The sequence below is a fragment of the Perna viridis genome, chromosome 5, assembly GCF_037379345.1.
Source record: "Perna viridis isolate PV_CMFRI_1.1 ecotype Kerala chromosome 5, ASM3737934v1, whole genome shotgun sequence".
In the NCBI taxonomy this organism is placed as follows: Eukaryota; Metazoa; Mollusca; class Bivalvia; order Mytilida; family Mytilidae; genus Perna; species Perna viridis.
Window position 1 is genome coordinate 49,256,028 of NC_142449.1, and position 60,948 is coordinate 49,316,975.

Consider the following 60,948-nt stretch of genomic DNA (forward strand, 5'->3'; position numbering starts at 1 on the left):
ACATAACATTCAATTAACAACAACTTAAGTATGCTCCACATAAGAATCATGCCAATTGTGATATTTTGTTCAAAATGTCATAGTGAACAGGAAATAACATGTGACTTTTCATATAAACCTTGTTCATAGGAGATAACATATCATAAAGAATGTACTGTAGAATTCAATATTAAGGTAGATAACTCTGGAAATGACACTAACAAGCAATAGAAACTATTGGATTTTTTTATGTGGGTTGTCTACTAAGAGCAGACAGATTGAAATGAATAATAATAAATTTTACCATAAAGCAACTTAATACCAAAAATAAAAATATGAAGCCTTTTACATAATATGCTGGTCAAGTACCGGAAATGAAACATGTTCAATTTTCGAATTCATCAAGTTTTATATTGTAAACTTGAACAAAATTCACATCGTTCATATGTGTCGCTATAAAATCTAGATACATGACATAAAGCGAGTTCAAAAGATCACAATTGGACAATTGATCAGCATAGAAAGATACCTAAACAAACAAACAACATTACTAAAATTGCACCGATGAAAAAGGGTTCTATCGATCGTTTCATCTATTTTCATTAACAAAGTTCCATCACTTCCTGATTCTTACAACAATTATTTGATCAACAATTTTAAAACTGAATGTAAATGGGTAATTTGAAAGGCAATTTATGCACAACATTTAATGAACCTAGAATTTTACATCTGTTTCTGTTTTTCTTCAGTAATGAAATGCTTGAATGAACAGAAGTTGATGTTAAAATCCGCCGCCAAGAAAAAACTGTTATACTTTCAGATAAATCTCCAACAATGCATCGTTTATATCTTAAGAAGTATAACTTTAAGTGTAAGTATCGGCAATTAATTCAAGTAATGAAGACAGTCACAACGCATGTGATATCCCGTGAAAGGATTGTATACCTTAAATACATACGAATCCGCTTTTTCGCTGGATTAATTAAAAACATTGGCAAGCCCTCAACTCAATTTCATCTTTTTAACAATTCTAACAATGGTTTTCAGTCTGATCTCGACACACGTTTGTCATGAAGTACTAATTTTATAAGTTTACAAAAACTAATATAATATATGTTGGAATATCTCGATTTTATTTTCCAAATACAAAATATTTTTGATTTTAAACATTGTCTACCCTTAACAGAACATTGATATTGACACAGGAAAATCATACACCTTTGATATTTAATGACGAATAGGTTATCTTCATACAAATACACTGTTAACCAATTTTCTTTTTATGAATTTTCTTTTCGTAAATTTTGCCTAGAATATTTATCTTTTTCGCGGCTGTTGAATTTCACGACTAAAGTTCTCTCAGAGATGTACAGTTTTAAAGATAATACAATGTTTCTTAAAAGTAACGAAAATCTCTTGCTAGCGAAAATATGTTGGTTTATTTTACAGTCCTTGGCAGAAATTCTCCTGGTGTTCTTAAAATTAAGTTTCTGCTAGGTAAATAGATAAGGATATTGTCAAATGTAGACATTTACTATCGACAACATAGTTGACATGTTTTTTTTATCGATAGTTAGCATGCCGGGGGAAGGAACTAGTTCATTGTGTTGTCCAAAAGAAAGAACGGGACCTGATAAGGACTTTTAACATTAGTTTCGCTCCTTAGATGACTTTGTTTATTTGAACAAGTTTAACTTTTTACATAATATCCATCCGAGTGATATTTTGATTAGTAACTACAAATACTGAGCGTGTTCTGCTTCATATCTTTACCTACTTTAAAACTTTTAATTGCATCAAGGAGAGAATACATATTATCAAATGATTTAAAAAAAAAAAACAGGATGAATGCCCACTTCCAATCTTTACGTTTCCGATTTTCAGGAGAAATATTTCGAACTTATTTGACCGCGAATTCGAAGCGATTTATTTTCTTTTGTTCTAAAACAATCAGAAAAATGAACAATTGTTTGTGCGAAATAATTTTCCTGATATCCATGTATCTTTGACAGTGTACCTTGATGGCATTTAAACCTAGTTAATATGAATTCATTACGTATAATATAGGACTATTCATAAAAGTTAAAAACAAAACATTGGCGTAAAAGGAGTGTGCGCATTCCAATTTAACACTTTTAAAAAACTTCAATACTTTAAACGTTCTTTAAGGAAATACTCATTGATATGACAAAAGAGCTTACTAATTTAAAACTCTTTTATATTTTCACTCTAGGTTTTTTTTTTACCGCAAAGACGTCATAACATGTTTTGGCTTCAGTGCTAAATTTATTGGACATCATTAATGATTCTGAATATTGATATATCATTAAGCAAAACACAATAAATGATTGAGAAAATTTACGTCACAAAAAGAATAATTGTTTGGTTACATTTGTATAGTGAATTAAATAAAAATATTATCACTCAGGCCGATGAAACTTTGACAAAAAAGTTCCAGGCACTCGTTAGTTTACCTGGATAACATTCTTTTGATATTCGCTTAAATCGTTGTTCCCTTGATTACTTTTTTTTTTTGCAAATGTCGGCACTTGTGATCATATTTTGATTGTTTGTTAACTATTCTTTTAAATAGTTTACCTTATGAAGAATGGGACTAAAATATAGTGTACGGTGAATAGCGTGAACAGAAAGGGTAATCAAGGGAACACAGATTCTAGCCGTAAATCAAAGAATGTAACCTAGGGACAAAGACCGGACATGGAAAAGACAAAACAAAGAACATAAAATAACCAAAATAATACATACAAAGCAACAAAAGTAAAACAGCAACTCGGACTCCATTAAGAACTGGGAGCATGAACCAGGTGCTACGGTAGGATAAGCATCCTCTGCTTTTCTAAAAACGCATGCCGAGTTGCTCATGTTCCAGATGGATACACCGTTACGGTCAACGATAATGAGGTCCATAAAACTTCTGAAGTGATGACATCAATTTTTTAGCAATATAGCCCTGTTCCATAAGCTTACTTTAAGAAGTCTCGAAGGAATTTTCGTACAAATTATTTAATTAATCTGAATATTTGTTTTTAAATTCTAAGTGAAAACAATAACAAATAAAACAAAATTAACAAGCACACATTAACAAATCATCCCTATTTACATGACAAACATGACAACTACATTTCATACATTCAGACAAAATATATGATACAATGTTCAGGATGTTAAAACTAGTTACACCTTTCGAAAGTACTTTAAATTATACATTGTTTATCGTATGACGTATAATCCGTCAACTTCCCACATATTGTCCGAAAAAAAAAAACAACATGAAATAAGAAGGATATATCCTATTTTTATACACTAATACTTCATAAACAACCACAAATTAGAATTCTACAAGGTAAACAGATGTGGGCTACATAACTTGTGAAACTTTAATGTATTTCAAAAGTATAACTTGCATGTATAAGGAAAATGACGATCTTTTTGTTGTATCTAGTTATGAATATTTTTAGTGTTGAGGGAATATTACATGTCCCAATTGGATCATTGGTAAGATTTTATCTTTGTTGTTTCCTTTTTTCAAAATGTTTTGTGTATTGAAGTTTCATATTTTTTTCCCATGTTTTTTTTTTTTTTTTTTGTATCATAATTATAGTATTTTATATAATGAACAAGTTCATGTAACAAAGGTGCCACAGAACAAGATATTGAAAAGTTTAAATTTCTTGTTATTTGTGCATGGAAGTCATATTTAGATACTAGTCAAGTTTGTGAAAAAAGACATCTAGTTATTGAGAAATATGTTCAACGATAACTCATATAAAACGCACCATTTTCACAAGACCCTTGAATTAATTCACATATGAACACATGTTAAATACATATGTTATTTTAAACTTTACCATTTGACGTTTTGTAAAAAAAAATAACCTTTTGTTCAACAGTAAAGAATTTGTTTTTAGAAGCCTGGCTGTGTCCCTCCTAATCCAGACATAAGGTGTGTGTGGTTTAACGACCAATGCAAAAGCAACGACTTTAATTGTCCAGCAGGTTGGTAACTTAGATAAACTAGTTCTAAAGGGCGGTTCAGCTTTAACTGGAACAAGGTAATAAATACTCGTGGAAGTATATATCGGGCATCCTTTGATATGAAGATAAAGTCTACAAATAGAGCTGATTTGCTAATACTTAGATTTGTACTTGTTAATTTTTACAATGTTCTAGAAAATTATCTTCGGATCAATTAACATCGTTTACTTCTTTCAACGTTTTTTGTTTTAGCTTTCATTTTATACTTAGGATATAATTCTTTGATTCTTCAAACAAAACAAACTTCAAAAAGAATAGAAGATAGTTTAGGATGCTTATCCTACCGTAGCACCTTAATGCATTGTTTAAATGTCTTCATAGCAGGTAAAAAAGCCGAATTCAAATTATATTAGACATATTAAAGCACCACACGTGCTGTACGCTTTAAGCAATGGAATCACATAACAACATGATAAGATAGATTTAATGCACTTAAGGTAAAACACTTAAAAATGTTTATTAAAGATTTTTCACAAACTTTGAAATTTCCTTTTATCGATCCTCTTGCATGTAAAAAAAAAAATTAATATTTATTTTAATGTTTAATATTTTAGGCGAGATTTGCTGTGGGGATCAGTGTGGAACCGCTTGTTCAAAGCCTGGTATGTATTTTATGACGTCCCTTATTGAATAAAATGAAAACAATTCATATCATATTTTCAGCAATAAAGATAAGATGCAATTCAGTCTAGCTCTCTACATTCAATCACGAACTCCATGTACACTTGAATCACGCCTTGTACATTTACAATGATAGTACTTAAGTATATATATATATATATATATATAACAAGTCGTAATTGTTCTTTGGTGAATACGATTTTGTGATAAAAATAACATAGATTGTGTATGATATTGGCACTTTGCTGGTGTTGTCGTTCTTGATAAGGTTGATTTTAGTGGACGATGAATGTATGGTTTTCTAAAAAAGTGCAGATCAAAAGACAAGGACTATCGTTACATTTATATGATAATATAGCATATATAGTCCGAAAAAAAAATCCTATGTTCGATGGGTTTGCAACGCAATGAATCACCTCTACTATAGACAACGTCAAAATTTTGTATGGACTGGTACTTTAATTGTATGTCATGATTGTTGTAAGTTTGCATGTTCGGTACCATACTGAAGTTACTTTATAGATTTTCAATATCTATTAACTAATTCCAGTTTGTGACCTACCTAAAGTTACTGGTCCGTGTCTAGGAGACACTGTACGTCTCTGGTACTATGACAAGGTCACTGATTCCTGTCGTAGATTTAACTATGGAGAATGTGCAGGAAATGCAAACAGTTTTACATCATTGGATGACTGCAACAAAGTGAAATCAACTTGTGGTAATGCTACATAAGTTATCATGGTATATTTCTGGCTAACAATTTCACATCAAGAACTACAGCTGTTTTCAATGCATTCACGGATCAGAATCAAATAATGATTATAAATACTTTATGTCGGTATTGTCACACAAAGTCGCATTTGTGTCAAAAACCTGTCAGTTTGTCAAACTTGTTGAGAGCTGACGATCAAGCAAAAGGTGTTCTTTATGTGTTTATCATTCTTTTCAAGATGCAGGATATAAAAATTATGCACATTGTCGATCTATGCTTAGCATTTACGCGGCGTACTTTTTCTGCAAATTGCACATAAAATACATTTTTTGAGTTTGTCAGGTATCGTTATTTGAATCAATTTCAGATATCGTAAACCGAAAATGATTTCAATGACCCATTTTGTTTTACTCAAATTGTACACTCGGTTCAAACATAGCTAAGATGCGGTCTTTTTATATTTTGGATCCATGGAGAGTTGGTTTTATCATTTATTTTTTTTTTATGGCGGAGACATCTGATTTGTAACCTCATAATTACAATCTTTTGTAATTTTACATAAAAACTGACTTAAAGAGGTGACGCATAACGACAGTAATTTCGTATGAATTTGGACCTGTAGGAACTTCACACAACACACAAAACAAAAAAATGATATATATTTATTAATTATACCTGAATATTATTTGTCAATTAAACCATAAATGTATAAGTTTTTTTTTCTTCTCTAAAATTTAATTGAAAATAAACACTATTAAACAAAGTTCATGGATTCTTTTCAGTTTAAATAGATCTCCTAGGATTCCAGGTTTTGGTGTATACATGTAACAATAATAAAAACACCTATAAATCATATTTTTACCAACAGATATAGAAATGATAAAATAATTTGCAGCATGTCGCCTACCTAAGTACACTGGGCCATGTGAAGCAAGCATAGATAGATATTATTACAATCACAAGAGCGGCAGGTGTGAGAAATTTAAATATGGTGGATGTCAGGCAAACAAAAATAACTTTGAAACTCTACAAGCATGTAAAACAACATGTGGTAGGTATTGCAGTTTAAATATTAAATGGCATTCTTTAAGTGTGTGTTTCTTGTTTTACCATTTTTATTATTTTAATTTTAACGTTATTACATGAATTTTAATTGTAATACATTAAAACAAGTACAATTTGTGTATATTATGATATTATGACGTAGTGGTGTTCATATTGCCCAAGTAAAGGTCCAAGGTGTGTCAAATTGGCCCGGGACAACTCTAAAAGCAAATATGACGAACCCAGAATCTAGAGTTTTCTGGAAATGCGTTGGTAAGACTGGTATTACTCGAATATGCTTATATTGGGCTTACTATTTTAGGAGTATTTAGGTAGGACCAATATACTATAGATATGAGCTTAAACATTCATTTTTTGTAGGTGATTTCCCTAACCCTTCTCCAATTAGTAAGTATTTATTGTATATGATAGTTGCTCGGGCGTTAAACCCAAATAATCAATCATAGTATTTGATTGTAGATCCAAAATGTTCTACTCACTTTCTTTTTTTGTTTTGTTTAATTACAAATTATAATCATTTCCAGATTTGTAGCTATTAATCTTGATAGTATATACATGAATTTGTCAATGGAAAGGGAAACTGATTTTTTTTGTCTGTGAAAATGTTGTACCTAAGCTGTATATCTTTATATAAGAAAAATACAAATAAATAAAAAAAATATAAAGAATTATCTTGTCATGAACATTATGATCAGTTTAGACAGAGAGCTATGAAATATAAAAGAATACAAGCATCACACGTTACATATATGTGGTCCTTTTAGTAAATTATGGTTTCGTAAGTACAGCTCTTCAATGATGTAAACGTCTCATTTCCACAATAAACCATCCACACATTTCCCCTAGAAAAATCCCCACCATCCATGGAATCCCATTGTATTTTCGTTATGAAATATTTACATTATCGAATTATATTGAATATTTCTAAATATAAACATGTTATTTTCAATTAAATGTAATATATTTTGCATATTTGACCCCATTTAAAATCATCACTCCCACCATATATCATCCCCATTCTCCACCCCCATATACCATATATCGGAAGATTCCCAATACTAGACTGTAATTGCTTTTTGTTTTTGTTCTATTATAATACCATATATTTTATGCCACCCATTTCTAAACTAACAACTCATTGTTAAAGAATAATCAAGGGAACCAAAGTTATAGGGTAATGAAAAGAATGTTGTCCAGTGACAAAGACCAGACATGGAAAGCAGACATACACAACAAAGGACATAAAGTAATTAAAATCATATATACAAAGTAACAAAAGTATGAATGAGCAACTCGGACTCCACTAAAAACTTGGAGCATGGACCAGGTGCACAGTAAATATATCACTGCTTTGTACTACATGTACTAGTGTTCTCGAAATTATCCATCCACAGTTTTCCATGTATGTATATTAAGTATCGATTAAGACTAAATTTGTTTAGTGTCCGGTACAAGTATATTTAAATTTAAACAAATATTATAAGGAAATCAGAAAATGTTTGAATTCAAATATATTGAAACTGTTAAAAGGTACCTGTATTATCTAATTTTATTTCACGTGAATTGTTTGATAAAATTGCTCAAGTATTGCTACTGACCAGTTGATAGTAATTAATAGGACCAATGGAAAAACCTGGAAAGTGTCCTGTTCCTACTGAAGTTGGAATATGTGTGGAAAAATGCAGCAAAGATGGGGACTGCAAAGGGACACAGAAATGTTGTTCTAACGGTTGTGGACATACATGTACAGATGTACTTCCTGTGGTAAAACCTGGGTTTTGTCCACTTCTTCCTCCAAATACAGTTGGTCATTGCGCTGAAATTTGTACTGGCGATGCTAGTTGTCCAGGAACACAGAAATGTTGCTCGAATGGGTGTGGTCATGAGTGTTCATTTCCAACTGGTGGAATTAAACCACCACGTAAGTTCTGATAACTAAAAAAGAAATTGTGTTTATTGCATTTAAAGATAAATGTCTGTTTTCCCTGTAACGTACTTACTTACCTTAAAACAATGTTTTATATGAATATGTTTTCATTTAATCAATATGTTTTCTCTTACATTCTCCTTAATTATTTATGAAGCAGGATTTAATTGAATACATTTGTAGATTTAGTATAGTTGTACAACGTTCCAAGAATAATATAGAAATTTTAAGTGTTATTCATCATAAATGAACCTTTACAATTTCGTATCGATGGATATTTGCTAAAAGTTGTTTTTATTTCTTTGCTTTACAGCATGTCCCGTCGGGAACCCCCTTACAAAGACAGGAAGTTCAGGGTTGGTGTATTGCGGGAAAATTCCAAATAATCAGAGTTGTCCTAAAGGATATTACTGTAATGGAGTTGTGTGTTGTCAGCGTAAGGATGCCGGGCAAATAAGAATCACTACACAAGTCGTTTAAGCGCGTAAAATACACGTCTTACGTCTACTTAATAAAACAATTTCTCCCTAATTGAAAATGAAGTGACAAATGTGCAAACGCACAGAAATCAAAGAAAATTAAAACAAACCAAACTAATATCTAAACATACAAAATGGGAGTGTTTTGATCATGCCAAAGTACTTTAACCCCACCACATATTTTGCACCTGTCCCAAGTCATGAATTTCTGGTCTCTGTATGTCTTGTTTCGTTTTCCCTTTCATTTTATTCTTATGCTGCTGAACAATCCATGTTTAATGTTGTGTTGGGGCCAGCCTACCTTTTGTTGCGAAGGTTTCCTCATTGTTCATTGAAGACCTATTAATGGCTTTGAGATGACATTTGTCATTCTGTTGGATTTCTTTCTTGTCTCTTTGACATATTAATTATATCCATTTTCGTTTTAACCAATAAGGACCAAACGTAATATATTTTAAAAAAAACCTACATCTTTCTTCCAGCCATCATCCGACTTTTTTTGAAGGTCTACTTCGAAGAAGCGAAAGTATATAAGTGTTGGAGATCGCTTATAAAATAAAAAAGACAATTTGTATTTATAGTGTTTACACATCAACTACGGACACAATAAATCCTTTAAAACATCAGCTTTAAAGATTTTGCTTTCGTTTTATCAAACGTGATTTTATTACATGAACTTATTTATAGGATACAAAGGTTTACTAGTTAGTTAATTTGTAACGTCTGCATAGGAAACCAATCTTCATGATGGATGTCATCAATATAAGTAATAATGTAAAACAGAGATTTTGAAGATTAAATGAGCAACCAGTACACCACTAAGGCCCCGGATGAAGAACCTAATAAGCAACTTGCGCTTTTCCTGATATATATATGCCAAGTTGCGGCTAAACCATCGCATTTTTTTTATCAAAATGTATAGATTACTTATAGCTATTTACCGACTGGGAGCTTCTTGTCTTTTGTCCTATTTTTTTCGTTGTGTTTTATGTTCATTGTTATTCGTTTTCATTTTTTTCTATGGATTACGTCTACTTTCGTAATTTATGAATAGAGTCACGTTATTTATTTAAGGGCCTTTTACAGCTTGTTTTATTAAAATTATGGTATGGGTTTTACCAATCATTGAAGGCAGTGTGGTGACTTGTAGAAGTTTAATTGGTCTTTGCTTTGCTTTTGGTTGGTGACCGTCTCATTTGGAATCATACCACGTCTCTGTTTTTATCTTATTTATTGTTATTTGTGTTTTTAGTTTATTCTCTCTATATACGTGTGTTTGTTTTGAAGTGATTAAACTATAAATCGTTAAAATATGCATTTACGAAAAAAATTAGTGTTCAGACCAAATTCACGACAAATCTTAATTTTATTTTCAAATCAATGTAAATGATATTATATTTTATAGAGGTATGCAAGTTTGGTCCACCATTAAATGGAATATTTTGCGGTAGAGGTTCTGAACGTAAAGACTGTCCAAAAGGCTATTCGTGTAACATTGCACCTAATGATGCATATGCAATCTGCTGTCCATCTGGTAGGTACAGTTGACCTCCTCGATCATGACTTACCTAACATTTTGCAGCGAAACCCATCGAAAAAATGTAATTTGAATCATTTTGTTCTTTTTTTAATATTCAGCCAAGAATACAATCCTCATTGCTGAAACATTATCCTTAGTGTTTCGATTATTTCTAACTTTGAACATCGTTTTGAAGCCGTTTTTAATATTTTCATGCCATCAAAACAAGAATGGCTCGCTGAGTAGTAAAACACAAACAAAAACATACTCTTTTAGCTCAATCATGTCTAGCTAGTGTGTCAAAAATCAAGACATCTAAACATTCATAATTTTGCGTGATTTTGATTTTTTTTTTTAATCTCTAGGATACAGTATGGTGCTTATTTTGCCAAACAAGTGCACTTTATATTTCATGAGTGTAGGAAATCTTTCATCGCTAATTCAATACCCATATACTTTTTTTCTTTCTACTATTCGATAGGGTTATAGTGACTTTGACACATTATGTCTCTCCTCTTGTGGTCATTATACCGACAAAACACTTATCGCCATTTTGTTTCAATTGGTTTGCCAAAAAATGTGATTTATTTTTTTTTCTTTCAGGTAAAATGGAATAGGTTGGTGCCAGTCTGAAAAAGGCTTAGTTATAGTAAAACACACTCAAATATTCAAGTGTTTTTAATAATGTGAAAAAAATGTAGAAAGAAATGTACGTCATGCATCAATAAATTGCGATATAAAGTTAAGTGCTTCCTGCAATAGAAAAACATTTTATGCGTTCCTCTCATGATTTCCTGCTTTTTAGATCGCTTGAAATTACATATTTAATTTTTCTGACATCTATGGCAACACCGCCTGCACTAAGTCTAGCGCCGTAGACCACTCGGCCAGCTAGGCTATATAAAAATATAGCTTTCGCTGGCCGAGTCATTCCTCCTCGTAGGATTAATCTAGTGCTGTAACTGAGTACACGATGTATGGTAGTACGGGACAGTTCATCTAGGTGTTAATATGTAGGATAGAGGATCAAATAAATGATGCATATCACAACAATATATATATATATATATATATATATATATATAGTGTACAACAACTGGTATGGGTAACTTGTGGCTGTCTAAATATGATAGATTGTTTAATAATGTATTTCGTACTTAAAAGTGGTTGGTACTAGGTGGTCAATACACAGTTTCTCTTGTATTTCTCTTTGGGCCTATCTTCAACACCAACTTACCCCACTGATTGATGTCTGAAAATTGGCAGCAATTTTCTATACATGATTGACTTTATTTCTCAGAATTATTAAAGGAATTCAATTGGTGTAATATTGACCTTTCAATGGACTCTGGAAGGAGGCTACATACAAATATTTCATATCTGCAACTCCCTCTCCACCACTTGATGGACCATAACAAAATAATAATTTTATGTCAATGTGGACAGATGATTCTGAGTTAAGATCAAGCCTACATCAACATTACATCACTGATAATAAGTAACTCACAATACAAGAAATAATCTACAGCTGCATAACAAATATAAAACCGTAGGAAATATTTCTTAGTTATAACAGATAAACCATTACACAACTTAAGTACAATACAATAAAGACAGACATTTGATAAACAGGAAGAGGATATATGACCGAGTTGATATATGATAAATCTCATTAAACTAAAGCTTAAACCTAATTTGAAATAAGTACTCTGGACAGTTGAGCTGACATAAAAATTCTTGGGCAGAAGTAAGCATATCCAAGAAGTAAGCATGCATGGAATAAAGTGAAACGAACCCATCCCCATTCATTTCTTTAAGGGGGCATAACAAAAACAATTGAAAACATGATTACAGCAGATCAAAGCCCTCTATAGTAATGTTGAAATGAAATGGCAAGTTGGATGAGGTTAGAAGTAATATAACAAAGTACATCATCAGTCTTACCTGCTAAATCTATCAATGAAAAATTTCCATGTAGTCGATCATTACTCCTGAAAAGTTAAATTTGATAGTTAAAAGCAATGAATTGATTATATGTCTGTAGATTCAATTATACTTGGGTACATTTCAAGCTTTGCAAACTTAATAAAACTACTGACTTTGTTTTTATTTCTTGCATTTTTGCATATTTCCTTCAAGAATTCACATTTCTAAAAACACAATCAAAAAGCCTTATAAAGAGGTATTTTTCTAAGATATAAACACAGAAAAATAACTTTGAACATTGTCTGTAGTCAACTTTAATTTTGCAGAAAACTTCACTGAAAAGTGGCAAAAAATGGAAACAAAATCACTAACTTCCTTACAGAGCCCATGATCATGTTATTACAATTCTAGGATCGCAGACATTTCAATTCAAATTAATTTCAAATAGAATGATAACAATTTTTAGGCTACTGCTTTTCAAAGTAAACATTATTCATAAAAGAAATTCTCTAATGTGGATGGATTTGCAGGTTCATTATTAGGATCTAGTGAATCTACCCCTTTCTGTATTAATACTGTTTGTTTGTATTACATCTGTAATAGTAAATTTATAATGCATATTAAGCGAAAGGTTAAAGATAGGTCCTCTAAATGCTTAACACCAAACATCATTTTCTAATTTAAAAATAGTAGAATGATAAAATACATGTATACAATGCTACCATATACTGATAATTATCATTATATATCAGAAATTTTCCTAGCTAAAGGTAAAAGGATATAATCATAATGAAACCGTAATAATAACACTATTCTTTTACCTTTTCCGAACAATTATTTGGAAAACAGCATGTGATCTAGAAGAATGTTGATTTGCCGATGTTTGTCCTGATGTCCGTACATTATTGCCATGTTGAGTAAGCCGTAACACATCATCAACTGAGTCTATCGATTCTTCTTTTAATCCAACTACTTGAACTTGAACTTTGTGATCTTCCAATACTCTGAATTTTATTTTTTTATTTAAGAAATCAAAAACCTGAAATTTATATCCAAAAACATACATACATATTTGGTATTTAAAATATTCTTAGGGCAATTAGGGCACATAAAATAATTCAAATATTCTTTGGACCCACTTTCACTTGAAATACAGACTGAAAATGTTCTAGATAACAGATAAATATGACCATAAACATCAACCTTATACAAGTAATAACAAATCTCATAATTTGATTATGATCAAAAGTGACAATTTATCTCATGGATAGTCTAAAGCGTGGTTAAAATTTAGCCAAATAAAACTTTGTTTGACTTTGACCAACAAGTATTGAATAACCTCATGTCAGGATTCAAGATCACAGACAAAACCAACTGTCTATGGAAACAGGCGATTGCAGCACCATAGCTATATATATATTAAATTAGACATGACCCCTAACTGGACTAATATCTTCTGCAGCCTGTTAAATCCTGTACATTTAGTGACTGATGTGGACACAAACTCATATTGGACACAATTTTAATGAGGGATAGACTTAAAACTTTTGACAAACAATTTGTGGCCATTTTTTAAACTCCCAACTTGAAACAATTATATACTTTTGTTGACAACACAATAACAAAATATGACTACAAAATTCATGACAATATGAACATTCCAATATTGTAATTTAGCACCACATTAAGTTTCATAACAATCCTGCAAGTTGTAGCTGACAACATATGAGACAAAGACAAAGTCCAACAGCCATCATTTCTACAATTTTTACCCAAACAAGATTGGTCTTTAATCCATTATTCAACAAATATCTGTGGTTTCAGTGCAGTTGATTTTTGAAAAATGGCCAATAGACTCTGGTGGCTATCTTGTTTAATAAAATAGAACCAGAATGTTATCCCATGTTAAAGTTGTCTCTCTCATTATTTTTGTGAAGTCTGGGCACCATTGGCTAAGTAGAAGCAGGGATACAGGCAAAAATAAGCTTCCACATAGGGACTCAATGGTAACTTTTGAGTGGCTGCAGCCATCTGAGCAACACAAAAAGTGGATCATAAGTAGAGTGCATTGAGGTCATCAAACAAATCAAGTTTCAAAACATTGGCACATGTGGTTTAAGAAAGTTGATCTGAGATAATTGGCCAATCAAAGGCTGAGATAGTATCTTGTGGCCATCTTGTTTTATCAAATGGAACCTAAAGTGGATCCTTTGAAGAAACTCATGCATACATCATTTCTGCCAAGTATGATTAAAATTTGTCAAAATTGTGTATCTATTGAACTCCAAAACAAGTTAAGATACCCTACCCTCAAAAAAACGTTTTAAAAAAATCATAAAAATCAGATCAACAAAAACCTTTTCCCATCAATTCTAATTATAACACCCATTTCACCTGTTTTAGCCCCTTATTGTTAAAAAGTGTGGGGCAAAAAACCTGTAAAAACTATTTGGCCCTCTGTCATGTCATTAGGAACAATATGTTGAAATTTCAAAAAGATTGAATAAGTTTTACTTTAGTTCTAGTAAAAAAACCAAAAGTTAACAGATGCCAACAACAATGACATTATATTTTCCTGCAGGCACTTGGTTTTTGTGATTACTTGAATATCAGGTGGCTGCTCTTGACAAAGACCAGACATGGAAAACAGACATACACAACAAAGAACATAAAGTAACTAAAATCATACATAAAAAGTAACAAAAGCAAATAAGCAATTCGGACTCAACTAAAAACTGGGAGCATGGACCAGGTGCACCGGCAGGGTAAGGGCCCTCTGTTTTTCTAGAAACACCTACTGAGTTGCTCATAAAAAGTCAAGTCAATATTAGATAAACGAGGAAAGGAATACTATGACTATTGAATAAATCTGTTTTCACAGAGCAGATGGATACACCATAACGATCCACGAGTTCATGATGACGACAATAAAACTTCTGTATTGATGACTTCAATCTTGTAGCAACATAATGCTGTTCCAGAAGCCCATTTGTTAGAGTTCTAGCACGATACAAAAAGTCGGCGTAGTTTCGGCAAGCTCTTGCAAAACGTATGAGTTGTGATATGAACACTCCATACGCAGGTGTTGAAGGGATGTTGCCACAGATGAAAGGAAAGTTGACAATTTGGAATGAAAAGTCAACACGTTTGTCGTAAAGTTTGGTCAATAGTTTTCCTTTACCATCGATTTCTAAGTGTAGGTCAAGATATGAGGCCGACTTCACAGTGTCTGTAGTATCCTTTATCTCAGGTTTTTTGGGATAACATGCGATGTATCAAATCCCCGAAATTAGGATTGTTTAAAGATAATACATCATCTATATAGCGGATACTGAGATCAAAGGATCTAGCCAAATGATATTCTTTCTTTCGGATCCGATCAGCTATAAAGTCAGCCTCATAAGAGTGAAGGAATAGGTCAGATAGTAAAGGAGCACAATTTGTTCCAACTGGAATACCGACCATTTGTTGAAAAACATGTCAACCACAATGGACAAATATGTTGTCAATTAAAAATTCCAGCATTTTGTAAACATCTTCCCCTTTATGTTTGGAAGATGATTTGGAATTATTTCTTACAAAGTATGAGGAATCCCTACCAAGACCTATATATTTGTATCTAGGTGTACCATTTTTTTTTGAAAAACAACGATGTATAATGTTTTTAAGTCGGGATTTTAACTGAGTATGGGGAATAGAAGTGTACAGTGTTAAAAATTATAGGTTTTAATGCTATTATATTCAGATAATAGTCTTGAACTGATTGTCTCCAAAAGATCTTTCAAATTTTTCAGTCTCCACATTGAATTATTTCCCCTACTTGAGTACCAAGTGTTGTGGTAGGACTGTGACAGTTGTGAGTATAGAAGTTAAAAAGTTTTGAAAGAGGTTTGGTGGTACATTTTGCGGATCCAGCTATGAAACGTTGATTTTATGGATTCTTGTGGAGTTTAGGAATCCAGTACATAGACGGTAAATCACAATCATCGTCCTTGGTAGAGAGACAAAGAGGATAGCACAGATTTATGGTTTTCCACAATCTCTTCTTTGGAGAGTGTGGTAGCAGTATAGGTCTTATCACTGCTATTATTTTCTACGTCTACCTCTGTCAATTAACATTGGATGTAAGACGTGTTGCAGACAAAAACAATGTTGTTTTGGGCTTTGTCTGCTAGTACGACAACATATTTGTCATGTATAGTAGACAATGTTTTTTTGCTACATCTGGGTCTTTGAAAACGGATATAGCCTTGGCACTCATTGACCTACTTGAAACTTTGAACGAATATGCTGAAATGCCACAATGTCAAAATTGCCCCCTAAGGCTTTGATATTATCTAATAACCTGATTATAAAATTATAATTAACAAAGAACTTTGCAGAACACAGCATGATTGGACCCAAGCATGTTGAACTCTGATCACTTGGGACAGACACAATATTAATTTTTGACTCACTTAAGCATAAGGACTTACACAATAACTGGTTTGGAAACAATATTGCACAAAATTTCTGCTTTGAGGGTGCTCATAAAAAACCTTAGTCTATGATCCTAATAACTCTAAAAATGTAAAGATATCTGGAATTTAAAAAAGGCAGACAGGGATTTTAAGTTCAATAAACAAATGCCAACATTTTGAAAATATGGTAATATATTACATATGGTGTAACAGTCTTCATTGTTCATTGGTTATTATGATCACATGATGCCAAGGATATTCCACTTACATGAAGCCTTGTTTCTATTTTTAAAATTGATGCTATGTTTCTATTTCTATGTATATTGATGCTATACTTCTAAATTTAGATCCGGTCATAAACGTTCCATAATTACTCTCAACCAATCATGGCGGAAGCACCACAGACTAAGTAGACAAAAAGAAAAGTTGCAAGTTTAGCAGATGGAGATATAAACAAATCCAAGGGCCATAACTTTCGTAAAAATCATTCAACCACAACCAAAGTCGAACTTAATCTGTAACTGTTCATAACAAGACCACATACCAAAAACAAACTTATTTGGTAAAAGCATTACAACAGAAGAGGGTCCCAGGAGCCTGAATCGCTCACCTTGTTGAATTTTGCCTTTGAAAGGCAATAAATTAAACAAAAAGTTGTCCAACAATTTTGACTCAAGAAGTCTTTGGTAGGACTTATCACAAGATCTTTTCAACAATTGAAAGTTTCTTTTAATCTATCATAGTTTTCAAGATATTTACTGAAAACTATTTTAAAAAAAGTCATTTTTCCCCTTTCAAGGGCAATAACTCTTACAAGGAGTCTGAAGACTTTTGTAGTCCTAAGTATATGGATCATTTCAGCTATTGAAAGAATTTGGATAAACCTAACGGTTTTGGAGATATATGTGAAAAACTACTGTCTGACCCCTATGTTCTATTTTTAGTAACGGCGGCCATGTTTTTCGACAAATCAAAAATTCCCACTTCAGTTCTATGCAGTATACCCCAAGAAACATTCATACGGAGTTTGGTTTCAATTGGTCAAGTAGTGTCAGAGGAGAAGAGTTTTGAAAGAAATAGCATTGAAAATAGCAAAATTCGTTAGAAAAGGACAATAACTCCAACATGGCTTAACAGATTAAAACCAAAATTTGACCAGAGATAGATCTTATCAGGCTGCACACTTTTACCTAGTCAGAATTCAGCTAAACCTAACGGTTTAGTAGATATATGTGAAAAACTACTGTCTGACCCCTATGTTCTATTTTTAGTAACGGCTGTCATGTTTTCAATAAATCAAAAATCCCCATACAAGTTCTATGCAGTATACCTCAAAAAACATTCATACATAGTTTGGTTCTAATTAGTCAAGTAGTGTCAGAGGCAAAGATTTTTGAACGAAATAACATTAAGACTGGCAAAAATCGTTGAAAAAGGGCAATAACTCCAACATGGCTTCACGGATTAAAACCCAAATTTGACCAGAGATAGATCTCATCATGCTGAAAACTTTAATCCCATCAAAGTTTAGCTTAACTTAACGGTTTAGGAGATATATGTGAAAAACTACTGTCTGACACATATGTTCTAAATTTAGTAATGGCAGCCATGTTTTTCGACGAATCAAAAATCCCCACATCAGTTCTATGCAAGATACCCCAAGGAACATTCATACATAGTTTGGTTCTAATTAGTCAAGTAGTTTCAGAGGAGAAGAGTTTTGTATAATTGTTAACGACGACGGCGGAGACTACGGACACCAAGTGATGGCAATAGCTCACATGGCCTTTGGAAAGAAACTGTGAAACAAACGGAAAGAAGGGAAAGGTGCCGTCGATCATTACCAGTTATATCAGATTCACTTTTATATAACAAACAACATAATAAAATAAATTTTGCGTAGTTTCCTTAAGTTTTGTTTTGGAAAATTTAAACTTAGTCCTTTGTAAGGAGATTACATGATCATGCAAAAATAAAAGCTTTCACACTCATCTGCCTTTACTCATTTCGATTGCATCTATAAAAACCTATATCCACACAACTGTTTTTTTTCTGTGGCATGTTTATTTGATTCACAGGAAAATGTATTACTGAATTTTATCAACCTTTTATTAATTATAGAATTGTATAAATTTACATAACTATAACAATGCACAAGACGAATCTTGATGTTTTGGAAATTTGTTATATTAGATAATGAATGAAATCTTACCATGAATTTAACAAGAGACTCGCTCACCTGGTTTAATTTTGCCTTTCAAGGGCAATAAATTAAACAAGAAGTTGTACAACAATTCTGACTCCAGAAGACTGATAGGACTTATGATAAGGATCATTTCAGCAATTAAAAGTTTCTATCTATCACAGTTTTTAAGATGTTGACTGAAAACTGTAAAACAAAAGGTCATTTTGTCCAAGGGCAATAACTTTTACAAGGTATCGTCTGACAAATTTTATCCCTGAAGACTTTTGTAGTCTAAATAATTAGGATCCTTCCAGCTATTAAAAGAATTTGGCTACACCTAACGGTTTTAGAGATATAAGCAAAAAACTAATCTGACCCCTATGTTCTATTTCTAAAAATCCCCACATCAGTTCTATGCAGGATACCCCTAGCAACATTCTTACCAAATTGGGTTTCAATTGGTCAAGTAGTGTCAGAGTAGAAGATAATTGAAAGAAATAAAATTAAAAATATCAAAAAATGTTAAAAAAAAAAGGCAATAACTCCAACATGGTTTAACAGATTAAAAGGAAAATTTATCCGCAATTAGATCTCATCTGATGAACACTTTTACCCCATGCCAGAATTTAGCTAAACCTAACCGTTTTAGAGATATATGCGAAAAACTACTGTCTGACCCCTATGTTCTATTTTTAGTAACAGCAGCCATGTTTTTCCATGAATTAAAAATTCCCACAACAGTTCTATGCAGGATACCCCAAGAAACATTCATATCAAGTTTGGTGCCAATTGGTCAAGTAGTGTCAGAGGAGAAAATTGGAACCATACTCAGAAACAAAAACATGAATTAAAGTCTTTTACAAGGAAACTGGTTTCTGAAATGTGTTGTCTTACAAACACTGTCAGAGTGATTCAATATGCAACCACTCTAATCAAAACGATGTCAATGTTTAAGGACAAACACAAATTTTACTGAAGCAAGTGCACTTAACTGAAGTTTGATGGGGCATTTCAGAAAATCAAGCATCTATGAAACACATGGTAACTTTGACAGCCCACCATTTTAAAAATAAATGAGTTAACTCCGTGTCCCAGAATTATCCCAGCTTACCTCTAGATTTGCAGTTTACAAGTCCGAATGTCCGAAACATATGACTTAACTGAATACAAACCTTGCCACTGTTTTCTCACAGAAACTTGAATGCACTGATAAATCTGCTTTCTTGTACTTCGAATGGAACATTTTGAACACATCCCTGGCTGTACAAGGTACACAATAATTAAATATAATGTACAAACTTTCATGCCAGTTTTTGAATAGAATCATTTCATCATTAATACTACATTATTATTAATGGATATTGTCATACTGATCCTGTATTACAGGATTTATAGAATGAATATTGGGAAATATGGTCATATAGCACGAGCTTGAAAGAGCCATATGTATACTACGATATACTCATGCAATTTTTTCATGTATAGTAATTTTTTTAAATGCTTTTTTGTCACCCATGAAATCATGAATTTGATGTTACATTGCACATTTTAATGCACACTTTCTGTGATAATTGTTAAGGTGCCATACAACAAATTCAATATATTTTTGGATTGGATTGAGGTTAGGAGTATTGGCTAGATGCGGAGACAAGTATGGCTGATGAGATCAAATAACAAGATTGATATGAAAACACCTCTTTCATGACCCCTTCAATGGCTTTATATCATCAGTCAGAACAAAATACCAAAATTGCAACTAATGTAAGTTGTAACATACAGTTTGTCTCTGTTCCTATCTGATTTTATTTATGCCTTGAACTTACCTGCTAAACAGTATATACCCTTGGAACCAAATATCAACTCATCATCTAAAACCACTAATAATATACTTCTAAGGGCAAGCTTGATATGACTGCAAAAATTGAAACCCTGAACAGCTGGGACAGCTGGAAAGTAGACACACCATGGAAGCTTAATACATCTTCAAGTTTTGATTGCGAATTGACTTTTAAGAAGAATCAAAGTGTCCCCTTTCTGTTCCTTATTTCATAAATGGTTTCAGTCATAACCTGAAAAATCAATGCCAACCAACCCTTGGGAATATGGAACCTCGCAGCAGAATTTAAAAGAGATTTATTACTCTATTTCTGTGTAAAGAACAACAACATTGCCATACCATATTTTACCCAAATCTCATATTTACATGTACATATATAAATATGAACACACAAAGCACCTAAAGTTTCAAATACTGTATTTAGTCATTGAAAGCAAACTTATGTTTTTCAATAATGCTCTTTGTTTTGTAGTGAATAAATGACCGATCACAGTGTACCTTCAACATTATACCTGAAACTAAACTAAACTTTTTCTCATGTACATGTATGAACGTTTATATTCAATAAAATTCATGACACTTTACTTATAGAATAACAAACCTAAACTATTTATTTACAAAATTTACATTTTGGCAAATGGGGACTTAAACAACTGCAGCTGAAAATAGAATGTATATAATGTCTCTCTGGAAAGGGGGACAACTCAACTATGAAACTTGGAAATGAGAGAAAAAATTGTATTTATTATTATTATTAAAAAATACTTTTAATAATTACCAAAATTTGAATTGACATAGCCAAACTAATATATTAAAGCATGTTAAAAATAACAAGGCAAGAATGGTAATAAAATAGTAAGGCATTAAAACACATGTAAGCATGGTATCAAAACAGAAAAAAACATTTAACCATACGTAAGCATGATATCAAAACGGGGAAACATTTAAATATACGTAAGCATGGTATCAAAATGGGAATACATTTCACCAAACTTAAGCATGGTATCAAAAAGAAAAGCATTAAACCATACGTAAGCATGGTATAAAAATGGGAAGGTAATTAGCCGTACATAAGCATGGTACAAAACGAGAAAATAAACCATACGTAAGCATGATATCGAAATAGACAGGCATAAATTCATACGTGAGCATGGCATCAAAAAGGGAAGCATTTAACCATATGTAAGCATGGTATCAAAATGGGAATACATTTCACCATACGTAAGCATGGTATCAAAAAGGAAGACATTTAACCATACGTAAGCATGGTATCAAAAGGGGAAAACATTTAACCATACGTAAGCATGGTATCAAAAAGGAAAACATTCGACCATACGTAAGCATGGTATCAAAAAGAAAAGCATTAAACCATACGTAAACATGGTATCAAAATGGGAAGGTAATTAGCCGTACGCAAACATGATATCGAAATAGAAAGGCATACATCCATACGTGAGCATAGCATCAAAGAGGGAAGCATTTTTAAAAATTATTAGCAAGGTTTCAAAAAGAGAAATATACAACATGAGTACACATGAAAAACAAAAACATTAAAGTATAGATAAACATCAAAATAAAGATCATTGGCCAGTAACTACACATGGAAATAATAAACAATATAAGTACCCTAAAGCACTGACAACATGGTGAGTGGTGGGTAGGATGGCGAAAATTTAAAAGAAAACACTAATTAGGATGACCTCAATAAATAGTCTGTTAACTGAACAAAAAACTGCAAAACTGATGACGTATCCCTGACTTGCCCCACTTGACCTATTACCTAATTACGAAACAGCCTCTGGGGTTATTGAATAAACAGCTGGTTGTAGATAATTATTATTCCATTTGCTAGTAGTAAATTTAATATGCTGATATCAAGACAGTTATTGTTTTGACAACTTATTCTAAATAATATATTGTTATACACTTTAAACCCAGGAAGCGAAGGAAGCCTAGCATCCCCTGTCAAGAACTGCATTATTAATGGACGATTAAGATATCAAGGTTATCATGTGTACTGACAACTTTTTTTACTTCTCCTTGTCTTTAAACTGAGTTGTGGGAAAACTATGGTACTACTGCTTGTGGCACTGGTTTGCCAAATGATATAATGTGTCCAACTTTTTAAAATTGTCATTGCTCATTAGCAAAATTTGTTGTTCAATGACAAGCATTTTTTACCGTTTCCAGAGAATGGTTATAGGGATAGATTCACGAGCCAAACAGAGCGAGGAATGATAGGCAGACTGGATAGAAGACACAACCTTAACCAAATCTTCTTTGGCTACACCAATAAGAAACTTATCTAGTCTTTAACCAATATTTGTTAAATATCTTACATGTGTTTTCCCACTTCCTGTCTGACCATAGGCAAAACATGTTGACATTCCTCCATCAAATATACTTTCTACTAAAGGCTTGGCAGTGAATCTGAAAGGAAGTACAACAGGCTCATTAGCTATGTACATGTTCAGTGAAAGCTGTGTAAACTAAACACTTTCAGACTATAGAATTTGTACAATTTAAATAGGTGTTTAGACAGGATCAAAATATATTGTTTATGGCATGGCGGTTGTTCAGAACATATCTGCATTAGACAAGTGCTGATTTCAAGACAAGTTTCACTTAATACACAACAATATTCAAATGATATAAGTATTCTTACTAGATATTATTAAGATGGAATCCATCGTTTTGGAAACCCACTGTGGTAAAAATCCTGTACATCAGCCACATTCAATTTATCAGGAAAAACTCATTACAGCTGAGACACAAAACATTCATGCAAAAAATCATTGATCTGACCTTCAGGTCTAAGTTCAAGGTCAAAGATCATCAACCATGGTACATGACAAATTGTCTTGAGCTGACCTACCCTAATGCCAAATATTAAAGACAAATAAGAGGCTCACAAGAGCCTGAATCACTCACCTGGTAAACCATGTCATTTTATATAATTATTTATTTATAAGCATAATATTAATGAAATAAATACAAATTCAACAACTTTGATTTCCTTGGAACACTGGAAAAATCACTAAAAGTGGATTTTCAGGGGTTTTTAATTCTTCCACAGATTTCTCCCTCTTCTCTCTTTCATTACATAATTAGTGTGACGTGGCTTGTTACATTTATGGCAGGAATATTTTGATTTGCATTCTGATGCATTGTGATTTACGAAGCAATTAAAACATACCATTTTCTGTTTGATTCTAGCTTAACGTTTCTTGCCAGTGTCATATTCAGTCCATTCAGATGGGTGATGGGTTCCAGCAAAACGTACACTTGACCTATAACTTATCATGGTGAATTTACATACCATAAAATCATGTCATAATCTGCAAGCCTTTAGAAAAAAAAGTCAGCAAAACAGTGATTTCAGTGAACTTAGTTTAGTTCAAGGCCCGGTAAATCATCATAGCAAAATGAAAATTAAACTTAACCTGTAACTTATCATGGTGAACTTATAGACCAAAAATTATGTCATTATCGTTTAGATAAAAAAAGGAAAAAGTCCGGAAAACTGAAGATGGATTGACGGATGCAGTGTGGGAAACCAACGCTCGCCAGCTCGCCAAATACGAGATGTATATTTTGACGAGTTCTCATCAGCTTACGCTCGTCAGTTTGGCGACCATCATTTTTTAGGCAAGTTCCAAGGAAATTAACCAGCCAACATGGTTATTTAGTAAACATCCCTTAACATCATACATTAAAAATATGTTCCCTACATTTTAAGAAGTGTAGCTTGAATATGTCAAGTGAATTTGGGCAAGTCCCGACAGTTTAAAAAATAGAACTTCAAATCGAAAATGTGCTGTATGTGACTTCGTGTATAGTTGAATTTCTATTTGGCTAGCAAGATCAATATTCCACTAGCCAGAATAGCAAGTTGGGGGAAAAAATGATTTCCCATACTGTGGACGGGTCAAAAACATTATACCCCTCGAAACTTCGTTCCGAGGGGTATAAAAATCATGTCCATATCTGCAAGTGTTTCAAAGGTGTCTGCAAAACTGAAAATGGACTGAAGATAGACTGATGGACGATTCAAAATCATTATACCCTCCACAACTTTGTTGCGTGGGGTATAATGAATTCGGTAATTTCACTCTTGGACTTTCTCAAAATGTTACAACTTTGATATCAATACGCCAATATCAGAATCTAAAATTCATGTTGAAAATATCGATAAATTATGAGAAAAATCTAGATAATAAATAGGATAATCAATTGGTGAATAACCAAAATATTGAATGCTTGAAAATTTAACTTGTGTGTGGAAAAAGTTGCTCACACACTCATTAAATCTAGGCATTCTTCGGCACTAATGTTAATACTTTGGTTGTTCACTTTTTCCAATTAATTATACTATTTGGAATTTTTACTGGTCCAACCTCTTTTTACTGAAAAAGTGTTTCACCTCAAAGTTAAATGAAATGTAAAAGGAATGTAATTAATTGTGATTTATTTTAATTTAAGTTTCTGGGCAATAGTATTATTCTTCAAATAATATGCAATGATCTCCATTTATGAACTCTTTTGGAAATGATTTTTGCAATACATAGCTTTAAATGATAAAATGTAAATCAAAAATCCTTGGGTGAATCAGATGGTTGCACTGAAAGTTATGGGTTGAGAAGTGTTACATGTTGATAGTTAAGGTAATATCTAGCAATCATTAGAGTAACATTGGAAGTTATTCAGGACTTATTTCCACTGAAGACATGATGAAAATGTAGTGTTTGTGCTGCAGTTGATCTTTTTTTCTATTCCTATAAACAAACCTAGAAGGTATACGTGAAAAATGAAGTTAAAAAAACACAATTTTTGTTACCCTTCACTCATTTTCAAGAAATAAATAAGAGGCTCCTAGGACCCTGAATCGCTCACCTGGTTAAATGTTTGCCTTTCAAGGGCAATGACTCTAACAGTTGTCCGACAATTTTGACTCCATGAAGACGTTGGTAGGACTTATCATTAGAATCGTTTCATCAACTGAAAGTTTCATTCTATCTATTATAGTTTTCAAGATATTGGCGTTATGATAAGAATCATTTCAACAAATTTGAAAGATATTGGCTAAACCTAACCATTTTGGAGATATATGCAAATAGTTACTATCTGACCCCTATGTTCAATTTTTAGTAACAGCTGCAATGTTTTTTTAACAGATCAAAAATCCAAACAGTCAATTTGTTTAGGATACTCTTAAAAAACAAAAATACCAACTTCCATTGAATTCTGTATTGCAGTTTCTAATTAGAAGATTTTTGAAAGTAATAACATCAAAAACAGCAAAAAAAACCTCCAAAAAGGGCAATAACTCCAACATGGGTCAACAGATCATCACCAAAATTTGACCACAGATAGCACTCATCATTCTGAACACTTTTAACATGTCAGAATTTGGTTAAACTTAACAGTTTTGGATATATAAGCAAAAACAGCTGTCCGACCTCTATGTTCTATTTTTAGTAATGGTGGCCATGTTTTTTGACACATCAAAAATCGAAACGATCATTTTGTGCAGGATACACTTAAAAACAATCATTTTAAGTTTCATCCAAATCCATTCAGTAGTTTCAGAGTAGAAGATGTTTGAAGAATTGTTAACGACGACGGATGCCAAGTGATGGCAATAGCTCACTTGGCCTATGGTCAGGTGAGCTAAAAAAGACATTTAGAACACCATTACAATCAAAGGTACAATAAAGAAAAACAATAGGATCTGAAGAGGTCAAAGGTCGAAAGTCTTATCCTGCTCTGTATTCCCTGAAATCAAATAATAAAGAATTACTGACAAGAGGTCATGTGTGATGGAATTATGGTGACAAATCTTTTTTTGCCCATTTTTTTTGCCAAATGCATAATTGTCACATACAAGTAGAAATTACAGTTATTATAAATGCAGCATGCAATAGATCTTGTTACAATAGCATAAACAGGAAATAATCTATTGCTAAAGGCTTAGTGGAAGTTGATATTTTCTTCCTTGTGTGGTACTCCAGTAAACACCAGTCCTAAAGGCAAGTACTGGCAATGTCTGTGTCCCATGCTTATACACATATTTCAAAATAAAACGACTTACCAAAATAAATAAATATCTAAATGCACACTACATGTAAATGAACCAAATTATATTTTTGAGTTTAAGCAAAAATACTAAATTAATAATAAACAATGAATTTGGACTTTCAAAACAGGAAGATGAAATATTATGGAGGGTGGAGTTAGGTAAGGTATTACACAACTCAAACACTAGTTCTTGCGTGAAGTATAGTCTTCTTAAATGAGACGTCTTACAAATGCTCTGAATACATGTCATGGTTATTAAGTAGTACCTTAATGTGTACTTATTCTATATTCACGCTAAACATAAGGACGTGAAAATAAAAACACACAAATTTTTACCCCTCAACAATTTATTGCTATTCCTAAATATGGTATACTCTGCGATTGGGAAATTTAAATTATATGCATAAAACATTAACTATTTTACACCAAGACATGAAATTTCTTCAACCTCCACAAAACCCACTTATGATGTGTCATGATAAACATTATAGACGAGGAATAACTTGATTAGAACTTCACAGACGGAATTATACTTTTTTTCAACACCATTACTTGAAAAATTAGTTAAGTCTGAGAAAATTCTTTTAAAATTGTTTGTGTCAAAACACTGATTGGAGTTACCATGGAAGTTAAAAATATTCTCAGACTTCAATATTTTTACCTTTGTGGCGCTGGGGCCTGGGACCACAAAATTTTACTCCAGAAAAATGTATCAACTTACTTTTAGATATACTAAAATGCTAAATAACGGTCTTGCTCGGATGTTGTTTTTTTTTAACTACATTGATTTCTGAGTATTTTCCAATGTTAAAAATAATAATTTTCCACCTTCTCCCCCTTGACTGGCCAATGGCTAATACAACAATGCTTACTTTATCATAGCCAAAAACTCCCAATTAGGATCTGACATATCATAGTCTCGTTCATTCTTCAAACGTAGTGCCTCTTGTTGTGCTCTTCTCTCGTCTCTTTTCTTTTGAATACTTTCAACAGCCTTTATACAGTTAGACTTTCTTCGAGCTGAAAAATAAAACATGCAAATGTATACTACAAACAGAACTCTGAAGACTGAAGAAAAGAGATATTTAATCAACTTTAAAAATCCTATTTACGTCAAGTAACATTTGATGTGCTTTTAATATATTTGATCACCATTGCAGGACACTTATATTTTTTTTATATTTATTACTAGTTTATTTATATTTATTGTGACAGCTTTTGTGTTCATCATAACCTTACCTGCAGCGCCAAGAGGTTTCGGAGGATCAGGTTCATGTTTGATAGCAGGATGTCCATTACACAAATCAAGACAATGTGCACATCCCAATATGGTAATCTAATATCCTATTAAGTTTCATAACAATCATGCAGGTCACTGAGGAGGAGTTGGGGACAACCCATGACACCAAGTTTTGCTGCAAAAGGCTTAAGGTCAACATCTGTCATTTCTACAAGTTTTGTCCAGACATATTTTACTGACACTATGCACATCTTGACACAACATGGTTATATTACATCCTACAAAGTTTCATAACAATGCTGCAAGCTACTAACAAAAAAATTGGGACAGACAGGCAGGGTGAAACGTAATTACCCCCCACCCCACACTTTGCAGGTAGCAGGGGGTATCATTAAAGGCAGTGATTATTCATTTTTTTTTAAAGATGCCTGTGCCTTTCAATTTAGGAAAAAAAATTATTAAAATTTACAACGAACTGTGAATTTTTAAGTCAACTGTATTTCATCATACAGCTGGTTGCATTAATAGTCCTTAATTTACATCTTTATCGACAGAAGATGAGAAGTGAGGGAAAAATTAATTTTGGAGTTTTAAAAAGTTTTCACCTGATCAGGTGAGCAGAGCCTGCACGTGTCAAATTAAAAAAAAATCAATAAATAGCAGGATTCTGGTACTTTTTAGAGACATTAAGGAAAATGATCATGCTCAAGGCATTGGGAAACAGTCTTATATTGGCTCTAAATCATATATAGAAAAATCGCTGAAAGGTTTGCAGTCTTTTTAATTATGTTACCAGTAATACAAAATGAAACAGGCTGCTGAACTTATTAACCTCAAATTTCATAAGAGTACTTCTTGTCTTTTGCAGTCATTGTAAGTTTAATTAAAATAAATCATGTAGACTTAAGTTATATAAAGCCTGAACCATTTTTTTCATATAATACATTTGTAATTCATTTTCGGCTTGACATTTATACTCATATCATAAAGATGCTTCCTTCTAAGTAAAGCTTTTAATTGCTCACAAAATTAATGCCCTGCTCCCCCATTTGATAAAAAGTACCTTTTGACCTTGCAATTGATTTGAGTCAAATTGTAACATACAAAGTTAAAAAAAACGTATGTCTCACCCATTCCTAAGCTCATAACATTTAGAGGATCATAAATTCCTGGTAATATGCACAACTACAAATCATGTCCTAACCTAACTACCTAAAAAGTTTCAAGGTATTTTGAGCTGCAGTTTCTGGAGAGTTACAATTACAAAAGGGTAACAGACAGATGAACAGGGGAGACATAATACATGGTGCAGAAAAGTAGCAGACTTTTGGGAATTTTATTTTAAATTCATGGACTAATTGTGATCAAATAGCAAATTAAATGGGAATGTACAGACGAAAACTTAAAATCTTTGCTGTAAAGGTTTGGAATAGAGTTAGCATGCAAATGCATTCATAAATACCTTTGAGGCAATTCAGCAGTTTTGTTATTAATAACTAAATTTATTATCATCAACGGCCATAAATTCTATTGGGAAATATATTTTAATGTAAACTCTTAATGAGGCACCTTTTGCACATAATTTTACTCTTATAAAGAAGGCAGCAAATGTCTCTTATAAATTCAATTTTCACTCAAAATCAGCCTTTTAGATGTTGATAAATTATACTGAGATGCCTAAATAAAGCGTAAAGTGATGTCTACCTTTCGGAAGATGCATGCATTTTTTATTCCATAGAATGTGTAAAAAGTTTTTGGGTAACATGTATAATTCACATTATATTGTAACAGATATGGCGAATGGTTCGTTTGGTAAGATAGTTCTCAGTTTTAAATCTTATTGATCCCTGGTGATAGCAGTTTCTGTGTCTTTAATAAAATGTACGCCTTGTGTGCCTTGTTATGTTGCCTCATCCTAGTCCAACTCTAATTTACTAATAGCTCTTGAACAGCACTCAAACTAGTATTCACCAACTAAAGTTAATAGTTCCTAGTTCCTTTTCCACATCAAACGATCCTTAAAAATATTAACCATGCATCCTAAAGTCCCTTCATATTTCTTATCCACCATAAATAATGTTTGCATTTCACTCACTTCAAAGTCAGGTTCCCATTAAATTCCTCCAGTGGCGCTCCTATATTGGCGGAAAACATCGTATGATATTGTAAAATGCAATAAACATCAAACGACAATATTGGTGTGGCGGGTGATTCCATTAATGATGGTTTCCAGCAGCAAGTCCTTCCCATGGCTGTTTCCTTATATTTCAAATGATGTTGATAGCACTGCAGCCAAATGCAATCTACCATGTTCTTGCAAACTTGCTCCGTATTTATACCTTCGAAATTATTCATACGCAGGCTCATGATAATGATTACATGTAAGCAAACAAAAGAACTTTGGCTTATAATATGTCCCTTATGTTATTTCATAATTGTGTAAAGATCCCTGTGGTTCTCTTCCATGAACTTGTTCTTTTTCTATAAAACTCATATTAATTGGCTAGTGTTTCCATTGATGCTGTTGCTATGTGAAGTGGTGAAATATGTCACTACAAATAGTCCATGGTCCCAAACATCTATAGGTTTGAAATGTTGAAATAAATATCGAAACTGCTATCATTCTAGGAGTCAACATTTACATTAAACAATATCAAATTGATACAAATATTACTTAGACCTATGTTGAAAACTTGTGAAATGCCATCCCCAAAACCCGGGAGTGAAAGTAAACGAAAATAATGTCATTCATAAACACTGAAGACGGTGTCATGCTACTTCATTAAAAATATACTATAATCAATATTTGACGTTTGAAAAATAAATTAAACTTGTCAATACTCTTCAAAGGTAATGGTTTTCACATGCAATATGACTCTTTTGAACATGGAACCCAACAAATATAGTGTTTTTTGGACATGTGCTTGAAGCATGTTGAGTGAACTTGAATCATTCCAGTATTAAAAATTATATTGTCACGTTTACAGTAACAAAAAGTGATAGCATAAACTCTCATTCACCTTTGGTTAAGGGGAGATAATCTTGTAATCCATTCCTGCAAGAATCTAGAAAACAACTTACTTTTTTTGACAATATTAAGTTGTCTAGCTGAAGGACCATCACCATCTGGCTTATTCCCCTGCAAAATAAAACTTTCTTATGCTCATTCAAGTATCTCATAACTACATTCTCTCAATAAAGAGCTTTGCCATGAGTGCATGATACACCCATTGGCTAATATACCAAACAAAAACAACAGGGCATGAAAACGGAAAGTCCCACATTTTTTCATGAAAAAGTGCCAAAATCGCAAAACGTGAAATTTTTATAGAAAACAAAATTGACCAGCTTATAAAAAAATAATACTACAACACATCTATCCTAATTAAACAAGCATTCTGAGTGCAATGTATGGCAATACAAAGTCCTCTACTAAAAGAAATCACTGTTGAAGAAAACTGAATGCAAATTTCATGCAAAATTTGTTATAAAAAAGTGTGGAAAACTTCAAGTCTGCATTAATTTTCTTAGTCCACGGGCCATAACTCAGCATAAAATTGCGGACCAAAACTAAATCTAAACTTGATCTGTAACTTGCCATGGTAAAGCATTGTTCCAAAGAAAAACAGAGAGTTATTCACAATTAATCAAGTTATTGTCTGGACATAATGAAAATGCTTGTTTTTTACCTCTTTTCCTCTAATTCCTAAATGGTTTGAATCACTAAACCCAAAAAGCCTTTCTTTTGTGGATTGACACTTTGTAGTACTGTTTCACAGGAGAATGCTTGTCTCAGGCCCTTAATTCCTGAAAAGATCAAGTCACAACCTCCAAAATTGATCCAGGGCTTCGTTTGGCAGTGTTCATTCCAGGCCATATCCTTGGGCCATTGGCATGGATATTTCAATATGACAAACAAAAAATGTGGCATGTGGGCCCTGCGGGCGCACAATATTACGTAGGTTGATCTCTGAATTTCCAGATTTTTTTTCAGTTCCATGTCAAGATGCATGTTCGTTATTTAAAGCACCAGTAGCCTTGACCACAACAGGAGAAGCAAAAGTAAAACTTTTTTCTGGACAAAATGACTTGATGACAAACTCTGCAGCAACATAGAACCAACACCAACCTCATGCTGATGTATGCAACTTGGTGAACATCCCTGAAGCACAAAACCTACACCCAACAAGCCTGAACACCAGAGGAAACACAATCCGATTTATTGTATTATTCTACAGGACTGAAATATACAAATGTTCATTCTTCTCATCTGGCGTCAAACTATTGATTCATCTGTCTGAATTTCCTGTCACCGTACAAGCCCTTGAATCCTTCAAATCAGGGCTTGTTAAGATGAAGTAGATGTTGCACTTGTTTATATCGATTTTAACTAGCACGACACATACAGATTGCAGTCACCACCACATGTAAATAGAGCACAACCTTCATCACTGTACATACACCCTGCACCAAAGTGCCATGATGCTGCACTGTCCTGAGAGCAGAAAAGAACCTTAGGATAACTTATCTACTGGTTGAAACTCTCCTGTTATCCAAAAATGACCACCTATCAAACTGGCATATTGTCTTCCTTCTATTTGAAAATGACCCCGTTTTACTGTCAAGGGGGCTATTGTGCAATTTTCTTGTTTGAACACTGCTTTGGTGGTATAGCACCATGTAGTACAATTTCATAAAGATCTATACACTTGCACTTCAGTTATTGTCCTGTCATGAAATAACAGACAACAACAGTATGATACCATTATACCACTGCAATTTTTTGCAGCCGTATAAAAACTTACCTTTGATGATTTCGTCTCTCTTCCTGAAGGAGCGGTGGGTGCTGATTGCAGGTCAGGGTTCAACATAAAAATTGTTTCTACTTCAATCTATAAAAAAGATAAATATTTTTAATGGCTTATTTCAAAAGAAATGAAGACGTACTTCAAAATGTTGACCTAAAGTTTACATCGATTTATGTGATTGAAAAGGCTATACATGTATATGTAATTTTTAGGCAGGCACGTGGGTAAGAGGTAAACCAGATGCAAAATGGAACTTGCAATTGAAGTTGCATACCAAACATAAAGTGGCATTAAAACATATGTCAGCAGTGTCCTCCCCATTATTTTTAAGTACCACAGTGCATCCTGGCATAGCACAGCTCTTATGGCCTTCCTCCAAAAGTATAGCACTGTGCTCAAAGTGCATTCTAACTAAAATGAATTACTGATAGCGGTGCAAAGTACAGCGCTATAATGGCCTGGGAAGAACACTGGTGTGGTGAGAAACAGTCATCACCAAATTTCAGATACATGCATATATGTATAAATGTATATAATTGCTAATTTGAATTTACCATTGTGTGAGTATACTATGGCAAATAATATTATTATAACACCATACTTGTCTTGAAATGCAAAGATATCTATTAAGACTACTTTTGTATAATTTGAATGAGCTCGTCAGTATACTTTATCACAATATTTGGTCACGCTATGATTAAGTAAAACCCAGGAAATTAGTTAGCCCCCTTTGACCTTGACACTATACAAAATTCAAATGCTATACTGATGCAACAAATATGGTTAAGATTCTTACACAACTTAGTCATCACAATCAGATTCTGATGTTTAAGACTAAAGTTCTGATTATGATTTACTGTCCTGAGCACTAGTGGAACTGTCGTAATGTTAAACTCAGATTGTAAAATTTATTACTTCTTTGCCTTTTGTTTCTCCTTTTTCGAACCATTCAACGGTAACACTCTTTGATTCAGCATTTACATCACTGATTACAGCTGAATGAATCCTTCCTAAACTTTGAAGCAAAACATTAATGCAAGATATAATGTAAATATGCATGTACATGTTAAATGTATAATGAAGAATGTGTAAACACTTAACGGAGTACATATGTACATTTGTATGTGTGCCAAAATAAATAGTTTACTTGTATGGGGAAAGCTTCCCATTCTATGGTATATGGGGGATTGGGTATGGGGGTGGCAATGTTGTATGGGGGGAATGAGGTAATCAGGTTCAAATCCATTATTGATCTAAAGAAATATATTACATGTATATTTAATTAAAAATAACAGCTAAACTGTTTAAGAATTTAAAAATATAAAATTTAATTCGATAATGAAAATGTTTGATAAGAAATACCCAATGGAGATTGTATGGGGGTGGGGATATTTGCATGGGGAATTATCAAATAACAAAGACAATAAAGACAAATCTTATTTGAATATCCGACAAGACCAGAATCTTTCAAATTTCTATTGCACAATTAATATGGTCATTATTTGTCGATTTAAGAGAGTCCAAATTCCAAAAAAACTAGATAAAGTGATGCCCCCGCATTTAACCTTCATACAGCTATATCATAACTCATAATTGTAAAAAGCACTTTGTCAGATGTGTTATTGTGTCTGTGAGACACATGCCTCCGCATGTGGTTTTGAGTAAAACTCAGCATAGCTGAACGAACCTTAAACTCAATCTGTAACTAATCATGACAGACTCACATACTAAAAACCAGTCAAATATCTTCAAGCATTTACAAACAATGGCGAAAAACTATTATTTCAATACAATTTTTAAAGTGCAGGGCCGGCCCATTATTTTGGTAAAACTCAGCGTAGAAGAATGAAACTTATACTCGATTCGTCACTAATCATGACAGACTCACATACCGAAAAACAGTTCCATATCTTCAAGGGTTTACAATAAAAGTGCGGAAAACTGTTATTTCCATGATTTTTTTTAAGTCCAAGGCCCATATTTTTGGTAAAACTCAGCGTAGCGAAACGAAACTTTAACTTGATCTGTAACTAATCATGAAAGACTCACATACAAAAAATCAGTTCAATATCTTCAAGGGTTTACAAAAAAGTGCAGAAAACTGTTATTTCCATGGAATTTTTTAAGTCCAGGGCCCATAATTTTGGTACAACTCAGCGTAGCAAAAAGAAACTTTAACTTGATCTGTAACTAATCATGAAAGACTCACATACAAAAAATCAATTCAATATCTTCAAGGATTTTTTTTTAAAAAGTGCGGAAAACTTATGGGACGGACAGAATTACGGACGGATGGACAGGGGTAAAACAATATGCCCCCTCAACTTATCATTGCGGGGGCATAAAAAAAATAGATATCAATGAGATGGGAATCATCTCTGTGGGCCCCACTGTCAATAACAGGTGGTAAACAAGCTGATATGAAGAATTATTTGAATTTATTACATAGTCTCGTTATGTGCGATTTTATTCTAAGATTTTTTAGTGCTTTTTTTCACCTTGATATTTGACTAGGAAGTTGTACATACATTGTGACCAGTGTTCTAGCTAGGATTTGAAAATTGAGGGGCGGAGGGAGGAGGGCACTTTAGCGCGTAGCATTTTTTTTCAACAAAGAAGGGACATTGATTTTGTATGTTTGTGTTAAGTCAGTAATTTGTATTCAATTGCTTACCTGCCAACTTTTGAAAATGAAGGTTGCATCATAATTTGCAAACTGAGTAAATTTGACTGCATGATTAATATATGCATGACACCCTTATTGTATTGAAAGACCTTTCTCAGATGACCAAGTGCTTTTAAAAACAGATACATCTTATATAACACAAATATATAGAGGTGAACAAGCTAACAATGTATTACTGAAGCCTTAAGTTCCTCTATAAAAGACTTATGAATTCAGTTTCAATGTGAAAAAATTGTAGTGATATTTTAAATTCATTAATTTTCTTGCAGTGAAAGTATTAACCTTAACTTACTAGGGGGGTTTTAACGTCCATAACTACCCTGTCGGGTCTTGCATGGACGGTTTTTAACTTCTAATGATAAGGGCAACTTTTTCTGAACATTTATGACATACTCTGAGGTAAAATGTTGCATAAAATGTTACAAATATTCAATATTGCTCAACTGAAATATCAAAATCTTATGTAAGTAGAAGGAAGTTTATTTCTTTCCTATAACTATTGCAATTACAAATTATGAAAAAAGTCCTTTACTGTTGAAAATATAGAATTTTTTTTAAAATATTGAAATTATAAAGGAGGTAACTGACATTTCGAATAAACAAACATGTGCAACATGCAATTGTTTACACCGATAGTTCTACTAAATTTAGACCCGTCACAAACCCTCTGGTGTTGGTTAATATACTTGAAATGAAATTTTTGTATATATGTAAACAGTTTATTATTTGAAGTTAAAATTATAATGCTTGGAAAATGTTTTACCAACTTAGTAATGCCTTTCAAAATTTACTCAGTTTCAGCAATAAAAGTAAATGCATATAAAATGCCAACAAAATGGAAACGATGTCTTTTACAAAGTTTGGTATACACGCATCATAGTTCTGTTAGTTCTACTTTGAAAATGGCAAGGTGGCGACCTTGGTTTTCGTTTAGTTACGAAAGCTGTTTGTCGAGACTTGTCTTTTAGTCATTTACATATAAGTTTTCACCTAATTTGAAATTAGAAAATAGTATTGATTTTTTTTAATTTGTATATTATTATCAATTTAATTTGATATTAAATAAAGTTAAAATAGACGTATGATTATTTAATTTGGTATTCCGCATACTACGTGAAGAAAATACATATGTACGTTCCAAAATGTAAGTAAAGTATAAGTTTTATGTGTCCTTAAAATTTGAGAGTAGGGAGAAAAAATCTTTAAGTCATTTTTTTTTATAATATGTTAATTTTTGGTGAATAAAATTTATTTCATATAATTTAATTTTTTTTAGTAGCTTTATGCAATTTCAAATTTTATAATTAATTCTGTTTCATTCTAATATCCATAATTAATGTTATCAGGAACATATAAAACGGACAAGATTTTTTTCCGATATTTTCCTTATTATATTTTCCATTAAATGGTACGCATGAATCTTAGTTCTGGATTCGTAAATTTTTCGTACTGTAAGATGTTTAATTTCATCTGTTCCTAGTTCGTCCAATGATCGATTCGATCACTTGTACGATCTGCACTACATGACATTGTAAGAGTCCCTGGTTGGAACAGGAAACTATGAACTTTTTGGTTCTTTTAAGACATATGCTGTTACGTATCAGAGCTTGTTTTCAAAATCTTCCGAGGAGAAAGAAATTCTGTATCAGAGATTTGTATTAGATAAAAAATAATTCTTCTAATGCTGTTCGTTCAATATGTGGAAAACATGCAGTGCCAACATACCAGAGACATAAAAAAAACCCAATCAATGTTAAAGACCTCGTGCAAATAGAACACAGAAAAGATTTTCAACTATTTAAAACTGTATGACTTAATCTTAATACTGTTTATTTATTCATTTCTTTAAAAGCTTTTTTTCAAAATCAGCATTACGATTTTTCATAAAAACAAGAACAAAAATTGCTACAATAAAAATCCACCCTAAAAATTATTTCAGCTCAATTAAAGAAACATTGATTAATCTATCTAATATAATTACTTTCATTTAAGCCCCTTCCACTTATTCAATTAACATTATATATTTCCAACAGTCTAAACACACATAATTCCACTATTGAAATATAATTCTAAACTGTTTGTTAAACACAACAATGTTTATTCAGTCGGTATCTATTCAGTCATGGTCTGTTACACATAGGATTGTCGGCACATGCCAGAAATTTTAGCACAAAAGACTACAGATCTAACGATTCAATGACTGTTTTTACACTAAATTTAGTTTGTTTGTTTGTTTGTTGGGGTTTTACGACAAGCTTAGCGCTGCTGCAGGCCTATTTTTTAACACCCGGACCTGCACGGGACACTAGATTTAGTGTATTTTAGTTAATTATAAATTACTATTTCAATGGTAGTACTTTTACTTCAGAAATATGTCACCTCATTGGTCTTAGTGCACCTTTTATGGACTTAAAGCTTTAAGACCGGTCTTTGCAGTGTTTAGATGGACAGAGGAGAAAGAAATTCTGTATCAGAGACTTTTGCTAGATAAAAAGAATTCTTCAAATGCTGTTCAGTCAAAATGTAGGAAAACGTGTAGTGCCAACTTACCACAGACATAAAAAAAACAAAAAAAAAAAAAAAAAAACAACAACAACAAAAAAACATTATTTAAGCTCAATTAAATAAACATTGTTTAATTAATATATCTAATATAATTACTTTCATTTAAGCCCCTTCCACTTATTCAATTAAAATTATATTTTAAACACTTTAATCACTCATAAATTCCACCCTTAAAATAATTCTAAACTGTTAACACTGACAATGTTATTCAGTCAAGTTCAGTCAAGGTCTGTTACACAAAGGATTGTCGGCACATGCCGGAAATATTAGCACGAAAGATTACAATTCTAACGACTAAATGCCTGTTTATACACTAAATTTAGTGTATTTTATGTATTTTTTAATTACCATTCCAATGGTAATACTTCAGAACTAGAGGCTCAAGAGAGTCTGAATCGCTCACCTGGTTAACCATTTGCTTATTTGAAAAACTTGAGGAATGAGATAGGCTAAGTTAAAATCAACTAAATTGTCAAATGCAAGAAATGCTTTTCATAGCATTTTCATGACCTGAGCCAGAATTTTGGTAAAGGCAACAATTTTTGAATTTTTTTCAAAAACCTGTCTTATGACCCCTAAGTTCCATTTTTAGTATAGGTAGCCATATCTATTCACGGATTAAAAATCACAACAGTCATTTTGAGCACAATACACTAAAGAACTATTATGCTTATTTTCATTCAATGATCTGAAATGGTTTTTGAGAAGAAGATTGTCAAAGTTGTACATGTGAAAAAAAAAAACAACAAAAAAAACTGTTTCAGGGTTTGCAACTCCTACATTAGTCAATGAATGGTATGAATTCGGCATAGGTCCTTCTCATGACGCTTCACAATTTAACCCATGCTAAGGCAACGGTTTTTGAGTTATTTGCAAAAAACTGCCATCTGACACCTATGTTCTATTTTTAGTAATGGTGGCCATGTTTTTTCATGAATCAACAATCCCAATAGTCAATTTGTGTGGGATACCCTAAGGAACATATATGTCAACTTTCATTGAATTCTGTACAATGGATTTTGAAAAGAAGGATTTCAAAGTTGCACATGCGAAAATCAAAAAAACAAAACGTTTCTGGGGCCGTAACTACTACATCAGTTGACCAATCGTTTTGCAAATTTTGACATAGGTCTGTCTCATGATGCTAAACAATATTACCCTATGCCAAAAATTTGCTAAAGCAACAGTTTTTGAGTTATTTGCAAAAAACTGCCATCTGACCCCTATGTTCTATTTTCAGTAACGGAGGCCATGTTTTTCATGAATCAACAATCCCAACAGTCATTTTGAGAAGATTTTCAAAGTTGCACATGCGAAAAATGAAAAAAAAACTGTTTCAGGGGCCGTAACTCCTACATCAGTTGACAAATTGTTTTGAAAATTTTGGCATAGGTTCATCTCATAATGCTGAACAATATTATTCCAGCCAGAAATTTGCTAAAGGCAACGGTTTTTGAGTTATTTGCAAAAAACTGCAATCTGACCCGTATGTTCTATTTTAGTAACAGAGGCCATCCTTTTTCATGGATCAAAAATCCCAAAGGTCATTTTGTGCAGAACAGCCTAAGAAACAATCATGCCAAGTTTAAAACCCATCAGTCCAGTAGCTTCAGAGGAGAAGATTTTTTAAAAGTTGTCCACGACGACGGATGCCAAGTGATGGCATAAGCTCACTTGGCCTACAGACAGGTTATCTCAAATATCAGAAATGTTATCTCATGGGTGTTAGTGTTACTTTTATGGTCTTTGTGCACTAAGACTGGTCTTTGCAGTATTTAGACAGACCGCTTATTGACAAATATTTTACCAATTCTGTGTTACTATGAACAACATATAATTTTTTTTAATTAGTTACCACCATATCATACTAAGTAGAATGTCTCATGAATATCCACATTTTTTGCAATTAGTGAATTAGAAATAAATTATTATCTGCAGTTCTAAGATGAATTACTGAATCTCACGAAATGCTGTTAATCTTTTATCCATTGCTGCACTTAAAGAAGACACGACACAAAAAAATATTTTTTTTCAATTTTTGGTTTATTTGATTTATTACACCAAATATATATCATAAAAACGTCCCTTGTAGTCACTTGCACGGTTCAAATGAAGATAAATTGATTCAAAAATGGACAATGATCCAAGCCATACAAATTTTAATTAGTCATGTGGTCACGTGACCGTGCTACGTCATTGGTTCTCAATTCATTGATAGAGTGGTTGAAATGCATGGGGCTTCTACACTTTTTACATGATTTCTACAATGGAGAGTGAAAATATTGAAAGTTCTGGTTTGCCAGCGAATATATTGATACAGCTGTATCAATTTTAAACAACTTCGAGAAGAAAATGATAAACAATGACAGAAATATTTAACTATTACATATGTGAAGACTAGATCCACAGACGACACCACTTCTTTTCAAAGATTACATAGAAATATTTCATTACGTTCTGTCATGTTCGATTGGACTTTTTAAGTAAAATAAATTCACATTCACATTCCAAGATTTAAACTGTTCTGATCTCGATCCCTTTTTACTCCTTTCAAGTGTACCAGTACCTTGCAAGCTAGTACAGCTATAGGATAATACGAACATGTTTATTTTTATATTGGTTTTTGATAATATATTTGAGAACCCATAAAGGTCTCGTGCTGAAGATTCCTCTTGTTCTAAATCTTTTTTGCTAAAATTAAATATTTTACCTGACCTATAAAACAAGAGGCTCTCAGAAGCCTGAATCGCTCACCTGGTTGAATTTTGCCTTTCAATGGCAATAAATTTAACAAGAAGTTGTCCAACAATTATGATGCATAAGTCTTTGGTAGGACGTACCATTAGGATCATTTCAACAATTGAAAGTTTCTTTTAATCTATCATAGTTTTCAAGATCTTGACTGAAAACTGTTAAAATAAAATTCTCCTTTCAAGGGCAATAACTCTTACAAGGAGTCGTCTGACAACTTTTATAGTCCTAATAAAAAGGGTCAAAAAGAATTTGGCTAAACCTAATGGTTTTGGAGATATATGCGAAACACTACTGTCTGACTCCTATGTTCTGTTTTTAGTAACAGTGGCCATGTTTTTAGACGGATAAAAAAATCCCTACATCAGTTCTATGCAGGATACACAAACAAACATCCATAACAAGTTTGTTTCCAATTGATGAAATAATGTCAGAGGAGGAGACTTTTGAAAGAAATAACATGAAAAATAGCAAAAATAGTTGAAAAAGGCCAATGACTCCAACATGGCTAAACAGATTAAAACCAAAATTTGACCAAAGATAGATCTCATCATGATGACCACGTTAAACCCATGACAGAATTTAGCTTAATCTAACGGTTTTGGAGATACAAATGTATGTGCAAAAAAACTACTGTCTGACTCTTATGTTCTCTTTTCAGTAACAGCGGCCATTTTTTAACGGATTGAAAATCCCCTTATCAGTTCTATGCAGGATACCCCTAGCAACATTCATACAAAGTTTGGTTCTAATTGGTCAAGAAGTTTCAGAGGAGAAGACTTTAGTATTATTGTTAATAACGATGACAAAGGACGCCAAGTGATGGCAATAGCTCACATGACCAAAGGCCATGTGAGGTACAAAGTACTGTTTGTACCAGAAAAACTCCCTTCAACACTCCTAGGGTTGCCCATTATAAATTGTGTATTGTGTCCAATATTCATGTAAATTGTTTCATTTCCAAAATCGTAAGACAAAAGAAATGCAATTATATTTCAATTATCGAAGCCATACACCTGCGTCGACACCTGTGTCACCAGGCACCGAACCATGTAAAGATAAAAGAAACCACCCATGTATACATTTTCAATGCACCCAAATGGAGATTGAGAACCAATGACATAGCACTTCCATATATGGTAAGTGGGTGTTACTTCCGGTTTTCATTTATGCATATTAATTAGGTCGTCTTGATAAATTTTATGAAGTTTATCCCTTTATTTATAAATCAAAATTATGAAATACTTTCTTCATTGACAAAAGACAGTTTATTTCTCTAAATCTCACAATGCTTTTATCTACATGTATTGTTATGTCCCTTGTTAAATGACAATTTCTTCTGAATTCACCATTAATAACCTGCAGTGTCCTTCCTAACTAGATGGAACAGCTTCTACCATATATGAATTTAAGTAAGATTTTGGTGATACATTTTTAACTGCTGAGAAGGGTTCTGACTTATAGACAAGACCTATCTTATGAACTAAAATGTTCATCTTCTACGTTTTACAGCTAAAATGTAATGCATTAAAATTATATTTACTGTTTACCGTCATTATTTTGCTAAATACAGGCTATGATTTTATTTGTATTTCCCATTCATCCATTTTACATGTGTCCGCTTATGTAGCAAAAAAGGTGTAATGGAAACATGACCCAATAATGTACCATAATTTGACAAAAGTAATCAATATTTGAGTTGGTTATGACAATTATATGTTTTTAATTTCTTTTTCCTTCCGATAAAACCTCTTAACTTACTGAAATATCTTCAATAATGATTTGTTAGAATATCATGAACTTCCTGTTTTATTCATTGTTGTTCCCTATATAAATGATTTTAATTTGGGTTATTAGTTGTACCAAAATTAGAATGAATGAAAAAATGGCTGTAGTAAAACAATTTACATGGCTTGTCAAGAATTTAATTACTTACTACTGTAAAAACAACTCTGGCTTGTAATTATTAAGGTCTTTCCCATTTCAAAAGTCAAGGTCATTTGTTTTAATGGTCAAAAACTGGGTCAAAAATGCCATTTTTGCCAATATGGTTCAAGATAGACAACTCAAACTACTTCCAATCAATTTAGAAGCATGGTTCCACATCCAATGATATGCCACAATGCATACTTCCGGTCAAATTTGACGGTTTTCAGAAGTCGGTGAAAATACACCAATTCGCAACATTTTCAAAAATTGCATTTTTTTTTTTTTTGTTATATTTACTCCAGGATACCATATTTTCCTTGGAATAACCAATATAAGCCCTTTTCGACAAATTTTGTTAAGGTCTTTCCCATTTCAATGGGAAGACCTTTTTGTATTTCTTCTGATTATTATTATCATTCTTTTTTTTTCCGCCAGTCATTTTGCCAAAGTTTTGGCTGAACGTATCACGACACGATTTTGACAATCTTTGGAATTCACCCTGTGAGACGTGATGATTTGTCGGTCCAGAGTTATCTGCCCCGTGGCGGAAAAACTAATTTTGCTAAAATTTCTTAAACCGTTTTAGATACACACAAACCGAAAGCTCCATATTTTTTAGAAACCTGGGGCAGTACTATTTGACAAAGTTTCGAAAAGATTTGAGGTTTCCCTGGTTACGCGATTTCGCGACCTAAAATGAAATTGTTCGGTTGGTCACTAAACTTTTAAACCGTAAGTCGTATAGACTTGGGACCTTCACTGTTGATCTGAAATGATTTGCAGTATGTTTTTGTATTTCTTGGTTCTTAGTCAAACTTTGACAAGATATTTTACCTCATTTGTATGTTCATTTCTGAATCTCTATTAGGCACTTTTTTGCTGTAGTTTTTTTGTTTAAGTCTTTATAGTATGAGTTATAACTACTGGTAACGCGGTATTTACTGTCTAAATATGTATCTATATAGGAAAACTCTCCACCGACATTTAGAACTATATTCGAATACAACGAATTCCATTAGTGGTGTCTTTGCCGGTTTTCGTTATTGAAAATCACCTCTCTCTTTGAAAATTGGTGCACACTTTGAAAACAACAGTTCTTACCGTAATTAATGCATTTTTTTTTTAAACTAATCTAAAAAAAAATGCATATGGATAAAGACAATAAGTACATAATGTTAAGACATGCGTAATGTTCGTTTCTTAAAACTGTCTTTAAAAGCATACTTCCAATACATTTTTTTAAAAAGTGGCCTTAGACATATCATGGGCACCTAAATCGGGAGTGTCCAGCTTTTTATCAGTAAAAACCACTATTTACGATCATTAAATGCAAAACAATCCCATGTATGGCCTAACATTTAAACAACAGCATAGCGAGAATATCACGACAAATAAACATGTATTAATAATTTTCAATTGTCATTTAAATAGGAAAATCAAAGTACTCATGTACTGAATCAATTTACATTTACTCTGTAAGTTGCCTTAAAATAGCAAGAACAGAGACCGACTTCTTGGTTATCAAAATATTTAAACAGTTATTGTACAGTAATTTTGTAAAATCACTTTCTTCCGATATTGTTGTTCCAACTTACACAATGGAGGCACATTATTCACACTTATACAAAATATTCATACTTTTGTAGAGACTTAATAGTAAGAAATAAGAGTTTACAATCTGAGTTTAATTTTGACCACATTTGTTCAATACACACTCAAATAATACCTTTACAATGCATAATTCTAGGTTAAGTGTGTTTTAGTACTTCATAGAGGGGTGGCCATTTGACCTGGAAGTGACGATTGAGACCTTTTGCTTTGCAATACTTTATAATTATCTCCCTTTGAATTTATCTATTTTCATGAAAATCACAAGTTCATTTTGTTCTCAACTGATTGTATTGATGGAATTGACAGGAAAAAATAGTTTATTACAACACAGTTACTGCAGAATTCATCGTTCTTATAAGAATCAGAGCTGTTTTGCAAATTTAATAATTGTCAAAAACCTCGCCTTTTAGAACATATACAAGAAATAGATATTGTCGATCGAGCCGTCTCGACAGGCTAGAACACAATAAGCCATTAGCCGTGAAACAAAGGTCATTTCTCATGAACATGATAGTTGTCAAGAGAGAATTGGTGGGAAAGACCTTTCAATTGTTCTGTAACAATTGACCATTTAATTTATTTCAACATTTATTGAAGTTAGCAAAACAAACAGGTATACTCATTATAACTCAGGAATATTAGCAATGCAACTGCCAAATATCAGCCTGACTTATAAGCGGGACAAGACTAAGTTCCAGAAATTTGAGACTGAAAGGGGGTCCAATTTTTGGAGGGATCAATTTATACTTGAGTATATAAGGGCAAATTTTTATTACACATATTCTGAAATGTGTTGATTTTCTCTCAATACCAAGCCACGTGCTGGCATGTTGGATAATTGAAATTTATATCCTTTCTGCCAGTACACATGTATGAAACTATGATTTGATTCAACGTCGGTTTTTTTCATAATACCCATATGAAGAAGGCTTTATCTCTGCACAAGGATTTTTTCAGATGTGGACTGACATCTGCACTTTGAATGGATTAATCATCATATAAGTTTGTCTGATTTCCAAAGGTGAGTGACTCAGGTCTTATTGCCTGGCTCATCAACATCAACCTCACCACCTTTTCTGTTGTCCTAAGTCAAAAACCATCAGTCATCAAAGTCAGACATTGTCAAGTTTAAATTCTGAAAGTGTCAATAATTGTAGATCTTTGGAAGTCAGCGTTCATGACGTAATTAATGAAATTATGTAATCATGTTTATGTACTTGACTTTTTATGAGCAACTCGGCGGGTGTTTCTAGAAAAAGCAGAGGACGCTTACCCTACAGGTGCACCTGGTCCATGATTCCAGTTTATATTGGAGTCCGAGTTGCTCATTTGCTTTTGTTACTTTGTATGTATGATTTTAGTTACTTTATGTTCTTTGTTGTGCATGTCTGTTTTCCATGTCTGGTCTTTGTTCCTGGATTACATTCTTTTGATTACCCCTATAACCTTGGTTCCCTTGATTACTCTATTATACATTTAAACAGTCATACGTGCATTTCACTACACCTTAATGCATTGATAGCAAGGAAAGAAAGAGATTTAAAGATACAAGTTCCTTTTCATTTAAAAAGGATATATATATCTGCTTGGCAACGAGCTGGTGATGGACACATATGTCTGCTTGTCAGTAAGAGGATTATTAAGTTAGAAGGCGACTAATTTCATTAATTTTCTCAGGGGCAATTACTGAAAACTAATAAGTAATTATTGATTTTTACAGGAAAATTTTGAAATTTTTATTATATTTTAGTGTTTTGTGAACACACCCTACCTCAGTATTTCCATCATAACTTTGTCATAATAAGTTTGTTAATTCTATAAGCCAGCTCATAAATGTATAGAAATTTGTCTAAAATTCATTATACTGACACCTGAGAAACTTTTGTCTAAGCAAAACACTTTATCGGGATACATACTGTATTATTAAAGCGTCAGAAATAGTAAAAATGTAGGCTAGATAATAGTTTAAAAGACATCTAGAAAAGCTACTTCAAGTTGGATCTTGATAAAACCCTGCAATTTACACTGAACCGGGAACAGTTCTGTGGGATATCAGTAGTATTTTAAGTAGCATGAATAATATAATAAGTAGGAAGTAAACTGATGAAACTTTTGTAAGAGTTCACCCATTTTTAAAAATAGAGTAGCAGTCAAAAGATGAACAAGTAACCTTCCATTTTTGCTGGTTGATGGCTTCTATTGACATTCCTGGTTCTTCCAATTATTTTACAAATATTTGGAATTCCCTTTGCCGTCTCCCACTTATTACTGATGAAAAATTCCTAACAAAAGGTGGCAAAATGATAAAAGACACAAATTTCAAATTTGTTAAAAAGGGAACCAGATACTTTTGCTTCAGACTTCGCTTGCACTTAAGCCAAGGTCATTGCCTTCCTAATATAATTAACTTCTGTAACTAAAATCCTGAATAATTTCTCTCTCCCCAGTATGCTTAAGTCAAATATAAATCTCATGTTTTAAGTTGACCCAGTATTTAGACCGGGAGCCATATTTACTTTTGTACATTATATAGACTTTGTTAGGAGTGACCAGTCCCAGTATCTAGTATTAGCTGTAACATCAAATCCCTGAAGGCCCATCAGGCTGATGCATCATAAATTGAAAGGTACACCAACCTGTTTAATTTAAACCAACGAAACAAATAGACACGTTCGTCACATTCGTTTCTATAACAAGTCTACTGTACAGTGCACATAAATCAACATGCTTAGCTTAAATGGTAAATGACGAAAAGCCCAGTCATGCTGGGGAGTTATTAGCAACCGCTTTAGGTCATATGGATAAGTGCAGATTACCGTCCGTTCTTTGAATGTCGACATTGACACCGACTTTCAGCTTTCCCATTTCATCCATGACTGTTACCAGTTGAACAAATATCTGACAAATTTTTCAGTTTTTCATTTAAATGTTTGTTTGTTGGGGTTTAACGTCCGAGCAGCAATATTTCAGCTATATTCAGACGATGAACATGAAATTGATGATAAAATGAACATGAAATGATGATGAAATGAAAAAGGGATGGGACACAAGGACAATGGGGTCGACAAATTTTGATTACCACTGGAAATAGGGAGAGGTGGGTAGGGTCGGGCAATTGAGCCTCCTGTGGCGGAGCCCTATGGTTCCTACTCCGGGAGAACATGGTTTGCGGTCAGGCTTTCCGTGTTATAGCCTGACAACCCCAGCATGTAACACGCCAGGGGTACCCCATTCCACGGCCTGGGGCACACATCCCAGTTGCTCTGTGGGCAGAGCGCCCTAGCCCCCGGCTAGCGTTCTGAACAATATTTAGTCGCCTTTTACGACAAGCTTAGAGCTGCTGTAGGCCTATTCTTTGAACACCCGGACCTGCACGGGGTTTTTCATTTAAATAAAGTAGTTTTAAAGCCTCCCGTTAAAAAAATTGAAAGGCATGTACGCATGCGTACAATACTCACTAAGTTTATTTCCTGAAATCGCAAAAGTAACACGTATCATTTTAACACGGTTATTTTATGAGGGTATCATCCCCATTTTGACTCAGGATTTTGGTCATTTTTAGAGTGTACTTTAGACTTAAGCACACAAGTCCATTGACTTAACATTTCAAAACGGTCCTACTACACAAAGAGTGGTAGAGAGCACGTAATTTTGAATTATTTGAGTAAATAAATGTTTCTTAGTATCTATATAGTGTTTATTTTTCTATGTGACCATTGAAAATAATATATCAACTACTATTCTGAATATTTATTCATAGATCTGCATCTAGACATTGTCGCGCGATCAGTTCGCAAAGTCTGGTGATGTGAAAGAATTAAATAGCTATTTATTTGCATTTAAATAAACAAAAACAATGATGCATGGTATATAACTTGTTATGATTCAAAGTTATTTTATTAAATTAACGTGTCTATTTTTTTTCAAATTTAAACATGATTTTTGGAGGACGTATTTCTACTCGTAGACTGTTCAAATTGGCGACCAGATAAATAAACTATTAATGTTACGGTGACGGTGAGGAAACGTAATTAATCAGTAAATAGATTCGAATGTCAAAATATCCCGTCTTTTTTTTTTGTGGTTAATGATATAGTAGTTCACTTTGTATGTACGTTATATTTATAGCATAGTATTCCGAGTTAGACAAATAAACTTTCGAACGCGCAGCGTGAGAAGTTTATTTGGCTAACGAGGAAGGCGTTGCTATAAATGATTTGTAACATGAATGACACGCCCATGACAGTCCGTGCAGAAAAAAATAACGTTTGGCGGGAAAATCTAATAACCCGCACAGTAGTCAGTATGGCAGACGCATTCTCTCTACCAGATTGGCTTGACATTGAAAATGTAGAAAGCGATGATTTGGTTCTCTCTCAGGTGTGTATTTTTTAATTGAATTAGACTGATTTACGCTGATTGTCTTTTTGAAGGCTTTTAAACACAACTATTCGGGGCATGGACCCCCTTTTTTGGCCCAAATGTAAAAAAAATCTATTTATTTTTCCATATTTACAATTTTCTACAATATGTAGGCATATAACAAGTCTCAAAACTCCATAACCAGTCGATTACAATACCTTTTCTACTATCCACACGATCCGCAAGTGAAAAGATTTTATTGTTTTACCTTGGGACCCAAAAAGGGGGAGGTCCATGCCCAAAATACCTGTGCTTTTGATCGGAAATCGGTAAAATTTTTCTCCGATGTGATGTCATTTATATGCCCTATATTGGCCTTTAATTTTTGGAAATATAGATATTTCATTTTTTTAAAACGATTGTTTACTGTTTTGCAGGTTCTTCAAGATGTCGAGGAAGATATATCATTAGCAGATGCGTCGGCAACAATAGAGGAGAATATTAGATTGTCGCAAATTCATCAAAATATTGAATCATTTTATGACATGAGTGTTTCGCAAGCTGTGGATTATTACCACTTGGGCACGTTTGGGCTTGGAGATTTCTTACTAACCGACTTCAAAGATGAGAATGTCGAACCGGAGCGTTTCATCGCACCCGTTTCAGATGAGGATATAGAAAAGCTGATATCGTCTCAAACGAACGCAAACACTGTCTGGCAAAGAAAACCTGCAGAGATTTAAAGATTTGTATTTTATTATATGAAACCTAATAAAATTGACATTTGTATGTGTGCTTTTTTGTAGGCGTAATCTTTTCCCAAAGTGGCGGAGCTTACCCATGCAATATTGGTTTTAGTGTTTTGGTTATTTCATGGATGTTTCCTCATTGCATTATATAGGCCCATGTGACCTTTCATGCAACATTATTTGGTTGCTTCAATTTAGAGCATACATTTTGGTACATGCTTGTCGTCTCTATGTTATTCCATAAAAAGATCAAAGGAAAAAAGAAGATTCATGTTACAATAATAAATGCTGCCATTGGTAATATGTGTTATAGTATATGTAATATTCAACCATTTCGTAACATCTTGATGAAAAGATAAATGGAATTTCTATAAAAATTCGTATTGCCAATACATGTATCTCACCTGCAAATAATTTTCACAAAAACAAAAAACAAAAAAAACAAAAATCGGAAAAGTAAAAAAAACCCCAGAATTTTCGGAAAAGCCAAAAAAACTGACTCTCCCAAAATTTTTGGAAAAGCAATACGTCCGTCAGGCTACTATCTGCAGGTCATTTTTGCCTGTTGGGGGTTATGTTGAGTTGGATTTTTTATGACCTGATTTCGGGCAATATTTAATTTATCTCCAGGCCACGAATTCGTACCAGTTTCCGTAGGAAAACAACTGAACCTATCGTCTTAATTCGGTCATTTTCGGTTTATGTCGGGCCTTATTTCAAATAATCTTAATTCTTATTGGACCGCACTAGCAGTGTTGCAATTCTATTGGCTCCTGTAATTTCTATCTACAGATTTCCCGCTATTATGTCAGTTGGCCATCTGCTATCGTACAAGGCAGTAGTAATTTAAGGAGTAGGAAACATGTTGTATAAAAAAGAAATTTACAGCGCTGTCACCTGGCTTCAAAGGTAAGTGATTTTATCTGTCACTTGTTTGTTTATATTTATAAATGATTTGTTTTTAAGGCGATGTCACTGTGAGTATTGGTTATTTAGTAAGTTAAAATTTCAATTTCGAGAAGTCATTCCCCCTTTTCTGTGCTATGAAAGGCTTCCACATTGCTTTGGCCTGGCTATGGCACTCAAAATACAGATTAATGTATAATGTAAAGTTGAAAGTTTGGAAACTGTAACATTTATTTTTTAATCATTAAAAACAAAAAGAAATTTGCTTCAGGAGAGCCGGTTTCTCCCATGAAATACATGTATGTATAGATAACTTTGAAAATTTTAATTGGTGAGCTATCGCTCACAGAAATTTAAATCACTCCTTCCAAGTGGTTAATTTATTTTTTTTTGTCACTAGCATAAAGTAAGATCATATTTATTTCATGGCTCAATAGCTTAATAAAACAAATTTTTACTGGGTATTTGGTGATATGAAATTTCTAATCTTGACTTCATCAGGGAGTGTGTATTAATATAAATTCCCTAACTACATATGTACTTGAAGAAATTTTAGTAGACCCTACTTTATGTAAATGTATACATTTATACATGTACATGTATGTACCAAGGTTTTTTACAGTAGACTATAAAAATCCTTGTATGATATATAATCTGAAAATGCCCAGAAGGGGACACTCCAGTTTTCTTTCCAATTTATAATATGATACAAATTGTTTATTATCAAGACTTTTCGAGCATAGCTCCCACCACATACACACATGCACACACAATTGTGAACTTGTCATAGAAAATAAGCATGAAGTTATTGTATTTAATATTGAATATTTTATTTGCTGACACACATTTTCATTAAATTGTCATGGCATAGTACATTACAAAAACTTACATGTACATTAGGAGTAAACATGAACAAATACTACTACATGTACCGGTACATGTATGTGTGGATGGCTACATGTGTGTATTTTATTCTATTTTTGTTGGTTCCACAAATTGTGCTGTCAGATGTACATGTTCACAAACGTATGTTTTCAGTCTGTGGAGCTCACTTACACAGCAGTGCATTCATAATACTGATTTTTACACCTTGTAAATTGAAAAAGTTTTTTTTTGTTTTAAAGGTACATTCTGAGTGGTGTGAGGTGGAAGCCCCTGCAGTCCACCATGTACAATAGAAAGGGTCAGCCTACCCTCCTGTAGGTCAGCCATTATCTTATGGTCAAAGAAGCTTATACGTCAGGTAAAGTATTCACTGTTGCATTTTTCAGCTTACAGTCCACCTGAGCTAAATGTACATGTATTGTCATCATCTGTTGTAGTTAACCTTACTTTAAATTATTTTCATTTCTAACTACTCAGTGGATTGTCACCAAATGTATCAGGGTATGTACTTAAACTGTGTCATTAGTATGCTGATGAAGCAACTTTTATCAATAAAAATTATCAATTCTGGAAAATAAAATGTGACAAATGCTTTTTCAGCTTAAGCCCTTGAAATACATTTGTATTCATTATTGAGTCCAACTTGTGTGGCAACTCCAAATTTGAGTTATTGGCTGTGAAAAGGCTAAATGTAGCAATTAGCACTTTTAAGCTGCTTCTAATGTGTATAATTTAAAATCTTGTAGTTTTAGAAAAAAGCTTATAATTGAAAAAAATATCCATATGATTATACTAAGTAAGATATTCATTGAGTTGAGGTTGTTTGTCTCCCTATTAGAATTTTTGACCTTAAAATATAAATGTACCAGAGAATTTTTGAAAATTAAAAGAATAACTCGCCTAATGCAATGATCTTAATGACGAAGGTACTATTATACAATGTAGTGTATGATAGATTGTGTAAAAGTTGTACTTCAACTCCTAATTATACTGAAGTTGTACTTCAACGCCTGATTGTACCAAAGTTAAACTGAACTTGTGAGTAAATGAGGCTTCAATACAAATGATAAAATGCTAAGTCCATTTTAAAATGTGCTCAATTTTTATTTTTCAAAAATATATATATATTTAAGGTAACATTTGAATTTGCATCATTTCATTTACAATTAATACATGTTGTTGAATGATCACCTGAAATATTGCTGCTCGGGCTTTGAACCCCAACAATCATGTTATTGAATGGTTTTCCAAAATTACAAGATGATTTATTTATTTCAGAAAAATGGCAGCTGTACTCAGAACAGCAAGCTTCAGAAGCCAAGTTCCCATAGGTTACAGGACCCTCTGACTGAATTCTTCATTTCAAAACACTCGTCCATTCTCATTCAACTAATACTACTAAAACCACTAACCTTGAATGGGGTGGTGAGCCTACTTGCAAGATAATCTGGGGGGATTTCTTGCGAGGTCTTTGGCGGGAGAAGATTCAGTCTGATTCCTGGGGAAAGACAGCTACAGAATTGCATCCCACGGTTCCAAAGACAGCAAATCATCATAATTGCTGAAAGAGTAGACCCTTTCATAAAAAGGTTTGTTGATATTTATTGATACATAAATATAAATCAATTTGTATTCTCTATCAGCTGTTTAATATACATGTATACATGCACACTTGTTTTATTTTTGTTTTCTAAAGGATCACATGTCTGCTGTTCTCAATTAAAAGGTAATGAAGTTCTATTTTTTATGATAGGTTGATGCAATTCTTACACAGTGGTTCTGACACTGTGGAAACACTGGTGTGGATACCAGCAGGTCAAGGTTAGTAACAATGCTGCTAAGCTTGTTTTGTCAGTTATTATATATGAATATGTTCAGTAACAGTTTATTAACTACATATGTTATTTTTTAATACCCTTCTAAGTTAGGGGTAGAAGAAATTACCATATAGATTTGTCCATCTATTCATTTTGGTAATAAACCTCTGAAATATTTTTTTTTATCATTACATCAATATCAAACTGCTAGGCAATATAAATACATGTATGCAGATGGGGATGATAGAATCAAGATTGTAATAACTGTGACAATGTTTTCCTAAGAAAGACATGGGATTAGCAGGTTTTTAAAGCATGTTTAGGCCCTCGTAAATCTTAATTTTGCTTAAAAGAGATCATGTTTGAAGATATTGAAAGTAATAAGATACAAGGAAGATAATTCTATCCTTTCACGAAGAGTAGCCAGGGTGTTCGGTGCAAGTGACATAAGACATTAGATTTGTAATTAAGTACATGTTAAGCCAAGTACATACATTGTATGTGTACAAATAATGTTTTTACCTGGTATATTGTAGCATCAGATTTCCTGGCTTTTTATGACATATGTATCCATTTTTTTCTTTTAATTTATAGCTGAACCACATTGAGAAGACGGGGGAACTGCACTTAGGTGGATTTGTGCCAGTAAGTGAAACTTAATTACAAATAATTTTTATATCACACAACAAACAATAATGATGCTTCTTGTCATACCTGACAGAATGGATCTGTGCATACTTTGGGATGACGATCTGATTCTGAGGAGGGTCAGAAAATTTATTTTCAACCATATCAGGGTAATACTATTTATTTTCATTTCGCTCCATGAAGTATCTAGACTGATGTCAGAAATTTTTAGTTAGGTTATAAGAAATGGACAATGTTGCTGGATAACTCAGAGCTATTTGAGAATTGCCTATGATAAAAAATTTGTCTATAGAAAAATAACGTAAATTTTCCATGTACATATTGTTTTTTGCAGGAAGTGCAATAAACAAAATATGCACATGGAAAATTTGTTATTTTTCAATAGACAATAGACAGAACTCTCCTATCTGCAGGAAGACCATAGCCAGAGTTTATTTATTTTTACCAATAGATTCCGATTGGCTCGTGACGTCTCTAAGTTGGTTTGGTACTTATACAAGTACTGCAAATAATATATAAACATTACAAAACAATTATTAGGATCAAGTGCAATAATTAGGAAAAACATGAATTTGACAATTTGGGCACTTAGTTTATGGTGCGGTAGATTTTCCTACCAATGGTAGGTTCACATGTATGAAATATAGGACATTGCATTATTTTGGAAAAATATTTGGTTAGGAACCAGAAATTTGGTACAAAGGTAGTGTTTTGCATGCTGAACAATTTATGCAAAAAAATGGAAAGATATGTTGCCAGTTGCCATGGCAACTGATTTTTTCTGCCAAAAATTTAAAATGCTCCGATTTGGTTGGAATTCTCAGAAACCTTAAAGCTGATTTTTACGGACCATTTCACACAAACCTAAAGTTCTCAAAACTTGAAGGGAAAGACCACCTTTGCATTAAATTAGACTCTTATGATAAATCATACCCATGTAAACAAAAATAAATAACCTTAAATACAAAATGCACTTTATAAAATGCTCAAGGCTATGCAAAGTTCGAAATCCTTGAAATATAAGTGGATAGTCATCTTGTAGAATTCTCCTATCTGAAGGAAGATCATAGCCAGAGTTTATTTATTTTTACCAATAGATTCCGATTGGCTCGTGACGTCTCTAATTTGGTTTGGTACTTATACAAGTACTGCAAATAATATATAAACAAAGAATATTCCGTGAATATTTCTACGATCATATTTATCTAATCACCAAAATGTGATGACTTGTCAAGCTTGCAATTGCACGAAATGTTCTATAATTTTTTTTTACCAGCAACATGAACATTCTTCGGAAGTAGACATAAGATTTTCCTTACAATACTAGTCATCTGGCTGCAAATCCCGTTGTTCGTCAATGATGTCTGACATTTGCTTGCATGTTGTGCCTCAATTTCTTCTATTTATTTTGGGTTGAAATTATAGGGGAAAAGTCCCAAATTTGTGATTTGTTGCCTATTAGATATTTAGCTTTAAGTATTGAAGATAAGTTTGACTAAACAACACTTAAAAATAATTCTTTTTAATACATATAAATATCCATGTATAGATATGCAGGTAATTTGTGACTGGTCTTAATTTTTTTATATTTCTGCTAAATTTAATACATGTACTACTTAAACTGCTGAAAACGTGGTTTAAAAGATTCAGTGATTTTTCTAGCACTCGTCATTACTGTCATTGACGAAAGATTTCAGAATGACAATAATGACGAGTATTCAGGTGTTACTCCATTTTGTAGTTACATTTTGGCAATATCAATAAACTTCTCAGAGACCAATACTGAATAGAACTGTGAAATTGTCATATAACTCTCTCTGGATCCCAAAAGCACAGTTGAAATCTTGCTATATATATACCGCTGTGACATCTATGGCAACACCGCCTGCACAAAGCACAGCGCCCTAGACCACTCGGCCAGCTAGGCTATATTAATTTGATCTGTATCAATTTGATCCGATGGAGCAGTGTAGTGAATAGTCTCAGCACATATATAGTCCCCAATTAAGTGTAAGAGTGTCCTAAAATGATTTCTATTTTTGATGATTCTTAAAGGGTGGGGAGTTTTTTGTTTTTTTTAGTCTCAGGTATATTTGCTATTTGGATTGTCTGGAAAACATGCTTACATAATAGTAAAAAAAATAATGTGCTTTACTCATATGTAATGTATATTTAAGTTTTATTTAATGTCTTTACACAGTGCTGTAAATAACAGATGATACTGAAATATCTTATGTCAAATACTACTTTAAAAATATACCATTAAAATGGGCCTCATTTTCTCACGCTAAAGTGACTAAAGCATTTAAAATCCAGGAAAAAAAACCTGGGATCTATAGAGTTCTGTCAAAATATGTGTTACACTGGTAAACATGAATCATTTATTGTCTTCCTCTACCTTTATAACTACTTATGGATGCTAATCCTATTCCATCACCAGATGGCGTCCTTCTTCCTTGGCTGTTCAGTGATTTCCACAACATCCAGAGGTGCGCCTGCTCAGGTGACCAGTCTGAACCTGGAACTGGATGGCCTACATGATTCTGATTCTCCTGGTGTAATTGCTATTATGTTCTTAAGTTACTGAGTGTTTTTTCCCATTTTCATTTTACCATAACTGTTCACAATTACACTGCACTTTCTCACATATTTTCTCTTTACTATAACTGTTCACTTGTACACTGCACTTTCTTTTTACTATAACTGTTCATCAGTACTCTGCACTTTCCCACACATTTTCTTTCTTCCTCCAAGTCCATTGGGATGTCTCTCTGCACATTTCTATAATCAGTCCCTACCAATACCAAGGTCCACAATGACTGCCCTGCAAAGCTTCTTTATACAACTTCTATTTCAAGTCACCATGGACTCCATCCTGCTGCATGCAACTATCTACAAGTTTCTGGTACTTTGTAGTGTTTCTTTCATTAGCCGCCTTTATTTGGTCTTATAAAGGGACTGAAAGCTCCAGCAGGACTACTTGCTTGGTTCCCTGCATGATTTGTAGGTAGAATTATACACTTCGAACTTGTACTTTGTAAAAATGATTTTGTTTTCCTGAGCATAACACCAAAGTTTTATGATACAGCCAGAAGAAACAGATGAAGTCACAGATGAAGAAACAGATGAAGACACAGATGAAGATATACAGCATGTCACAACATTGGATCAGGTAACATTAGTCTTAGATGTGTTTTACAGTATTTTGGTGTGTATAGTGCGCATTTGTGTATAATGTGCAGGGTTGTTTTCCTTTAAAAGTTGATGTAAAAAACTTTTTTACCGATGTATGTATAGAACCACGAACATTACTGGCTTTATTTTATTTTTAAATAGAAGGGACCATTTCGTCTGTTTTGTGTATTTATTTCATTAAAGAATATTGTTTTTGTTACTTTTGTATTTATCTGTTTTGTCAGTGTTTATGTGTATTCATTTACTGTTCGAGTAAGAAATACGTAACGTAGACAATAGCTGAAATTGTCTTGGACATACGTTTTGATTACCTTTGAAAGGTTTCTATTGAGAGTAATCAATTTCTGAAAATTGCTCATTCTAGAAAAAGGACTGTTTTTACTACAATCAATTAAGGGGTCTGAGTGAACAATGCAGACGGTCATCAAATAGGGCATGTGTGTTGATAGCTCGGCCAAGCGTGATAATGAGATGCAGAATTTTCTCTGATGTGTGTCGGGGATACATAAAGGGTTTGTGTTAAAAAATTATAGTATTTGCACTGGATAAGGATTTTGATATTAGTTCAATGAAAAAAGAAAGTCAATATTTTCAAAAAGTAGAATATCCAATAACTATGAAGTAGAGTTCAATACTATGCGTAAATAACAATACATTTTTATAACCGACTACTTTGTCCAATGGAAATATTTTAGGGCTCTATGAGCAATGTGCCGAAGATTTTGTTATTTAGTAATTAAATTGTTAAAACTTGTGTGTATTTTAATTACTTATTTCAAATCGTTAACAAGTTGTATTCCCTATTATGGAGCTGGGGATGCAGGCATATTTTATCCTGTTTTTGCAGAATTACCTCCCGTAAGAGCAGGTATAATTTCGAAGTCTCTCTAATCAATGTTTGGATTCGGGTGCAGAAAAAAGAGGTAACTCAAATGAAAATGGAATCCCCAGCAGACAAACACAACAGTGTTTCTAAAATTAACAGGGTGTTTCATTTTGTTGGTAGGTTACATAAGGATGATTTTCATTTGTATCCCGGGTAAAGCAAATTTATGGCAGGGTCAGTAGAATGAGAAATTCCCTTTTGACTTTCGAGATTTTCTAAAGTATCGTTGATATCGGATGGAAAACCTTGCATGTTCCAAATAGTCACCCGCTCCAAAGGGAGATAAATGTTGACAAAATGTTGGTCCACAAGTCGGGAATAGTCGTATACATCGTAAAGACATAATTATATACATATTATATTGTTATTCGATACACAAAAATAAAAGTATGGCGGTTGTAAACATAGTCTGCCATGTTCTTTTGGGAGGAAATAAATCAAAACCAGATTTTGTTCAAGAAGATTTTATTGACAATCAATGCTTACAAAGGTAACAAGTCAACGAAAAACTCATGAAAAATCCATAAATATGCTTTTGCAGCTCATAAGTGGTCTCTGATTCAATATTGACTCCCTCGAGGTCGTTAATTTTGGACTGATCTAAGATCAGTAAAAATGTGTTGAAACGATGTATGGGTGTATTATACACACCCCGTGTTCTGAAGTTAGTTTCCTGGTAAAAAAAAGTGCGCACAATACACACCAAAATACGGTTTAATGTGAGTATTTATTGTATGTGATATTGTTCTTAATCTTACAGTTATGCCGCCAATGATAAAATAATTATTAGATATAAGAGTAATCAAGGGAACCAATATTATAGTAGTAATCGAAAGAATGTAATCCAGGGACAAAGACCAGACATGGAAAACAGACATACACAACAAAGAACATAAAGTAACCAAAACCATACATACGAAGCAACAAAAGCAAATGAGCAACTTGGACTCCACTAAAAACTGGGAGCATGGACCAGGTGCACCGGTAGGGTAAGCGTCCTCTGCTTTTTAATTTTTTTTCAAGATTAAAGTATAATTTAGCTTGACAGACATGTATTCAAATTAAAAATCAATCAGCATTCTATATCACTTCTGAATGATCATTCAATGAAAGTAATTAATACAAAAATATGCACTTACACTTCACTTACCTTTGCTGCAGGCTATATCTTTCATGTTGTGCTTGAGGGGGAAAATCGTGTTGCCAGAGTAAAGCAAGGAAGGATTTCTGCGGAAACAATGCCTCAAATGATTGGCTATCTTCACTGAAATTATGGTCCACAGATTTCAGTGATACTGCCCTTTTGTATGTAGTAAGTCTTGACTACATACCAAGGTACCCTGCTCAATGTGAAATAACCTCTCAACATGGCCCCCCGAGGATACTGGTCAATATATCACAAAGCAGGAGCAACACGATTACAGATTCTTTACATTGGTCAATACGTAAGTAATCTTAAATTTATACAAACCTAACGAGGAAATTGGTGTCTCCCAGTCTGTTCACAACAAGTATCAAGTAGAGAGTATTTTATTTTCATGAATCCTTCCTAGTCAGATTCAAAATAAGGAAGTTGGACAAGAACTAATAGTTAAAACAAAAACTATGGTCCCTTTTTAGAAAGCCATAGACAGCAGTTTTGACAGAAATTGATACAAAGAATTAAATCCAGTACATTGCTAACAATTGTAATTGTAATGTAAGAATCAGTTTTACTTATAATCCTAAGCTTAATTGATATAAAAGTGTGTACTTTATTTAGGTTTTGTGTATATTTTACAGGTCACCAGAACCAATGGATGTTTACTGAAGGTCAAGAAACAGTAAACAGAAGTTACTGTTTGAAGAACAGTTCAACCTAGTAGAAGGTTTCTACTTTTCATATTTTCCTTTTTTTATGGTGTTTATAATGATAAAAGTTGATTAAAATCAAGGAAGTGGAATTTTTTTTTATATTTATAATACTGCAAAATTTGGGTATAAATGGGCAAATGGGCCCCCCTCCAAGACCTGCCCATAAGAATTTTCTAGCAATGAATGTATTATTTGATAAAATGTTATTGTTGGCTAGATTTATTTGTTTTTATGAAAAATGATGTTTGTGTTAGGACAATTGTATGTATTTTTTTTACAGGTTTAGAACTAAAGGCTGTTAAAGTGAAGGTCACCACTAAACAGTACATACATGTATCATTTTGGAAAATGTATTTGGAAGTATTTCCCAGTTTATGGAAGGTACAGTACTTGTTTTAATAATATACCATATTTTCTGGACTATAAGTCAATGTGGAGTACAAGTCGAATTGCCTCATTTTGACCAAAATCAACGAAAAAAAGTCGAATTCGGCAGATAAATCAAGGGTCAGACATGTACATGTATATTGTAGGTGTTAGCTGTGATCCGAGTTGAGTAGTTTGTTTTTAACAGTATATATTCTAGTGATGTTACTTATGTGTTACGACATACCGTAAATGGGTATAAATTTGCATATCAAAGGACGGATAACTCTGGAACACTCAATAATGTCTTTCCAGTTAAAAAACGTATCATCTAGTGTTTGTTAATATTTTATATATTTTTACGGTTTCAAAGTTTTTATTATTTATCATGGTATTCATTCAAAATGGAAATCAGCACTGATCAATAATCTTAATAAGTTCGATTGCCGGTTTGACAGTTTGAGTGACAGCTTTCGTTGATTGCAGTTTACTCAAAATTTTGAATTAAAGCAATCAAAAGTGAACTGAACAAATCTAATGAAATGCATTGTAAATGAACATTTTTTCTTGAAAAATCCTTATAAGTGGACGATAAGTCATGGCTGACACTTTGCTGAAAAAAAAAATATCGACTTATAGTCATGAAAATACAGTATGTGCTCAGTAATTTCACATTTAATCTTAATTCAATTGTAATATGTCAATTAAGGCCACTACCCACCTTTCACATTTTGTCAGCTTAAAGTTTCCTGAGTTTTTTTTTCATTCAAGGACACTGAAATATTAAAGCTTTTTGTTTTTTTGCATCTTACAGTTTTGTGAAGGGCTTGTATACAGTATTTATAC

At 32.9% G+C, this 60,948-nt stretch overlaps 2 protein-coding genes and 1 pseudogene across 2 annotated transcripts; 2 read left to right on the forward strand and 1 right to left on the reverse strand.

Moving 5' to 3' along the window:
- Positions 1-3,318: 3,318 nt before the first annotated feature.
- Positions 3,319-11,104, forward strand: LOC148618082 (uncharacterized). Its single transcript, XM_088585951.1, has 10 exons — positions 3,319-3,495; positions 3,909-3,996; positions 4,590-4,637; positions 5,207-5,374; positions 6,264-6,419; positions 6,794-6,820; positions 8,052-8,354; positions 8,674-8,796; positions 10,245-10,373; positions 10,962-11,104. The coding sequence occupies exons 1-10, from the start codon at positions 3,418-3,420 to the stop codon at positions 10,973-10,975; spliced, it is 1,134 nt and encodes a 377-aa protein (XP_088442077.1). The 5' UTR covers positions 3,319-3,417; the 3' UTR covers positions 10,976-11,104.
- Positions 11,105-12,216: 1,112 nt separating this feature from the next.
- LOC148618083 (kinesin-like protein KIF2A) lies at positions 12,217-47,335 on the reverse strand (annotated as a pseudogene).
- Positions 47,336-48,526: 1,191 nt separating this feature from the next.
- LOC148618084 (uncharacterized) lies at positions 48,527-59,709 on the forward strand. Its single transcript, XM_088585164.1, has 6 exons — positions 48,527-48,814; positions 49,234-49,509; positions 53,748-53,798; positions 56,242-56,358; positions 56,890-56,973; positions 59,665-59,709. The coding sequence occupies exons 1-6, from the start codon at positions 48,647-48,649 to the stop codon at positions 59,707-59,709; spliced, it is 741 nt and encodes a 246-aa protein (XP_088441290.1). The 5' UTR covers positions 48,527-48,646.
- The last annotated feature ends 1,239 nt before the right edge of the window (positions 59,710-60,948 follow it).

Bases quoted from the DNA above. Each gene is read 5' to 3' on its own strand.
- LOC148618082 (XM_088585951.1), top strand. From the start codon at position 3,418: ATGACGATCTTTTTGTTGTATCTAGTTATGAATATTTTTAGTGTTGAG. The intron at 3,997-4,589 runs GTTGGTAACTTA...TTAATATTTTAG, and splicing joins CGACTTTAATTGTCCAGCAG to GCGAGATTTGCTGTGGGGAT. The intron at 6,420-6,793 runs GTAGGTATTGCA...CATTTTTTGTAG, and splicing joins AGCATGTAAAACAACATGTG to GTGATTTCCCTAACCCTTCT.
- LOC148618084 (XM_088585164.1), top strand. From the start codon at position 48,647: ATGATTTGTAACATGAATGACACGCCCATGACAGTCCGTGCAGAAAAA. The intron at 49,510-53,747 runs GTCTGGCAAAGA...TTTAATTTATAG, and splicing joins CTCAAACGAACGCAAACACT to CTGAACCACATTGAGAAGAC. The intron at 56,974-59,664 runs GTAACATTAGTC...TATATTTTACAG, and splicing joins ATGTCACAACATTGGATCAG to GTCACCAGAACCAATGGATG.